At 46.3% G+C, this 71005-nt stretch overlaps 14 non-coding genes across 14 annotated transcripts; 11 read left to right on the top strand and 3 right to left on the bottom strand.

Moving 5' to 3' along the window:
* Window positions 1-2476: 2476 nt before the first annotated feature.
* trnak-cuu (transfer RNA lysine (anticodon CUU)) lies at window positions 2477-2549 on the bottom strand. Its single transcript has one exon. It is a non-coding gene; the product is annotated as a tRNA-Lys (tRNA).
* Window positions 2550-8672: 6123 nt separating this feature from the next.
* Window positions 8673-8740, bottom strand: trnas-uga (transfer RNA serine (anticodon UGA)). The gene has a single exon. It is a non-coding gene; the product is annotated as a tRNA-Ser (tRNA).
* A 19374-nt stretch (window positions 8741-28114) lies between these two features.
* On the top strand, window positions 28115-28197 carry trnal-aag (transfer RNA leucine (anticodon AAG)). The gene has a single exon. It is a non-coding gene; the product is annotated as a tRNA-Leu (tRNA).
* Window positions 28198-39246: 11049 nt separating this feature from the next.
* Window positions 39247-39318, top strand: trnag-ucc (transfer RNA glycine (anticodon UCC)). The gene has a single exon. It is a non-coding gene; the product is annotated as a tRNA-Gly (tRNA).
* Window positions 39319-40478: 1160 nt separating this feature from the next.
* Window positions 40479-40561, top strand: trnal-aag (transfer RNA leucine (anticodon AAG)). Its single transcript has one exon. It is a non-coding gene; the product is annotated as a tRNA-Leu (tRNA).
* Window positions 40562-41236: 675 nt separating this feature from the next.
* On the top strand, window positions 41237-41308 carry trnae-uuc (transfer RNA glutamic acid (anticodon UUC)). The gene has a single exon. It is a non-coding gene; the product is annotated as a tRNA-Glu (tRNA).
* Window positions 41309-42468: 1160 nt separating this feature from the next.
* Window positions 42469-42551, top strand: trnal-aag (transfer RNA leucine (anticodon AAG)). The gene has a single exon. It is a non-coding gene; the product is annotated as a tRNA-Leu (tRNA).
* Window positions 42552-43226: 675 nt separating this feature from the next.
* On the top strand, window positions 43227-43298 carry trnag-ucc (transfer RNA glycine (anticodon UCC)). Its single transcript has one exon. It is a non-coding gene; the product is annotated as a tRNA-Gly (tRNA).
* A 1160-nt stretch (window positions 43299-44458) lies between these two features.
* Window positions 44459-44541, top strand: trnal-aag (transfer RNA leucine (anticodon AAG)). The gene has a single exon. It is a non-coding gene; the product is annotated as a tRNA-Leu (tRNA).
* A 675-nt stretch (window positions 44542-45216) lies between these two features.
* trnag-ucc (transfer RNA glycine (anticodon UCC)) lies at window positions 45217-45288 on the top strand. The gene has a single exon. It is a non-coding gene; the product is annotated as a tRNA-Gly (tRNA).
* Window positions 45289-46448: 1160 nt separating this feature from the next.
* Window positions 46449-46531, top strand: trnal-aag (transfer RNA leucine (anticodon AAG)). The gene has a single exon. It is a non-coding gene; the product is annotated as a tRNA-Leu (tRNA).
* Window positions 46532-48437: 1906 nt separating this feature from the next.
* trnal-aag (transfer RNA leucine (anticodon AAG)) lies at window positions 48438-48520 on the top strand. Its single transcript has one exon. It is a non-coding gene; the product is annotated as a tRNA-Leu (tRNA).
* Window positions 48521-51650: 3130 nt separating this feature from the next.
* Window positions 51651-51733, top strand: trnal-aag (transfer RNA leucine (anticodon AAG)). The gene has a single exon. It is a non-coding gene; the product is annotated as a tRNA-Leu (tRNA).
* Window positions 51734-62936: 11203 nt separating this feature from the next.
* trnag-ucc (transfer RNA glycine (anticodon UCC)) lies at window positions 62937-63008 on the bottom strand. Its single transcript has one exon. It is a non-coding gene; the product is annotated as a tRNA-Gly (tRNA).
* Between the last annotated feature and the right edge of the window lie 7997 nt (window positions 63009-71005).

The following is a 71005-nucleotide window of genomic DNA, read 5'->3' as shown; positions in this document are numbered from 1 at the left end:
ATGCTGAAGTGCAAAGGGGCTTGGGAGTCCTAGTCCAGGATTCTCTAAAGGTAAACTTGCAGGTTGAGTCCGTAATTAAGAAAGCAAATGCAATGCTGTCATTCATCTCAAGAGGCTTGGAATATAAAAGCAGGGATGTACTTCCGAAGCTTTATAAAGCATTAGTTCGGCCCCATTTAGGATACTGTGAGCAACTTTGGGCACCACGCCTCAGGAAGGACATACTGGCACTGGAGCGGGTCCAGCGGAGATTCACGCGGATGATCCCAGGAATGGTAGGCCTAACATATGATGAACGTCTGAGGGTCCTGGGATTATATTCATTGGAGTGTAGGAGGTTGAGGGGAGATCTAATAGAAACTTACAAGATAATGAATGGCTTAGATAGGGTGGATGTAGGGAAGTTGTTTCCATTAGCAGGGGAGACTGGGACACGGGGGCACAGCCGTAGAATAAAAGGGAGTCACTTTAGAACAGAGATTAGGAGAAATTTCTTCAGCCAGAGAGTGGTGGGTCTGTGGAATTCATTGCCACAGAGGGCGGTGGAGGCCGGGACGTTGAGTGTCTTTAAGACAGAAGTTGATAAATTCTTGATTTCTCGAGGAATTAAGGGCTGTGGAGAGAGAGCGGGTAAATGGAGTTGAAGTCAGCCATGATTGAATGGTGGAGTGGACTCGATGGGCCGAATGGCCTTACTTCCGCTCCTATTTCTTATGGTCTTATGGTCTTATATTTAGCGGATTCGTCCATGACAAGACTGAAGAACGATCACTCGTCTATCCAAATCGGTGAGGTCTGCCTCAGCGTGAGACAATATTAACAGAGTGAGAACCAGGTTAATTAGATTCAGATCACACGGTTACAATAGAACTGAATCAGGAAAACCCCGCCTTCACAGCCTTGCCATTCGCCTGAGGTATCGTGATCCTCCGGTTAAATCACCATCAGTCAGATCTCACCGTCAACGGGGAAAGCAGCCTATGGTTATCAGGGACTAAAGCGACTTAATTTACTTTTGAACTGGATCAATTTATGATGTCTCCAGGATGTGACTTCCCTCAGACTGATCAAATGATTGGCAGCCGGCAAATTAGCTCCCATTCAGGAGTTACTGGTACCTGAGGCTTAGTTGGAGTATTGGTTTTAAAGGTTAATCATGAAATCTAGAGATGAAAAGCCGGGAAAGTGGGCCTGAGGATCATCATGAAATCATTAAAATGTAAAAGGTGGCCATTCAGCCCATCGACTCTGCACCGACCCTCTGAAAGAGTCCCTATGCCCCAACCACATCCCTGTAACGCACTACCCAACTTTATAAACACAAAGGGGCAATTTAGCATGGGCATTCCACCTAACCCACACACATTTGGACGTGCGAGGAAATCGCAGCACCCGGAGGAAACCCATAGACACGAAAAAAGGTGCAAACTCCATACAGTCAGTGACCAAAGGCTGGAATTGAACCCGGATCGCGGGCGCTGTGAGGTAGCCACTGTGACAACGTGCCACCGTATGAGGTCATAACACGTCATATATCAGATCAAGCATGATCTCATTGAAATACAGAGCACATTCGATAGGCTGAATGGTCTACTTCTGCTCCTCCGTCTTATACCCTGATATTGTGTAAATGTGTTCCGGTTCTTGTGTAAAACTCTTGTTAAAACAACACAGACACCGTATGTCGACTGCGTCTGATTATCTGGCGCAGAGAAGGCGATTGTGGAATACATGTCGTACCCATCAAACTCTGCTACTCTCCTGACTGAGATTTGTTCTGTATCTGTAAATCACAGGTAGTGTTGGCGAGTGGAGGGAACAGTCTGCACCTCAGTCTCTGGAACAGGTTGTGAGAGCAGGATGCCTTCATTATGAGTCAATGTCTGGTACTTTTTGTGAGAGTGGAATTCAGACTCTGTCAGACATTGGTACTGAATGTGAGTGTGAAAATATTTCTGTATCTGTCAATCACAATTACTGTTTGGGAAAAGTGAGATGAATCCGTAACATCATCACGGCTGTGACAGACAGAGAAAGACACTGAGAAATGCAGGAAGAGACTATCAGGACACACACACAATGACACAGAGAAAAGGTGCCGATATGAAGAAACTGTTTTTTTCGGAAAATGTGTTTTCTGCTGCACACAGAGAGGCTCTGTTTGAAAATGTATATCCTGCTGTGTAACCGTGCTCTCTGCTGTGTAACTGTGCTCTCTCTGTCGGAACCGTCACTCTGCTGGTGACAGATCTTCACTGTGGTTGTGTCAAATCGTTCCCTGTTGTGGAAATTGATCCGCCTGAAGCAGAACCTTTCTACGCCATTACTACGACGAAATTTCAATTCCAGATTTGTTAAATCTTGTCACCAAGGGTTCGTTCAGACCTCTGGATTCCCAGTCCAGCGACATATTCTTGCCTTCTTGTTGTGAAGACAGTTCATTCAGCATCAATCTTTTCCGATAATGGTAAGGAAGCGCCCAACATGGGGCTCGAACCCACGACTCTGGGATTAAGAGTTCCATGCTTTACCAACTGAGCTAGCCGAGCTGGTGCTGCATTGCCCATTAAACCTCTTCTTGTGGAGAGTGGCTGCGGTGCTCATTCGGAGGGTAAGTAATGACTTGTTGGGCCGAATGGCTTTCTGCGCTGGAGAATCTACGATTCTATGAAGCAAGGAGGTTGATGCGTTCAAATGCTTCTGCTATAATGTCCACTCCTGACACCATGTAGAAATGGTCGTCTTTGAATCACTGGAAATCAAGGAGTTGTAATAAAAAAATAGTTGATTTAATAATTGAGCTGCTCCTCCTGGCTTGTTCTCTGACCGCGATCCGGGAAGAATTGCAGGAATCCAGACACGTGATCATTTTAGTTGCGTCATCACGTGACCATTCGGTCTCCACTGGTCTCCCTCGGTGCTCTAATTTCTAGATTCATCATTTTAATTTTCATCCAGACTGGGAAGTTTAGTGCTGCTGCATTTGAAAAGGAACATGAATTTCTAATATTTTTACAATGTAACTGATGTTGTTACACAAACTATTTAATCAGTGGAATTGTGCGTTTAGGGAACTCAGATTTTCGAATATCTGAAGGCTTCTTTCCAAATCGAATGGTTATTTTCCACAAGATTCAACCCCTCCTCACATAAACCCCGCGGACGCTTTGATCGCTTGAATGCAATTACTTCCTGGAGTGATTCCAGGCCGGTTTTAGAATGTATTCTATCGACCAAATTACTGTTGAATGATGCAGCTGTGATGGCCGAGTGGTCAAGTCGTTGGACTTCAAATCCAATAGCGTTTCCCCCCCCCGCAGATTCAACTGTGATTCGAAATGTTTGTTCAACTCCCCGGAAAAGCTGCCGGCTCGACAATGAATCGGAATTTCGGTTGATTGTCTGTTAACGGTATTAACATTTATCGAATTCAGTTTTTTAGAAAAACGTTCTTTTTGGAAACGAAACGAAACATAAAGATAAATGAGGAGTTCACACTCAAAGCAACAATCAATAAATAATAAAGTTTCCTGCAACGTTCGGAAGGAGAAGCAGCAACGGCAGCGAATGGAAACGTGGTTCGGTTTCATTCAGGTGAATGTATTTCTGTGTAAAAAGATCGTGGCAGAAATGGAACATTTTTAAAAAACATTTTCTTGTTCTCTTTCTGTTGTCTCTCTATATGTTTCTTTCTCTCTCCCTCACTCACTGTTTTTGTGCTTCTCCGGGGGCTGATTGGATACACAGTGAAACTCAGCCCCATCTCATCCCAACTCTTTTGGACCAATACGTCCTGGTGATGGACGGTCGTGAATCAGTAGAAGAATCGACAAACTATTCCATTCTTGCTCTGTAAGAAGTTCCATTCCTGGTTGTGAGGCGGCACTGGGATAAAGGGATCGAGAGAGAACGAGTCTGACTCTCACTCTGCAAATCATTTGGTGCGCACTTGTAGAAAGTGGATGTGTCTGAGAACAGGAGAAAAGCAGATCATGGGGGTGTGATTGATTTTACTGAGCCGGACCTAGAAAAGTGAAGGAAACTTCTAAACAGCCAGCTTCTATCTGAGAGCTGGTAAGGAATTACGGCTGACATTGAGGCAGTTCATAGTGAATTCTTACAGCAGATCGAATCTTGAAGCGGTGTTGGCATATTGTTTTCGTAGAGACTGACATAGTTTCTGAAAAGATCAGTTGTGCTTGTTTTTGTTTTGTCCAGTAGTTTGGGTAATCTATTTGGAGCGGGTGCAGTTGGTCAATATCTGTGCTTCTTGCTTGCCCAGCTCACCGGGCAGCAGCAGCTCCATTCCTCGCCAAATGTGTGGACACAAACGGCAAACGCACATTATTGTATCCCCGCGGAGGTTCGAACGCCGCTCGCAGCCGCTCTGCTCCGGGATATTTACTCAGCTCCATAAACAAACCACTGGCCACACAAATGACCGGGGCTCCCTTTGCATCTCATTGATGGTTTTCACCCAATTTGGCTGTTTCGGGAATGAAAGTAAAAATTTATCGCGTCTGGCAATTAGTATTTTTAAATAAACTACACTAAACATATGAAACAATACTTAATAAATGATAATTAACGAATATTAATCAATATTTAAAAAGTGTTCTGCAACGATTGGAAGGAAAAGCCCATCCCATCAGGGCAGGATATGTTGGGAATGGACCGGAGTGAAACATTCCCAGACCATGTCCAACATGTTTCTCCTCAGTATGAAAACTCCCTGCGGAAAGACTCAAATAGACACTCATTTGATCACATCATGATAAACATCACTCACACCTTAACCATGAGGCCACTGATGAAGTCATGATGACTTCGAATTTCTCCTAAAATGCCAAATGAACCCACTGGCTGGCAGAATTACATTACCCACGTGATTGGCGAAGCGCATCCACAGACCGACTTGGCGAGTGGTGCAAACTGACATCACTGCTTCTGATCAGCTCCAGAACAGAGAGATAAATGTCACATTGTCCTTTCATATTTCTAATTTATAATTGTGTGGGGAAACTGATGGGCTTTGGACGCAATTAAAAGTTGCTTCAAGTGAGCTCAAATCAGCGGCTGGCTCGTTGGCCGAGGGAGACCTGTGCCACACAAAGCAACAGAGTCTGCAGATAGAGAATGAATCGAATATTCACATGTCACACCAGAGAACACGTAGGAGAACAATTCAGCAGTCAAGGGCATTGAGCCTCTGATCTCCGGGTAAGCGTTCTGCAAGGCGGCCTTCAGGACGCGCGACAAGGAAAATCGCCGAACAGAAACTTCTAGCCAAGTTCCGCATACATGAGTACGGCCTCAACCGGGACCTTGGATTCATGTCGCATTACATTTATCCCCCACCATCTGGCCTGGGCTTGCGAAATCCTACCAACTGCCCTGGTGTGAGCCAATTCACACCTCTTTAACCTGGGGTTACCCCTATCTGGTTTAGCACAGGGCTAAATCGCTGGCTTTAAAAGCCGACCGAGTCAGGTAAGAAGCATGGTTCAATTCCCGGATCAGCCTCCCCGAACAGGCGACGGAATGTGGCTTTTCACGATAGCTTAATTTGAAACCTACTTGTGACAATAAGCGATTTTCTTTTTCATTTTCATTTAATCTCTGGACCTGTAAAGACTTAATTACCTGCAAATGCTGGCATTCAAAGCATTGTCTTGCATTTTTGACATTGCCTCTATATATGTATCCGAAACATACCTCTTCATTCACCTGAGGAACGAGCAGTGCTCCGAAAGCTAGTGTTTGAAACACACCTGTTGGACTTTAACCTGGTGTTGTCAGACTTGTTACTGTGCACAGCAGGGGCTGACAGATAAAGAGTCATTCACCACCCAAATGTCGAAATGCACCTCCCCAACACACGCGCATGCCCACTGCCACTGAAAGTTTTGTCATGATTCTGATATGCAGACGTTTTAACGGAAACTAGCAAACAACATAATGATTTTATTCACTCAATAACAATATCAGAGATTGATCATTACAGATTTAGTTCAACCTTAACACAGATTTTCAGAGAATGAAAGATATTGAATGAATGACAGACTCTCATACAGTCCCAGAGACTCTCGCAAAGCGATTTAACTGAATACAAAGACAGATTGTTGCAGAAGATATGTAACAATCCGAAGAATGATTGGTATATTACAAATATGGAATGAATCTGACTCTGCCATATAGTGTCAGGGACTGAAATATGCAGCAATTGTATTTCAAAATTGATCGCACTTAGCAGGGTGGTAGTGTCAAATAACCGGATGGTGCGAATCCTCAATGTGCAAATGGGACCTTGTCGCCACAAGGACTGTGTAATGGTCACTCTGAACGTCAAGACTATGGGAGACAGAGCGCCACAGACTGACTCCTACTTTCCACAGACCACCACTGACTGAATCATGGTGAATACCAAGAGCTGAATTATGTTGTCAACACTCACATAGAAATGGCACACAGAATAAAATGGCGAGATCATTGTGACGTGGCTCTTTATCTCAGAGCCACGTCACAACCAGGAATGGGACTTCTCACAGAGCCAAGAATGGAATAGGTTGTCGATTCTTCCACTGATTCAGGACCGCCCATCACCAGGACGTGTTGGTCCAAAAGAGTTGGAATGAGATGGGGCTGAGTTTCGCTGTGTATTCAGTCAGTCCTCGGAGAAGCACAAAAACAATGAGCGAGGGAGAGAGAAAGAAACAAAGAAACAGATAGAGAGGCAAAAGAAAGAGAACAAGAAAATATTTTAAAAATATGTTCGATTTCGGCCACGATCTTTTTACCCAAAAATACATTCAGCTGAATGAAACCAAACCACGTTTCCATTCGCTGCCGTTGCTGCTTCTCCTTCCAAACGTTGCAGGAAATATTAAGACCATAAGACCATAAGACATTGGAGCGGAAGTAAGGCCATTCGGCCCATCGAGTCCACTCCGCCATTCAATCATGGCTGATTTCAACTCCATTTACCCGCTCTCTCTCCATAGCCCTTAATTCCACGAGAAATCAAGAATTTATGAACTTCTGTCTTAAAGACACTCAACGTCCCGGCCGCCACCGCCCTCTGTGGCAATGAATTCCACAGACCCACCACTCTCTGGCTGAAGAAATTTCTCCTCATCTCTGTTCTAAAGTGACTCCCTTTTATTCTAAGGCTGTGCCCCCGTGTCCTAGTCTCCCCTGCTAATGGAAACTACTTCCCTACATCCACCCTATCTAAGCCATTCATTATCTTGTAAGTTTCTATTAGATCTCCCCTCAACCTCCTAAACTCCAATGAATGTAATCCCAGGGTCCTCAGACGTTCATCGTATGTTAGGCCTACCATTCCTGGGATCATCCGTTTGAATATCCGCTGGACCCGCTCCAATGCCAGTATTAGAAAATAGTCCATGCCTCTATTGTTTTTTCCAAAGTGCAAGACGTCGCACATGCCCACGTTGAATTTCATCAGCCATTTCTTGGACCACTCTCCAAAACTGTCTAAATCTTTCTGCAGCCTCCCCACCTCCTCCATACTACCTGCCCCTCCACCTATCTTTGTATGACCGGCAAACTTAGCCAGAATGCCCCCAGTCCCGTCATCTAGATCGTTAATATATAAAGAGAACAGCTGTGGCCCCAACACTGAACCCTGCGGGAGACCACTCGTCACCGGTTGCAATTCCGAAAAAGAACCTTTAATCCCAACTCTCTGCCTTCTGCCTGACAGCCAATCGTCAATCCATGTTAGTACCTTGCCTCGAATACCATGGGCCCTTATTTTACTCAGCAGTCTCCCGTGAGGCACCTTATCAAAGGCCTTTTGGAAGTCAAGATAGATAACATCCATTGGCTCTCCTTGGTCTAACCTATTTATTATCTCTTCAAAGAACTCTAACAGGTTTGTCAGGCACGACCTCCCCTTACTAAATCCATGCTGGCTTGTCCTAATCTGACCCTGCACTTCCAAGAATTTAGAAATCTCATCCTTAACAATGGATTCTAGAATCTTGCCAACAACCGAGGTTAGGCTAATTGGCCTATAAGTTTCCATCTTTTTCCTTGTTCCCTTCTTGAACAGGGGGGTTACAACAGCGATTTTCCAATCCTCTGGGACTTTCCCGGACTCCAGTGACTTTTGAAAGATCATAATTAACGCCTCCACTATTTCTTCAGCTGTCTCCTTTAGAACTCTAGGATGTAGTCCATCTGGGCCCGGAGATTTATCAATTTTTAGACCTCTTAGTTTCTATTAGATCTCCCCTCAACCTCCTAAACTCCAATGAATGTAATCCCTTTCACTATCATTCCTAATGTTACTGGCTAGCCATATGCTGTGTCATATTTTGTGGGATGGGGACTATCGTAACCTCTCCTGAGTTTTGTCTTTTCATGCTTTTTTGTATTCCTAAGCAGCTGCGCTTCCCACTGATTACTTCACCTCTTGGTTCCCTGACTTTCCCTTCCCTTATTATTTCCTGATTGCTGTTTTGGGTGTGAGTTCCTTATTCATCTGAATATTTCGTTCAGTGCCCCCCCCCCCCCCCCGAAAATGTTAAATATCTGACTGAACTTGATTAACGTTGAAACCGCTTATTTACAAACAATCGGAAAACGTATTAATTTTCGAGTCAGCGGCTTGTGCGGGGAGTAGAACAAACATTTCGAATCACAGTCGCTGCGAGCAGGATTCGAACCCCATTGGATTTCAAGTCCAACGCCTTAACCACTCGGCCATCGCAGCTGCGTTCATTCTGTCATTCATTAGTTATTTGGTCGATGGAATACATTCTAAAACCAGCCTGGAATCACTCCAGGAAGTTATTCCATTCGAGCGACCAATAGTCGGCCGGTGCAGACACGGTGGGCCGAATGGCCTCCTTCTGCACTGTAAATTCAATGATAATCTATGATTAATCTAGGAAAAAGGTTCGGCACAACATCGTGGGCCGAAGGGCCTGTTCTGTGCTGTATTTTTCTATGTTCTAATAGTGCTTATGTGAGGTGGGGTTGAAACTTCGTGGAAAATGGCCATTGGATTTGGAGAGAAGCCTTGAGAGACTCGAAAATCTCAACTCCCTAAACGCACAATTCCACTGATTAAATAGTTTGTGTAACAACATCAGTTACATTGGAAATATATTAGAAATTCAAATGGAACAGGACCACACTTCCCAGTCTGGGAGAAAATTAAAATGATGGAATCTAGAAATTACGGCACAGAAGGAGACCTGTGCAGGCCGAATAGTCACGTGATGACCTGATGACGCAACTAACATGATCACGTGTCTGGATTCGAGCAGTTCTCCCCGGATCGCGGCCAGAGCACAATCCAGGAGGGGCTGCTCAATTATTAATTTAATTATTTTTTATTACAAGACCTTGGTCGCCAGTCATTGAGAGACCAGCATTTTTACATGGTGTCAGGAGTGGGCAGTATGGCAGAAGGACTCCACCGCATCAACCTCCTTGTATCATCCAATCGTAAAATCTCCAGCGCAGGAGGAGGCCATTCGACCCAACGAGTCAACACTGACCCTCCGAATGAGCACCGCCGCTACTCTGCAAGAAGAGGTTTAATCAATAGGGCAGCACCATCACGGCTAGCTCAGTCGGTAGAGCATGGTACTTTTAATTTCAGGATCGTGGGTTCGAGCCCCACGTTGGGCGCTTCCATATTATTCATGCTGAATTAACTGTCTTCATAATATTATGTCGCTTGACTGGGAATCCAGGGGTGTGAACTAAGCCTTGGTGACAAGATTGAATAAATCTGGAATTGAAATTTCGTCTCCGTAATGGCGCAGAAAGGTTCTGCTTCAGACGGATCGATTTCCACAACCGGGAACACATTTACACAACAGGGAATGATTTAACACAACCAAAGAACAAAGAAATGTACAGCACAGGAACAGGCCCTTCGGCCCTCCAAGCCCGTGCCGACCATGCTGCCCGACTAAACTACAATCTTCTACACTTCCTGGGTCCGTATCCCTCTATTCCCATCCTATTCATGTATTTGTCAAGATGCCCCTTAAATGTCACTATCGTCCCTGCTTCCACCACCTCCTCCGGTAGCGAGTTCCAGGCACCCACTTCTCTCTGCGTAAAAAACTTGCCTCGTGCATCTACTCTAAACGTTGCCCCTCTCACCTTAAACCTAGTAATTGACCCCTCTACCCTGGGGAAAAGCCTCTGACTATCCACTCTGTCTGTGCCCCTCATAATTTTATAGACCTCTATCAGGTCTCCCCTCAACCACCTTCGTTCCAGTGAGAACAAACCGAGTTTATTCAACCGCTCCTCATAGCTAATGCCCTCCATACCAGGCAACATTCTGGTAAATCTCTTCTGCACCCTCTCTAAAGCCTCCACATCCTTCTGGTAGTGTGGCGACCAGAATTGAACACTATACTCCAAGTGTGGCCTAACTAAGGTTCTATACAGCTGCAACATGACTTGCCAATTCTTATACTCAATGCCCCGGCCAATGAAGGCAAGCATGCCGTATGCCTTCTTGACTACCTTCTCCACCTGTGTTGCCCCTTTCAATGACCTGTAGACCTGTACTCCTAGATCTCTTTGACTTTCAATACTCTTGAGGGTTCTACCATTCACTGTATATTCCCTACCTGCATTAGACCTTCCAAAATGCATTACCTGACATTTGTCCGGATTAAACTCCATCTGCAATCTCTCCGCCCAAGTCTCCAAACAATCTAAATCCTGCTGTATCCTCTGACAGTCCTCATCGCTATCCGCAATTCCACCAACCTTTGTGTCGTCTGCAAACTTACTCAACAGACCAGTTACATTTTCCTCCAAATCATTTATATATACTACAAAGAGCAAAGGTCCCAGCACTGATCCCTGTGGAACACCACTGGTCACAGCCCTCCAATTAGTGCAGTGCAGTGTAGATTTGTCACCGGCAGAGTCATTGTTCCACGACAGAGAGAACAGTCACACAGCAGAGAGCTCAGTTACACGGCTGAGAGCTCAGTTACACATCAGAGAGCACGGTTACACAGCAGGATATACATTTACAAACAGGGCCTCTCTGTGTGCAGCAGAAAACACATTTTCCTAAATACCCAATTTCTCCATCTCAGTATCTTGCTGGTTTGCACTGAACCTTTTCTGTGTGTCACTGTGTGTATCCTGATAGTCTCTTTCTGTGTGACTTTCTCTATCTCTTACAGCCATGCGGATGTTACGTATTCATCTCACGTTTCCCAAACAAGAATTGTGATTGATAAATACAGAAAGATTTCCACACTGACATTCAGTACCAATGTCTGATAGAGACTGAATCCCACCCTCACATACAGTACCAGACATTGACTGAGAGGGAAACCGAGAATGGGAGGCAATGTCATACTGGACTCGGAACTGTAACTTTCTCTCTCCACAGATGTTGCCAGACCAGCCGAGTTATCCAACATGTTATATTTCTCTTTCAGGATTTTATGAAGAATCTCCATAGCGGCATTGCCCTTGTGCTCGACGCTTCTATTTATAAAGATTGGTCCCGGATGTCTATTGTTCTGTTCGCAGCGGAGGCCAACAAACCAGAAAGAACCAAATTGACCCAATGACCCCGATAAGAAAAGCAAGGGACAAAAAAGAGTTTCTTTCGATTTTACTTTAACAACCAAACCAAATTGAACAGGAATTAAAAAGCCCATTGAGTTGATAAAATAAATTTTGCTTGGGAGGTAATGGTAAAATGGTGTCAGCGGCACGCTGACCACCGGCTGGCTCGTTGGTCTAGTGGTATGACTCTCGGTTAGGATCTTCTGCTGCCATAAAATGAGAGAGATCCCGGGTTCAGATTGCGGACTGTGCAAATAACTTTTTAAAATCTGTACGATCGATATGGTGCCATTGACTGAACTCGGGAGTAGTTTGGAGGAAAGGGAGGGAGGGAGCGAGGGTCATGTTTAGAGCTGAACCACTTCTTCACGCCAGTTCTTCGGCTGCCAACAGTACAGTCGAGGTGATCCAGTTGACCTCTTCCAGAATCCTCCTCTGCCGCTTCCACTGGATGAATTTCCTCATGTTTGTCCACTGGAGGGGTTCTTCGGTTACTTGTCTGTGAAAGCAGCACCGGAAGCAGCTGTGGAGACAGATTCCAATCTCCAGGATGCAACTCTCCAATTGGATACTTCACTTTGATCAGATCTTACACTCTCGTTTAGAGAATCATTGAATAGTTACAGATCAGGCGAAATCCATTTTGCCCACCGTGTCCACGTTGGTCGCCGAGAGCTGGCGGTAGTCCCGTGATAAAAACAGAAAATGCTGGAAAATCCCAGTAGTCCTGGCAGCATCTGTACAGAGGGAAACAGTGTATGAGAAGCAGGGTCAGACTTGACTCGGAACTGTAACTCTCTTTCTCTCTCCACAGATGTTGCCAGACCAGCCGAGTAATCCAACATTTTCCAATTCTCTTTCAGGATTTTATGAAGAATCTGCATTATGAAGAATGTGCTCGACGCTTCTATTTATAAAGATTGGTCCCGTGTGTCTATTGTTCTGTTCGCAGTGGAGGCCAACAAACCAGAAAGAACCAAATTGACCCAATGATCCCGATAAGATAAGCAAGGGACAAAAAATAGTTTATTTGGATTTTACTTTAACAACCAAACCAAATTCAACAGGAATTAAGAAGCCCATTGAGTTAATAAAATAAGCTTCGGTTGGGAAGTAATGGTAAGATTGTTTCAGCGGGACGTTGATCACCAGGTGGCTCGTTTGTCTAAGGGTATGATTCTCGCTTTGGCGATTCTCACGTAGGAAATTCTGCTGCGATAAAATACCAGAAGTCCCGGGTTCCAATCCCGGACGAATCCTGCAAAGCACTTTTTAACACCTGTGCGATCGATATGGTGCCATTGACTGAACGCGGGAGCAGTTTTGAGGAAACGTAGGGAGGGACGTGTTTGGCGCTTAACCGCTCCTTGACACCTGTTCTTCGGTTGCCCACAGTACAGTCGAGGTGACTCAGTTGACCTCTTCCAGAATCCTCCACTGCTGCCTCCACTGAATGAAGTTCCTCCTGTTTGTCCACTGGAGGCGTTCTTCACTGAGTTCTGAATTTGGTGCATTTGCGTGCTATAGTGAGAGTTTCGTGACTGAGGGTGTATAAGGGTTAATTTTGATCTAAAGTCTAGTCTTTCTTTTATTTAGTTAATTAACTTAAAAGTTCCTGTTTGGTTGAGAAGGTGAATTTTCATCAAGCTTTAAACAAAGGTTCTACTTGTCGGTACTTGCAGCTGGAGCTTATTAATTAGCTAATTGGATTAGGCCAGTCTCCAGAGGCTAGATTCACAGTATAAAAGTGATCCAGCTACAGTGCACACTTTGTTTCCTCTGAGTGATGAATTTGGTGCATTTGACTGCTACAGTGAGTGTTTGGTGACTGAGGGAGTTAGGTGAGAAGTTAGTAAGGTGCTCCTTTAATTTCATTTCAGCAAAGAGCGAGAACGGAACCAGGAGTTTATAGAGTGTGCAGCTGACTGGGAGCAGAGTCAGAGGCCGGAAGTCCAGTTGATCCACAGGGCAGCTATATTCTGTAAGGTAAGAAGGGTTGGAGGCTAGGGCAGTTACATGCTCATCCTGTAGGATGTGGGTGGTGAGGGATACGGTGTCCACGCTGACTGTACCTGAGGGAAGTGCACCCAACTCTAGCTCCTCAGAGACCGTGTTAGGGAACTGGAGCTGGAGCTGGATGAACTTCGGATCATCCACGAGGCAGAGGGGGTTATAGAGAATAGTTACAGGGAGGTAAGCACACCCAAGGTACAGGACAAGAGTAGCTGGATTACAGTCAGGGGAACGAAAACAAACAGGCAGACAGTGCAGGGATCCCTCGTGGCCGTTCCTCTTCAAAACAAGTATACCGTTTTGGATGCTGTTGAGGGGGGGGGGGTGACCTACCGGGGGAAGGCCTTAGCGGCCAGCTCTCTGGCACTGAGTCTGGGTCTGGGGCTCAGAAGGGAAGGGGGAGAAGAGAAAAGTAATCGTAATAGGAGATTCAATGGTTAAGGGAATAGATAGGAGATTCTGTGGTCGCGAGCGAGACTCCCAGAAGGTATGCTGCCTTCCGGGTGCCTGTGCCAGGGATGTCTCGTATCGTGTCTTCAGGATCCTTAAGGGGGAGAGTGAGCAGCCAGAAGTCGTGGTGCACATTGCTATCAACGAGGTAGGTAGGAAAAAGGGTGTGGAGGTAATAAACGGAGTTAGGCTGGAAGTTAAAAGCCAGAACAGACAGAGTTGTCATCTCTGGTTTGTTGCCGGTGCCACGTGATAGCGAGGCTAGGAATAGGGAGAGAGTGCAGTTAAACACGTGGCTGCAGGGATGGTGTAGGAGGGAGGGCTTCAGGTATTTGGATAATTGGAGTGCATTCTGGGGGAGGTGGGACCTGTACAAGCAGGATGGGTTGCATCTGAACCAGAGGGGCACCAATATCCTGGGAGGGAGGTTTTCTAGTAATCTTCGGGAGGGTATAAACTAATTTGGCAGGGGAATGGGAACCGGATTTGTAGTCCAGCAACTGAGGTAGCCGATATTCAGAACGCCAAAGCGTGTAATGAGGCAGTGGGGAAGGTAACACTGACAAAGGAGAGTACTTGCAGGCACGGAGATGGGTTGAAGTGTGTATACCTCAACGCAAGAAGCATCAGGAATAAGGTGGGTGAACTTAAGGCATGGATCGGTACGTGGGACTACGATGTGGCGGCCATCACAGAAACTTCGATAGAAGAGGGGCAGAAATGGTTGTTGGAGGTCCCTGGTTATAGAAGTTTCAATACGATTAGGGAGGGTGGTAAAAGAGGTGGTGGGGGGGGGGGGGGGGTGTCATTGCTAATTAGAGATAGTATAACAGCTGCAGACAGACATTTCGAGGAGGATCTGCCTACTGAGGTAGTATGGGTTGAAGTCAGAAATACGAAAGGAGCGGTCACCTTGTTGGGAGTTTTCTGTGGGCCCAAATATTAGCAGAGATGTGGAGGAACAGATTGGGAAACAGATTTTGGAAAGGTGCAGAAATCACAGGGTAGTAGTCATGGGTGACTTCAACTTCCCAAACATTGAGTGGAAACTCTTTACAAAGAACAAAGAGCAAAGAAAATTACAGCACAGGAACAGGCCCTTCGGCCCTCCCAGCCTGCGCCGATCCAGATCCTTCACCAAAACCTGTCGCCTATTTTCCAAGGATCTACTTCCCTCTGTTCCCCGCCCATTCATATATCTGTCTAGATGCATCTTAAATGACGCTATCGTGCCCGCCTCTACCAGCTCCGCTGGCAAAGCGTTCCAGGCACCCACCACCCTCTGCGTAAAATACTTTCCACGCACACCTCCCTTAAACTTTCCACCTCTCACCTTGAAATCGTGACCCCTTGTAATTGACACCCCCATTCTTGGAAAAAGCTTGTTGCTATCCACCCTGTATATACCTCTCATAATTTTGTAGACCTCAATCAGGTCCCCCTTCAACCTCCGTCTTTCCAATGAAAACAATCCTAATCTACTCAACCTTCCTTCATAGCTAGCACCCTCCATACCAGGCAACATCCTGGTGAACCTCCTCTGCACCATCTCTAAATCATCCACATCCTTCTGGTAATGTGGCGACCAGAACTGCACGCAGTATTCCAACTGTGGCCTGACCAAAGTTCTAGACAACTGTAACATGACCTGCCGACTCTTGTACTCAATACCCCGTCCGATGAAGGTAAGCATGCTGTATGCTTTTTTGACCACTCTATCGACCTGCGTTGCCACCTTCAGGGTACAATGGACCTGAACTCCCAGATCTCTCTGTACATCAATTTTCCCCAGGACTCTTCCATTGACCGTAAAGTCCGCTCTTGAATTAGATCTTCCAAAATGCATCACCTCGCATTTGCCTGGATTGAACTCCACCTGCCATTTCTCTGCCCAACTCTCCAATCTATTTATATTTCCCGGTATTCTCTGACAGTCCTCCACGGTATCTGCAACTCCACCAATCTTAATATCATCTGCAAACTTGCTAATCAAACCACCTATTCCTTCGTCCAGATCATTTCTGTATATCACAAACAACAGTGCTCCGAGCACGGATCCCTGTGGAACACCACTAGTCACCTTTCTCCGTTTTGAGACACTCCCTTCCACCACTACTCTCTGTCTGCTGTTGCCCAGCCAGTTCTTTATCCATCTAGCTAGTACAGCCTGAACCCCATACGACTTCACTTTTTCCAGCAACCTGCCATGGGAAACTTTATCAAACGCCTTACTGAAGTCCATGTATATGACATCTACAGCCCTTCCCTCATCAATTAACGTTGTCACTTCCTCAAAGAATTCTATTAGGTTTCTAAGTTATGACCTTCCCTGCACAAAACCATGCTGCCTATCACTGATAAGTCTATTTTCTTCCAAATGTGAATAGATCCTATCACGCAGTATCTTCTCCACAGTTTGTGCAGTGTGTCCAGGAAGCTTTTCCAACACAGTATGTAGATTGTCCGACCAGTGGGGAGGCCATATTGGATTTGGTACTTGGTAATGAACCAAGGCAAGCGATAGATTTGTTAGTGGGGGAGCATTTTGGAGATAGTGACCACAATTCTGTGACTTTCACTTTAGTAATGGAGAGGGTTAGGTGCGTGCAACAGGGCAAGGTTTACAATTGGGGGAAGGGTAAATACGATGTTGTCAGGCAAGCATTGAAGTGCATAAGTTGGGAACATAGGCTGGCAGGGAAGGACACAAGTGAAATGTGAAACTTGTTCAAGGAATAGGTACTACGTGTCCTTGATATGTATGTCCCTGTCAGGCAGGGAAGAGATGGTCGAGTGAGGGAACCATGGTTGACAAGAGAGGTTGAATGTCTTGTTAAGAGGAAGAAGGAGACATCTGTAAGGCTGAGGAAACAAGTTTCAATCAGGGCGCTGGAGGGATACAAGATAACCAGGAGGGAACTGAAGAAAGGGATTCGGAGAGCTAAGAGAGGGCAAGGAAAATCTTTGGCGGGTAGGATCCAGGTAAATCCCAAGGCCTTTTACACATATGTGAGAAATATGAGAATGACTAGAGCGAGGGTAGGTCCGATCAAGGACAGTAGCGGGAGATTGTGTATTGTGTCTGAAGAGATAGGAGAGGTCTTGAACGAGTTCTTTTCTTCAGTATTTACAAATGAGAGGGGCCACATTGTTGGAGAGGATAGTGTGAAACAGTAAGCTCGAGGAAATACTTGTTAGGAAGGAAGATGCGTTGGGCATTTTGTAAAAGTTGGGGATAGACAAGTCCTCCGGGCCTGACGGAATATATACAAGAATTCTATGGGAAGCAAGAGATGAAATTGCAGAGCCGTCGGCAATGATCTTTTCGTCCTTACTGTCAGCAGGGGTGGTACCAGGGGATTGGGGAGTGGCGAATGTCGTTCTCCTGTTCAAAAAAGGGAATAGGGATAACCCTGGAAATTACAGTCCAGTCAGTCTTACTTCGGTGGTAGGCAAAGTAATGGAAAGGGCACTGAGCGATAGGATTTCTGAGTATCTAGAAAGACACTGCTTGATTAGGGATAGTCAGCATGGATTTGTGAGAGGTAGGTCTTGCCTAACAAGTCTTATTGAATTCTTTGAGGAGGTGATGAAGCATGTGGATGAAGGTAAAGAAGTGGATGTAGTGTACATGGATTTTACTAAGGCATTTGATAATGATCCCCATGGTAGGCTTATGCAGAAAGTAAGGAGGCATGGGATAGTGGGACATTTGGCCTGTTAGGTAACGAACTGGCTAACCGATAGAAGTCAGAGAGTGGTGATGGATAGCAAATATTCAGCCTGGATCCCAGTTACCAGTGGCGTACCGCAGGGATCAGTTCTGGGTCCTCTGCTGTTTGTGATTTTCAATAATGACTTGGATGAGGGAATTGAAGGGTGGGTCAGTAAATTTGCAGACGATACGAAGATTGGTGGAGCTGTGGATAGTGAGGAGGGCTATTGTCGGTTGCAAAGAGACATAGATAGGATGCAGAGCTGGGCTGAGAAGTGGCAGATGGAGTTTAATCCTGAAAAGTGTGAGGTTGTCCATTTTGGAAGGACAAATATGAATGCGTAATAATGGGTTAACGGTAGGGTTCTTGGCAATTTGGAGGAGCAGAGAGATATTGGGGGCTATGTTCATAGATGTTTGAAAGTTGCCACTCAAGTGGATAGAGCTGTGGAGAAGGCCAATGGTGTGCTAGCGTTCATTAACAGAGGGGTTGCATTTAAGAGCCGTGTGGTGATGATGCATCTGTACAAAACTTTGGTAAGGCCATATTTGGAGCACTCGGATACAGGACTCTGGCTGGGGTTCAAAAGGAGGAAACGCATGTCTTGTTTGAAATGAAACGACGATGAAGATTGAATTTAAGTCAATTTGTGCACGGAGCTTAGTTTTGACGACGACGCATCAGGATGGCCAGGCGGTCTAAGATGCTGCGTTCAGCTCGCTGTCTCTTTTGGAGACGTGGGTTAGAATCTCTCTCCTGATATTCACTTTTCCTGCACGAGATTTAATTTCTCCAGACAGATTTTCAACCTCAGGAAGATCATTGGACAAGCGTTGGCCTGAGGTCATGGGATTCCTGCTTAAATACGCACAGCAAGACCCCACAGGCAAAAGCCCAGTTAATGACTCGATAATCTGCTTCAGTGACTCTGGTTGAGGAATTCATATTGATCCCAGGACCCCGTGTAAAATTCGTCTTCTCAACTTATAAATAGTGTGGCTGGTTGGATTGTTCACATGCGTCCGAGAGGGGAAGTTGGGAACTCGGTTTCTATTGTGATTTATTGCTCGATAAACCTTATTTCCTTATTGCCTCACTGTGAGGTATTACTGGATATCGTTATATATCTATATTGCCCCTCTGTGGAGTACTACTGGATAACGTTTCCCGTGCAGCTTTGACAAATTGTCACGTGGACTAGAAACGTTAGCTCTTTTCTCTCCCTGCAGATGCTGCCAGGCCTGCTGAGACTTTAAAGCATTTTCTCCGTGGTTCCCTATGTGTGAGCTTTACAATGTTGCACTGTGTCATGCTGTCTCCTTCATTCTTGGGACTAATGTCGGGATGAGACTGCAAGAAATTTCTGATAGGTATTTGCTGCAAAGCAAACAGGAACGTGAGTTCTGTTTACTTTTGGTGCGAGGGAGAATGTAAATAGAAGAGAACAGCCTCGATTCCTCGTCCTCAGGGTAATGGCCCAGCACGGTTTCCCTACCGCACTCTGCTCCTTAAACCAGGAGGTACGTCATTACTGCCCTGCGGCAGCCACACAACTATTCACTTCCTCATTTTTTCTTTCAACAAGAATACACGTTTGAGCACACTGATTCTGGTCAGCATGGTTCAGATAATTCAGTTTCGTGCTGAATGGTTGTTCTGTGAAGGTGACGTGATTTCTTCTGTGACGTTGTTCTGATGGGAAAGTGGGGAATGACTGCAATCACCTTCATAGAATGAAGTTCGGCGCCACAGATTCACCGCTCTGGGAACATTGATCACGTTGTTACTGATTTCTTCAAACTTTACCTCAAGTCCGACCCCGCAAAGAGTCAACCACGAGCAGAGTGGCGCAGCGGCAGCGTGCTGGGCCCATAACCCAGAGGTCAATGGATCGAAACCATTTTCTGCTATTTATTTTCTAATTCACACCAAAAGCAAACAAGTCGCTATTTGTCAGCAACACATCTGCCTTTTTCTTTATTCGTATCAAAGTTTTGCTTTCAGTCTGATCCGCTCCTTGATACCTGTTCTTCAGCGACCCACAGTGCAGCGAGGTGACTAAGCTGACTTCTCCCAGAACACTCTTCTCCCTCTACTGGATGAACGTTCACCTGTTTGGACACTGGAGGATTTCTCTCGGCGACTTGTCTGTGCAAGCAGCACCGGAAGCAGCTGTGGAGAGAAATTCCCGTCGTCAGGATTCAACTCTCCAGTTGGATACTTCACGTCGCTCCGATCATAGACTCTCAGTGCCTTCGTGTGAGGAACGGATAGAGCTGGAATTCGGTCCTTGTTGATCGGAGCAACTGATCAATGCAGCAATGAGAAGCTGCTTAACCCCTAGCGGCTTGGGGAAGGATGGCACTCAGATACAGGACTCTGGCTGGGGTTCAAAAGGAGGAAACGTATGTCTTGTTTGAAATGAAACGACGATGAAGATTGAATTTAAGTCGATTTGTGCACGGAGCTTAGTTTTGACGACGACGCATCAGGATGGCCAGGCGGTCTAGAATGCTGCGTTGAGCTCGCAGTCGCTTTTGGAGACGTGGGTTAGAATCCCACTCCTGATATTGACTTTTCCTCCACGAGATTTAATTTCTCCAGCAAGATTTTCAACCTCAGGAATTTCATTGGAAAAGCGTTGGCCTGAGGTCATGAGATTCCTGCTTAAATATGCACAGCAAGACCCCACAGGCAAAAGCCCAGTTAATGACTCGATAACCTGCTTCAGTGACTCTGGTTGAGGAATTCATATTGATCTCAGGACCCCGGGTAAAATTCGTCTTCTCAACTTATAAATAGTGTGGCTGGTTGGATTGTTCACATGCGTCCGAGAGGGGAAGTTGGGAACTCGGTTTCTATTGTGATTTATTGCTCGATAAGCTTTATTTTCTTATTGCCCCACTGTGAGGTATGACTGGATATCGTTATATATCAATATTGCCCCTCTATGGGGTACTACTGGATAACGTTTCCCGTGCAGCTTTGACAAATTGTCACGTGGACTCGAAACGTTAGCTCTTTTCTCTCCCTGCAGATGCTTTCAGACCTGCTGAGACTTTAAAACATTTTCTCCGTGGTTCCCTCTGTGTGAGCTTTACAATGTTGCAATGTTTCATGCTGGACGCTTTGTTTCAGGGGGCAGTCACACCCGGTAGAATAAGTACTGTTAATTCGGACAGTGGTCAGGGACAGAGTGGTGTGACTGCAAGGGAGGCATGTAGGAGGATCCTGAGTTTAGGAGTTGAGGAGCCTCTGCCCTTGACCTTGTCCAACGGGCAGGAGGTACTTACTCCCTGTGTGGATGAGGAAGAGGGCTGTAGGGAGGATGCGTTGACTGACCACTGCACCGTGGTACAGGAAGCCATTCAAGAGTGGCGAGCAAAAAGACAAGTGGTAGTTGTAGGGGATTCTATAATTAGCGGGATTGATGTCATCCTTTGTAAGCCAGATCGAGAGTCCCACATGGTATGTTGCCTGCCCGATGCCAGGGTGAGGGACATCTCTGATCGGCTTGAAATGATTTTGGAGAGGGAGGGGGAGGATCCAGTTGTTGTGGTCCACGTGGGGACTAACAACATAGTTAAGACTAGGAAAGAGCACCTGTTTGGGGATTATCAAACACTAGGGACTAAATTAAAGAACAGGTCTTCCAGGGTTATAATCTCTGGATTACTACCCGAGCCACGTGCCAATTGGCATAGGGTTGAGAAAATTAGAGAAGTTTCCCGCACTAAAGGAGTGGTGCGGTAAAGAGGGATTCCATTTCATGGGGCATTGGCATCAGTAATAGGGCAGGAGGGACCTGTACCGTTGGGACGGACTTCACCTGAACCATTCTGGGACCAGTGTTCTAGCGAATAGGATAAATAGGTTGGTCACAAGGACTTTCAACTAGCAAGTTGGGGGGAAGGGAAATGTAAAGCTATGGACAGTATGATGGTTAATGGAGATTAAGGCAGCAGGTTACGTGACAGGTTATTATGTAGAGATATGGGTTCAAAGACAAGGAAAAATGGGAGAAATGGTAAGAGGAAAAATAAATTGCGAAAAGTTACTGATCAAGGTGTTAGGATTCATAACAAAGACGTAAGAAACAGCATAAGTGTACTTTACCTGAATGCTCGGAGTATACGAAATAAGGTAAATGAGTTGATAGCGCCAATCATCGTGAATGACTATGATTTAGTGGCCATTCCTGAAACATGGTTAAAAGATGGTGACGACTGGGAGTTAAATATTCAAGGGATTCAGACTATACGAAAGGATAGAATGGACGGTAAGGGCGGTGGTGTAGCGTTGTTGTTTAAGGATGGCGTCCGGGCAATAGTAAGAGATGATATTTGTGCTATGGCGGACAAGGTTGAATCAATTTGGGTGGAAATCAGGAATAGTAAGGCGAAAAGGGCTCTGATAGGAGTAGTCTATAGGCCACCAAATAGTAACAGGATGGTAGGGAAGGCAATAAGCAAAGAAATAACAGATGCATGTAGAAATGGTACAGCGGTTATCATGGGAGATTTTAATCTGCATATCGATTGGTTTAACCAGGTTGGTAAAGGCAGCCTTGAGGAGGAGTTTATAGAATGTGCCCGGGATAATTTCCTGGAACAGTATGTAATAGAACCTACAAGGGAACAAGCGGTCCTAGATCTGGTCCTGTGTAATGAGGCAGGATTGATTAATGATCTCATAGTTCGGGATCCTCTTGTAAGGAGCGACCACAATATGGTGGAATTTAAAATACAGTTGGAGGATGACAAGGTAAAATCAAACACTAGTGTTTTGTGCTTAAACAAAGGCGATTACAATGGGATGAGAGAAGAACTAGCTAAGGTAGACTGGGAGCAAAGACTTCATGGTGAAGCAGTTGAGGAACAGTGGAGAACCTTCCGAGCGATCTTTCACAGTGTTTCGAAAAGGTTCATACCGACAAAAAAGAAAGACGGTAGAAAGGGGAAAAATCGACCGTGGATATCTAAGGAGGTGAGGGAGAGTATCAAATTGAAGGAAAAACATACAAAGTGTCAAAAATTAGTGGGAGACTAGAGGACTGGGAAGTCTTTAGGGGACAACAGAAAACTACTAAAAAAAGGCATAAAGAAGAGTAAGGTAGACTATGAAAGTAAACTGGCTGAGAACATAAAAGCAGATAGTAACAGCTTCTACAAATATATAAGACAAAAAAGAGTGGCTAAGGTAAATATTGGTCCTTTGGAAGACAAGAAGGGAGATTTAATAATAGGAGATGGGGAAATGGCTGAGGAGCTGAACAGGTTTTTTGGGTCAATCTTCACAGTGGAGGATACAAATAACATGCCAGTGACTGATGGAAATAAAGATATGATTGGTGAGGACCTTTGAGATGATTGTAATCACTAAGGAGGCAGTATTGGGCAAGCTAATGGGGCTAAAGGTAGACAAGTCTCCTGGCCCTGATGGGCTGCATCCCAGAGTGTTAAAAGAGATGGCGATGGAAATTGTTAACGCACTAGTGCTAATTTACCAAAATTCACTAGACTCTGGGGTGGTCCCAGAGGATTGGAAAGTAGCAAACGTGACACCACTGGTTAAAAAAGGAGGTCGGCAGGAAGCGGGTAATTATAGGCCGGTAAGCTTAACTTCGGTTGTAGGGAAAATGGTGGAATCTATCATTAAGGATGAAATAGCGGGGCACCTGGAGGGAAATTGTCCCATTGGGCAGACGCAGCATGGGTTCGCAAAGGATAGTTCGTGTCTGACTAATTTGGAAGAATTTTTTGAGGACGTTACCAGTGCAGTAGATAACGGGGAGCCAATGGATGTGGTATATCTGGATTTCCAGAAAGCTTTTGACAAGGTGCCGCACAAAAGGTTGCTGCATAAACTAAAGATACATGGCATTGAGGGTAAAGTGGTAGCATGGGTAGAGGATTGGTTAACTAACAGAAAGCAGAGAGTGGGGATCAAAGGGGTGTTTCTCTGGTTGGCAACCTGTAACTAGTGGGGTCCCTCAAGGATCAGCGTTGGGCCCGCAGTTATTCACAATTTACATAGACTATTTGGAGTTGGGGACCAAGTGCAATGTGTCAAAATCTGCAGACGACACTAAGATGAGTGGTAAAGCAAAAAGTGCAGAGAATACCGGAAGTCTGTAGAAGGATTTGGATACGTTAGGTGAATGGGATAGGGTCTGGCAGATGGAGTTCAATGTTGCCAAGTCTGAGGCTATCCATTTTGGGAGGAATAACAGCAGAATGGATTATTATTTAAACGGTAAGATGTTAAAACATGCTGCTGTGCAGAGGGACCTGGGTGTGCTGGTGCACGAGTCGCAAAAAGTTGGTGTGCAGGTGCAACAGGTGATTAAGAAGGCTAATCGAGTTTTGTCTTTCATTGCTAGAGAGATGGAGTTCAAGACTAGTGAGTTTATGCTGCAATTGTATAGGGTGTTGGTGAGGCCGCATCTGGAGTATTGTGTTCAGTTTTGGTCTCCTTACCTGAGAAAGGACATATTGGCACTGGAGGGACTGCAGAGGAGATTCACTAGGTTGATCCCAGAGTTGAGGCGATTAGATTATGACGCGAGGTTGAGCAGACTGGGACTGTACTCATTGGAGTTTAGAAGGATGCGGGGGGGATCTTATTGAGACATATAAAATTATGAAGGGAATAGATAGGATAGATGCGGGCAGGTTGTTTCCACTGGTCGGGGAAAGCAGAATCAGGGGGCATAGCCTCAAAATAAGGGGAGGTAGATTTGGGACGGAGTGTAGGAGGAACTTCGTCACCCAAAGGGTTGTGAATCTCTGGAATTCCTTGCCCAGTGAAGCAGTTGAGGCTTCTTCTTTAAACGTTTTTAAGAAAAAGATTAATGCCTTTCTAAAGAATAAAGGGATTCGGGGATATGGTGAACGGGCCGGAGAGTGGAGCTGAGTCCACAAAGATCAGCCATGATCTCATTAAATGGCGGAGCCGGCTCGAGGGGCCAGATGGCCTACTCCTGTTCCTAGTTCTTATGTTCTTATGTCTTCTTCATTCATGGGACTAATGTCGGGATGAGACTGCAAGAAACATTCTGATAGGTATTTGCTTCAAAGCAAACAGGAACGTGTGTTATGTTTACTTTTGGTGTGAGGGAGAATGTAAATAGCAGAGAACAGCCTCGAATCCTCGACCTCAGGCTAATAACCCAGCACGCTTCCGCTGCGGCACTCTGCTCCTTAAACCAGGAGACACAACATTACTGCCCTGCGGTAGCCACACAACTATTCACTTCCTCATTTATTCTTTCAACAAGAACACACTTTTTAGCACACTGATTCTGGTCAGCATATTTCAGTTAATTTACCTTCGTGCTCAGTGGTTGTTCTGTGAAGGTGATGTGATTTCTTCTGTGACGTTGTTCTGATGGGAAAGTGGGAGTGACTGGAATCACCTTCATAGAATGAAGTTCGGGAACAAAGTTTCACCTCTTTGGGAACGTTGTTCACGTTGTTATTGATTTCTTCAAACTTTGCCTCAAGACCGACGCCGAAGAGCGTTAACCACGAGCAGAGTGGCGCAGCAGAAGCGTGCTGGGCCCATAACCCAGAGGTCGATGGATCGAAACCATCCTCTGCTATTTATATTCTCACTCACACCAAACGGAAACAAGTTGCTATTGGTCAGCAGCACATCTGCGATTTTCTTTATTGGTATCAAAGTTTTGCTTTAAGTCTGATCCGGTCTTGGACACCTGTTCTTCAGCTACCCACACTGCAGTCCATGTGACTAAGTTGACTTCTCCCAGAACACTCTTCTGGCGCCTCTACTGGGTGACCGTTCAACTGTTTGGACACTGGAGGGGTTGTTCGGCTCCATGTCTCTGAAACCAGCACAGGGAGCAGCTTAGGAGAGATATTGCAGTCGCCAGAATGCAACTCTCCAATTGGATACTTCACGTCTCTCAGATCTTAGACATTCAATACCGTCGTGCGAGGAACAGGTTGAGCGGGAATTTGGTCCTTGTTGATTGGAGCAAACTGATGAATGCAGCAATGAGAAGCTCCTTAACCCCCAGCAGTTTGGACAACGATGGCACTCAGATACAGGACTGCCTGGGGTTCAAAATTAGGAAAAGCATATCTTGTTTGAAAGGAAATGACGATGAAGATAGAATTTAAGTCGATTTGTGCACGGATCTTAAATTTGACGCGAGCGCATCAGGATGGCCGAGCGGCTAAGGAGCTACGTTCAGGTCGCAGTCTCTTCTGGAGGCGTGGGTTCCACTCACACCCCTGATTTTGACTTTTCCTCCACGAGGTTAAATTTTTCCAGGAAGATCCAATAGCTCCCTTTCAGTGGAAAAACATTGGCCTCAGGGCATCAGATTCCGCTTAAATACGCACAGCAAGACTCCACAGGCAAAAGCGCAGTTAATGACTCTATAACTTGCTTCAGTAAACTGGTTGAGGAATGAATATTGATCCCAGGACTCCGGGACAAATTCGTCTTCATTTCTTGTAAGTAGTCTGGCTGGTTGGATTGTTCACATCCGTCCGAGAGGGAAAATGGGAAATCTGTTTCTATTGTGATTCATTGCTCGATAAAGCTTTATTTCCTTGTTGGCCCCCTGTGAGTTATTACTGGATATCGTTCTATATCTATATTGCCCCTCTGTGGGGTACTGCTCGATAACGTTTCCGTCCAGCTTTGACAAAGGGTCACCTGGACTCGAAACGTTTGCTCTTTTCTCTCCCTTCAGATGCTGTCAGACCGTCTGAGACTTTAAAGAATTTTCTCTGTGGTTCCCTATGTGTGAGCTTTACAATGTTGTAATGTGCCATGCTGCCTCCTTCATTCCTGGGACTAATGTCAGGATGAGACTGCAAAAAGTTTCTGATAGGTATTTGCTGCAAAGCAAACATGAATCTGCGTTATGTTAACTTTTGGTGTGAGGGAGAATGTAAATAGCAGAGAATAGCCTCGATTCCTCTACCTCTGGCTAATGGCCCAGCACGCTTCCACTGCGCACTCTGCTCCTTAAACCAGGAGCTACAACATTACTGCCTTGCGGTAGCCACACAACTATTCACTTCCTTATTTTTTCTTTCAACAGGAACACACTTTTGAACACACTAATACTGGTCAGCATAGTTCAGATAATTTATTTTCGTGCTGAATGGTTGTTCTGTGAAGGTGATGTGATTGATTCTGTGACGTTATTCTGATGGGAAAGTGGGGAGTGACTGGAATCACCTTCATAGAATGAAGTTCGTGACGGAAGTTTCACTCTCTGGTAACATTAATCACGCTGTTACTGATTTCTTCAAATCTTGCCTCAAGTCCGACCCCGAAGAGAGTCAACCACGAGCAGAGTGGCGCAGCGGAAGCGTGCTGGGCCCATAACCCAGAAGTCGATGGATTGAAACCATCCTCTGCTATTCGTGTTCTCACTCACACCAAACGGAAACAAGTTGCTATTGGTCAGCAGCACATCTGCGATTTTCTTTATTGGTATCAAAGTTTTGCTTTCAGTCTGATCCGGTCTTGGACACCTGTTCTTCAGCTACCCACACTGCAGTCGATGTGACTAAGTTGACTTCTCCCAGAACACTCTCCTGGCGCCTCGACTGGATGACCGTTCACCTGTTTGGACACTGGAGGGGTTGTTCGGCTCCATGTCTCTGAAACCAGCACAGGGAGCAGCTGTGGAGAGAGATTGCAGTCGCCAGAATGCAACTCTCCAATTGGATACTTCACGTCTCTCAGATCTTAGACATTCAATACCTTCGTGCGAGGAACAGGTTGAGCGGGACTTTGGTCCTTGTTGATTGGAGCAAACTGATGAATGCGGCAATGAGAAGCTCCTTAACCCCCAGCAGTTTGGACAAGGATGGCACTCAGATACAGGACATTGGGTGGGGTTCAAAAGTAGCGAAAGCATATCTTGTTTGAAATGAAATGACGATGAAGATAGAATTTAAGTCGATTTGTACACGGAACGTAGTTTTGCCGCCAGCGCGTCAGGACGGCCGAGTGGCTATGGCGCTGCGTTAAGGTCGCAGTCTTCTCTAGAAGCGTGGGTTCGAATCGCACTTTTGACATTAACTTTTCCTCCACGAAATGTTCAACCCCAGGAAGATCCAATACCTCACATTCAATGGGCAAGTGGTGGTACGGACTTTGTAGATTGGAGCAAACTGATCAATGCAGAAATGAGAGCTCCTTAACACACAGCGTCTTCGAGAAGGATGGCACTCAGATACAAGAGTCTGGCTGGCGTTCAAAAATAGTAAAACCTCATCTAGTTTGAAATGAAATGAAGATGAAAATTGAATTAAAATCGATTTGCCCATGGAGCATATCTTTGATCGCAGCGCGTCGGGATGGCCGAGCGGTCGAAGGCGCTGCGTTAAGGTTGCAGTCTCCTCTGGAGGCGTGTGTTCGAATCCCACTTCTGACATTAACTTTTCCTCCACGAGGTTACGTGTTTCCAGCTAAGCGTTCAACACCAGGAAGATCCAATACCTCCGATTCAATTGGGAAGCGGTGGCGTAAAGACATGAGATTGCTGCTCACATTCTCAAAGCAAGGCCCAACAGACAGAAGCCCAGCCCATGACTGGATGATCTGCTCTGTGAGCCTGGTTGAGGAAATAATATTGATCGCAGGACGCCGGGTAACATTTCTCTTCTCTTGTTGTAAATAGTCTGGCTGGTTCGAATGTCGAGGTGTCTCAGTTGAACTCTCCTAGAAACCTATTCTGCCGCCTTTACTGGATGAACTTCCTGCTGTTTGGACACTTAAGGGTTCTTCGGCTACTTGTCTGTGAAAGCAGCAGCAATGGAGAGTGATTCGAGTCGCCAGAATGCAACTCTCCAATTGGATCCTTCACTCCACTCATATCTTACACTCTCAATACTTCGTGTGAGGAACAGTAAGGCGGCAGTTCGGACTTTCTTGATTAGAGAAAACTGTTCAATGCAGCAATGAGAATTTTCTTAAACACCACCGGCTTGGAGAAGGATGGCACTCAGACACAAGACTCTGCTGTGGTTCAAAAATATTAAAATCACATCAAGCTTGGAATGTAAAGACAATGAAGATAGAATTTAAATAGATTTGTGCACGGAGCACACATTTTGTCGCAACGTGGCAGGGTGGCCGAGCGGTCGCAGGCGCTGCGCTAAGGTCTCAGTCTTTTCTGGAGGCGTGGGTTCGAATCCCACTTCAGACATTAGCTTTTCCTCCACGCAATATTCAACCCCAGGAAGATCCAATACCTCACATTCAATGGGCAAGCGGTGAGCTCAGGACATGGGATTCCTGCTTGAATTCGTACAGCATGACCCGAAAGGCAGAAGCCCAGTTCATGACAGGAGTAGTTTAAATCCTGCCGGTGGCCAGGGACAGCACGGTGCGACTGCAAGTCAGGCAGGTAACGGGAAGCAGCAGTCAGGAACTCAGGAGCCTCAGCACTTGACCCTGTCCAACAGGTATGAGGCACTTGCTCCCTGTGTGAATGGCGAACAGGGCTGCAGGAAGGATGAGTCAGCTGACCAAGGCACCATGGTTCAGCAGGCTATTCAAGGGGAGGGAGTAAATAGGCAAGTTGTAGTTGTAGGGGATTCTATTATCAGGGGGATAGATAGTATCCTTTGTGAGCAGGATAAAGGGTCCCACATTATAAGTTGCCTGCCCGGTGCTAGGGTGCGGGGCATCTCTGACCGGCTTGAAAGGATACGGGTGAGGGAGGGGGCGGACCCAGTTGTTGTGGTCCATGTCGATACCAACAACATAGGAAAGTCTAGAAAAGAGGACCTGTTTAGAGATTATAAAGAGCTAGGATTCAAATTAAAAAACAGGTTCTCAAGGGTCATAATCTCCGGATTACTGCCCGAGCCACGTGCAAATTGGCATAGGGAGGCAAGAATAAGGGAAGATAATACGTGACTGAAAGAGTGGTGTGGGAAAGAGGGGTTCCTTTTCATGGGACACTGGCATCAGTTTTAGGACAGGGGGACCTATACCGTTGGGATGGTCTCCACCTGAACCGAGCTGGGACCAGTGTTCTGGCGAAAAAAGTAAATAGGGTGGTCAGTCGGACTTTAAACTAGAGAATGGGGGGGGGGGCGAGGGGAGTGAGGGAACCATGAGGTGAAGTAATCAGTGGGAAGCGTAGCTGCTTAGGAATACAAAAACGCACGAAAAGACCGAACTCAGGAGAGGTTACGATAGTCCCCGTCCCACAAAATATGACACAGTGTATGGAAAGCCTCAGTAAACCAAGGTCCACCACACTAAGAAAACAAAAAGGGACGGTCAATAGAGAATTAAAGGTGCTATATTTAAATGCGCGCAGTGTACGGAACAAGGTAGATGAGCTTGTGGCCCAGATTGTGACTGGCAGGTATGATGTGGTAGGCATCACAGAGACGTGGTTGCAGGGGGTTCAGGACTGGCATTTAAACCTCCAGGGATTCACAACCTATCGAAGAGACAGAGAGGTGGGCAGAGGGGGCGGGGCTGACTTGTTAATTAGGAATGAAATTAAATCGATAGCACTAAACGACATAGGGTCAGATGATGTGGAGTCTGCGTGGGTAGAGTTGAGGAACCACAAAGGCAAAAAAAAACCATAATGGGTGTTATGTACTGGCCTCCTAACAGTGGTCAGGACCAGGGTCACAAAATGCACCACGAAATAGAAAGTGCGTGTCAGAAAGGCAAGGTCACAGTGATCATGGGGGACTTTAATATGCAGGTGGACAGGGTAGATAATGCTGCCAGTGGACCCAAGGAAAGGGAATTCATTGAATGTTTACAGGAGGGGTCTTTTTGGAACAGCTTGTGATGGAGCCCACGAGGGGACAGACCATTCTGGACTTAGTTATATGTAATGAGCCAGAATTGATTAAAGATCTTAAAGTAAGGGAACACTTAGGAGGCAGTGATCATAACATGGTAGAATTCAATCTCCAATTTGAAAGAAAGAAGATAGAATCAGATGTAAAGGTGTTACAGTTAAATAAAGGTAACTACAGGGGCATGAGGGAGGAACTGACGAAAATCGACTGGGAGCAGAGCCTAGTGGGAAAGACAGTAGAACAGCAATGGCTGGAGTTTCTGGGAGTAATTGAGGGCACAGTACAGATGTCCGTCCCAAAGAAAAGAAAGGTTATCAGAGGGGAGATTAGGCAGCCATGGCTGACAAAGGAAGTTAGGGAATGCATCAAAACAACAGAGAAAGTCTATAATCTGGCAAAGAGTAGTGGGAAGTCAGAAGATTGGGAAGGCTACAAAAACAAACAGGATAACAAAGAGAGAAATAAAGAAAGAGAGGATCAATTATGAAGGTAGGCCAGAAAGTAACATTAGGATTGATAATAAAAGTTTCTTTAAATACATTAAAAACAAACGGGAGGTAAAAGTAGACATTGGGCCGCTCCAAAATGTCCCTGGTAATCTAGTGATGGGAGAGAAGGAAACAGCTGAGGAACTAAATAAGTACTTTGCGTCAGTCTTCACAGTACAAAGAACAAAGAACAAAGAAATGTACAGCACAGGAACAGGCCCTTCGGCCCTCCAAGCCCGTGCCGACCATACTGCCCGACTAAACTACAATCTTCTACACTTCCTGGGTCCGTATCCTTCTATTCCCATCCTATTCATATATTTGTCAAGATGCCCCTTAAATGTCCCTATCGTCCCTGCTTCCACTACCTCCTCCGGTAGCGAGTTCCAGGCACCCACTACCCTCTGCGTAAAAAACTTGCCTCGTACATCTACTCTAAACCTTGCCCCTCTCACCTTAAACCTATGCCCCCTAGTAATTGACCCCTCTACCCTGGGGAAAAGCCTCTGACTATCCACTCTGTCTATGCCCCTCAATATTTTGTATACCTCTATCAGGTCGCCCCTCAACCTCCTTCGTTCCAGTGAGAACAAACCGAGTTTATTCAATCGCTCCTCATAGCTTATGCCCTCCATACCAGGCAACATTCTGGTAAATCTCTTCTGCACCCTCTCTAAAGCCTCCACATCCTTCTGGTAGTGTGGCGACCAGAATTGAACACTATACTCCAAGTGTGGCTTAAGTAGAAGACATGAGTAATGTCCCAACAATTCAGGAGAGTCAGGGGGCAGAGTTGAATATGGTATCCATCACAAAGGAGAAAGTGCTAGAGAAACAAAGAGGTCTAAAAATTGATAAATCTCCGGGCCCAGATGGGATACATCCTAGAGTTCTAAAGGAGATATCTGAAGAAATAGTGGAAGCGTTAGTTATGATCTTTCAAAAGTCACTGGAGTCAGGGAAAGTCCCAGAGGATTGGAAAATCGCTGTTGTAACCCCCCTGTTCAAGAAGGGAACAAGGAAAAAGATGGAAAATTATAGGCCAATTAGTCTATCCTCGGTTGTTGGCAAGATTCTAGAATCCATTGTTAAGGATGAGATTTCTAAATTCTTGTCAGTACGGGGTCGGATCAGGACAAGTCAGCATGGATTTAGTAAGGGGAGGTCGTGCCTGACAAACCTGTTAGAGTTCTTTGAAGAGATAACACATAGGTTAGACCAAGGAGAGCCAATGGATGTTATCTATCTTGACTTCCAAAAGGCCTTTGATAAGGTGCCTCACGGGAGACTGCTGAGTAAAATAAGGGCCCATGGTATTCGAGGCAAGGTACTAACATGGATTGACGATTGGCTGTCAGGCAGAAGGCAGAGAGTTGGGATAAAATGTTCTTTTTCGGAATGGCAACCGATGACGAGTGGTGTCCCGCAGGGTTCAGTGTTGGGGCCGCAGCTGTTCTCTTTATATATTAACGATCTAGATGACGGGACTGGGGAAATTCTGGCTAAGTTTGCCGATGATACAAAGATAGGTGGAGGGGCAGGTAGTATGGAGGAGGTGGGGAGGCTGCAGAAAGTTTTAGACAGTTTAGTAAAGTGGTCCAAGAAATGGCTGATGAAATTCAACGTGGGCAAGTGCGAGGTCTTGCACTTTGGAAAAAAGAATAGAGGCATGGACTATTTTCTAAACGGTGACAAAATTCATAATGCTGAAGAGCAAAGGGACTTGGGAGTCCTAGTCCAGGATTCTCTCAAGGTAAACTTGCAGGTTGAGTCCGTAATTAAGAAAGCAAATGCAATGTTGTCATTTATCTCAAGAGGCTTGGAATATAAAAGCAGGGATGTACTTCTGAAGCTTTATAAAGCGTTAGTTAGGCCCCATTTAGAATACTGTGAGAAATGTTGGGCCCCACACCTCAGGAAGGACATACTGGCACTGGAGCGGGTCCAGCGGAGATTCACACGGATAATCCCAGGAATGGTAGGCCTAACATACGATGAACGTCTGAGGATCCTGGGATTATATTCATTGAAGTTTAGGAGGTTGAGGGGATATCTAATAGAAACTTACAAGATAATGAATGGCTTAGATAGGGTGGACGTAGGGAAGTTGTTTCCATGAGCAGGGGAGACTAGGACCCGGGGGCACAGCCTTAGAATAAAAGGGAATCACTTTAGAACAGAGATGAGGAGAAATTTCTTCAGCCAAAGAGTAGTGGGTCTGTGGAATTCATTGCCACAGAGGGCGGTGGAGGCCGGGACGTTGAGTGTCTTTAAGACAGAAGTTGATAAATTCTTGATTTCTCGAGGAATTAAGGGCTATGGAGAGAGAGCGGGTAAATGGAGTTGAAATCAGCCATGATTGAATGGTGGAGTGGACTCGATGGGCCGAATGGCCTTACTTCCGCTCCTATGTCTTATGGTCTTATGGTCCCTCTGTAACTTGTAACATCCTTCCGCACTATCCACAACTCCACCGACTTTAGTGTCATCTGCAAATTTACTCACCCATCCTTTTTTACAGCATTTTCTCTGTGGTTCCCCATTTTTTACCTTTACTTTAGACTCTCAATACTTTCGTGTGAGGAACAGGTCGGCGGGAGTTCGGTCTTTGTTGATTGCAGCAAACTGATCAATGCAGCAATGAGAAGCTCGTTAAACACCAGCGGCTTGGAGAAGGACGGCACTCAGATAGAGGACTCTGGCTGGAGTGCAAAAATAGGAAAAGCACATGAAGTGTGAAAAGAAATTACGATGAATATAGAATTTAAATCGATTTGTGCACGGAGCATATGTTTTGTCACAAAGCGTTAGGATGGCCGAGCGGTCGAAGGCGCTGCGTTAAGTTTGCAGTCTCCTCTGGAAGCGTGCGTTCGAATTCCCTTCTGACATTAACATTTCTTCCACGAAGTTATGTTCCTCAAACAAAATGTTCAACCCCAGGAAGATCCAATACCTCCGGTTCAATTGGGAAGTGGTGGCCTCAGGACATGAGATGAACTTCCTCCTGTGTGGACACAGAAGGGGTTCTTTGGCGACTTGTCTGTGAAAGCGGCACCAGAAGCAGCTGTGGAGAGAGATTCCAGTCGCCAGGATGCAACTGTCTAATTGGAGCTTTCACGCCGCTCAGATCTTAGACTCTCAATACCTTCGCGTGAGGAACAGGTAGGCGGCAGCTCGGTCTTTGTTGATTGGAGCAAACTGATCAATGCAGCAATGAAAAGCTCCTTAACCCCCCAGCGGCTTGGAGAAAGATCGCACTCAGATGCAGGTCTCTGGCTGGGGTTCAAAAATAGGAAAAGCACATCTTGTTTGAAAGGAAATTACGAAGAAGATAGAATTTAAATCGATTTGTGCACGGAGCATATCTGTCGCCACAGCGCGGCAGGGTGGCCGAACGTTCGAAGGCGCTGCTTTAAGGTCCCAGTCGCAGCATTAAGATCGCAGTCTTCTCTGAGGCCTGTGTTCGACTCCCACTTCTGACATTAACTTTTCTTCCACGAGGTTACATTTCTCCAGCAAAATGTTCAACTACCAAACATCCAATACCTCCAATTCAATGGGGAACCGTTGGCCTCAGGACGTGAGATTCCTGCTTAAATTGGCACAGCAATACCCCACTGGCAAAATCCCAGCTAGTGACCGGATAATCTGCTCAGTGACTCTGGTTGAGGAATTAATATGGATCCCAGGACTCCGGGCAAAATTCCTCTTCACTTGTTGTAAATAGTCTTGCTGGTTGGATTGTCGAGGTGACTCATTTAACCTCTCACATAATCCTCTTCTGCCGCTTTTACTGCATGAAACTCCTCCTGTTTGGACACTGAAGGTGTTTTTTGGCTACTTGTCTGTGAATGCAGAAGCAGCTGTGGAGAGAGATTCCAGTCGCGAGAATGCAACTCTATAATTGCATGCTTCACGCCGCTCAGATCTTAGACTCTCAATAGCTTCGTGTGAGGAACAGGTCGGCGGCAGTTCGGGTTTTTTGATTGGATCAAACTGATCAATGCATCAATGAGAAGCTTCTTAACCGCCAGAGGCTTGGAGAAGAATGGCACCCAGATACGTGACTCTGGCTGGCGTTCAAAAATAGGAAAAGCACATCTCGTTCGAAATGAAATAACGGTGAAGATCGAACTTAAATCTATTGATGCACGGAGCATACCCTTTGCCACAAAGCGTCAGGATAGCAGAGCGGTTGATGGCGCTGCGTTAAGGTCGCAGTTTCCTCTGGAGGCGTAGGTTTGAATTCAACATCTGACATTAACATTACCTCCACGAGGTTACATTTCTCAAGAAAAATATTCAACCCCAGGATGATCCAATATCTCCCATGCAATGGGAGAGGTGGCCTCGTATCGTGCGATTCGTGCTTAAATTCCCACAGGAAAAAGCCCACTTGATGAATGGATAATCTGCTCAGTGACTCTGGTTGAAGCAGTAATATTAATCCCAGGACTCCGGGTATAATTCCTCTTATCTTGTAAATAATCTGTCTGGTTGGATTGTCGCGGTTACTCAGTTGACTTCTCCCAGAGTCCTCTTCTGCCGCCTTTACTGGATGAACGTCCTCCTGTTTGGACACTGCAGGGGTTCTTTGGCTACTTGTCTGTGAAAGCAGCAAGAGAAGCAGCTGTGGAGAAAGATTCCAGTCGCAAGAATGCAACAGTCTAATTGCATCCTTCACGCCGCTCAGATCTACGACTCTCAATAATGAGGAACAGGTCGGCGGCAGTTTGGTCTTTGTTGATTGGAGCAAACAGGTCAATGCAGCGTTGAGAAGCTCCATAACCCCCAGCGGCTTGGAGAAGGATGCCAGTCGGATGCAAGACTCTGGCTGTGGTTCAAAAATAGGAAAATCACATCGAGTTTAGAATGAAATGATGATTAAGAAAGATCTCAAATCGATTTGTGCACGGAGCAGGGCTTCTGCCAGAGCGCCTCAGGATGGCCGAGCGATCGTAGACACTGCATTCAGGTAGCAGTTTCCTCTGGAGGCGTGTGTTCGAATCCCACTGCTGACATTAACTTTTCGTCCACGAGGTTACATTTCTGCAGCAAAATGTTCAACCTCAGGAAGGTCAAATAACTCAGATACAATGGGGAAGCGGTGGCCTCAGGACATGAGATTCCTGCTTCGATTCGCACAAGAAGACCGTACAGATAGAAACCCAATTCATGGCTGGATGATCTGCTCAGTGACTCTGGTTGAGGAATTAACATTGATCCCAGGACTCCGGGTAAAATTCCTCTTCTCTTGTTGTGAGTAGTTTGGTTGGTTGGATTGTCAAGGTAAACTCAGTTTTTCGAAGAGGTCACAAAGATGATTGATGCAGGTAGGGCAGTGGATGTTATCTATATGGACTTCAGTAAGGCCTTTGACAAGGACCCTCATGGTAGACCGGCACAAAAATTGAAGTCACACGGGATCAGGGGTGAGCTGGCAAGTTAGATCGAGAACTGGTTAGGTCATAGAAGGCAGAGTGCAGCAATGGAAGGGTGATTTCCTAATTGGAGGGCTGTGACTAGTGGTGTTCCGCAGGGATCAGTGCTGGGACCTTTGCTGTTCGTAGAAAACATAAATGATTTGGAGGAAAATGTAACTGGTCTGCTAAGTAAGTTTGCAGACGACACACAGGTTGGTGGAATTGCGGATAGAGATGAGGACAGTCAGCGGATGCCGCAGGATTTAGATCGTTTGGAGACGTGGGTGGAGAGATGGCAGATGGCGTTTAATCCGGACAAATGTGAGGTAATGCATTTTGGAAGGTCTAATGGAGGTAGGGAATATACAGTGAATGGTAGAACACTCGAGAGTATTGAAAGTCAGAGAGATCAAGGTGAACAGGTCCACAGGTCATTGAAAGGGACAACACAGGTGGATAAGGTAGTCAGAAAGGCATACGGCATGCTTGCCTTCATTGGCCGGGGCACTAAGTACAAGAATTGGCACGTCACGTTGCAGCTGTATAGAACCTTAGTTTGGCCACACTTTGAGTAGAGTGTTCAATTCTGGTCGCCACACTACCAGAAGTGTGTGGAGGCTTTATGAAGGTGCAGAAGAGATTTAACAGGATGATGCCCGGTATGGAGGGCATTAGTTATGAGGAGCGGTTGAATAAACTCGGTTTGTTCTCACTGGAACGACGGAGGTTGACGGGCGAGCTGATAGTGGTCTACAAAATTATGAGGGGCATCGACACAGTGGATAGTCAGAGACAATTGCCCAGGCTAGGGGTGTTAATTACTGGGCGGCATCGGTTTAAGGTGCGCGGGGCAATGTTTAGAGGAGATGTACGAGGCACGTTTTTTACACAGAGGGTAGTGGGTGCCTGGAACTCGCTGCCGGAGGAGGCGGTGGGACCATGGACGATAGTAACATGGAAGGGGCATTTTGACAAATACAGGAATAGGATGGGAATAGAGGGATACGGAACAAGGAAGTGTAGAAGATTTTAGTTTAGACGGGCAGCATGGTCGGCACGGGCTTGGAGGGCCGAAGGGCCTGTTCCTGTGCTGTACTTTTCGTTGTTCTTTGTTTTTGTTTGAAATGAAATGACAATGACGATAGAATTTAAATCGATTCGTGCACGGAACACACCGTATGTCACAGCGCGTACCGATGGCCGAGCGGATGAAGGTGCTGCGTTTCGGTTATAGTCTCCTCTGGAGACGTGTGTTCGAATCTCACTTCAGATATTCAACTTTCATCCGCGCGGATCCATTTCTCCAGCGAAGTGTTGAACCCGAGGATAATCCAATACCTCCGATTCAATGGGGAAGCGGTGGCCTCAGGACGTGAGATTCTTGCTTAAATACGCACAGCAAGACCCCGCAGGCAGAAGCCAAGTTCATGACGGGATGTTCTGCTCAGTGACTCTGGTTGAGGAATTAATAATGATCACAGGACTCCTGGTAAATTTTCACTTCCCTTGTTGTAAATAGTCTGGCTGCTTGGATTGACGCAGGTGAATCCGTTGGCTTCTCCCAGAATGTTCTTCTGCTGCCTTTACAGCATGAACTTCCTCGTGTTTGGACACTGGAGGCGTTATTCGGCTGCTTGTCTGTGAAAGCAGCACCAGATGCAGCTGTGGAGAGAGATTACAGTCGCCAGAATGCAACTGTCTAATTGGATCCTTTACGCCGCTCAGATCTTAGACTCTTAATACCTTCGTGTGAGGAACAGGTAGGCGGCAGTATGGAGTTTGTTGATTGGAGCGAACTGATCAATGCAGAAATGAGAGCTCCTTAACACACAGCGCGTTGGAGAACGATCGTACTGAGACACAAGAGTCTGGCTGGCGTTCAGAAATAGTAAAACCACATCTAGTTTGAAATGAAATGAAGACGAAAATTAAATTTAACTCGATTTGCGCATGGAGCATATCTTTGGCTACAGCGCGTCAGGATGGCCGCGCGGTCGAAGGCGCTGCGTTAAGGTCGCACTCTCCTCTGGAGGCGTGAGTTCGAATCCCACTTCTGACATTAAGTTTTCCTCCACGTGGTTACATTTCTCCAGCAAAATGATCAACGCCAGGAAGATCCAATACCTCCCATTAAATGGGGAAGCGTTGTCCTCCGGGAATGAGATTCCTGCGTATATTCGCACAGCGAGACCCCACAGGCAGATGCCCAGTTCATCACTGGATAATTTGCTCATGACTCTATTTGAGGAATTAATAATAATCCCAGGATTCCTGGTAAATGTCTCGTCTCTTGTTGTAAATAGTCTGGCTGGTTGGATTGTCGAGGTGTCTCAGTCGTCATCTCCCAGAAAACTCTTCTGCCGCCTTTACTGGATGAACGTCCTCCTGTTTGGACACTGAAGGGTTTTCTGGCTACTTGTTTGTGAAAGCAGCACCAGAAGCAGCTGTGGAGAGAGATTCCAGTCGCAAGGATGCAACTGTATAATTGGATCCTTCACGCCGCTCAGATCTTAGACTCTCAATGTCTTCATGTGAGGAACAGGTCGGCGGGAGTTCGGTCTTTGTTGATTGCAGCAAACTGATCAATGCAACGACGCGAAGCTCCTTAACCCCCAGCGGCTTGGAGAAGGACGGCACTCAGATACAGGACTCTGGCTGGTGTTCAAAAATAGGAAAAGCACAACTGATTAGAAATGAAATGACAATGAAGATGTAATTTAAAATTCTTCAGTGAGCGATGGTGGTATAATGGTGAGCATAGCGGCCTTCCAAGCAGTTGACCTGGGTTCGATTCCCAGCCATCGCAGAAAAAACTTATTTCGAAATTTTGGGCAGCAAGGTAGCACAGTTGTTTCACAGCTCCAGGGTTCCAGGTTCGATTCCCGGCTTGGGTCACTGTCTGTGCGGAGTCTGCACGTTCTCCCCATGTCTGCGTGAATTTCACCCCGGGTGCTCCGGTTTCCTCCCACGGTATAAAGACGAGCTGGCTCGGGGAATTGGTCATGCGTAATTGCCCTTAGTGTCCAAAAAGGTAGGAAGGATTATTGGGTTGCGGGGTGAGGGTGATAGGATGGAATTGAGGTCTTAAGTGGATCGGTGCAGACTCGATGGGCCGAATGGACTCCTTCTGCACTGTATGTTCTATGTCTATTTGTGCACCGAGCATAACAGTTTCTGCAGCTCGTCAGGGTGGCCGAGCGGTCGAAGATGCGGGTTAAGGACGCAGTCTCCTCTGGAGGCGTGCGTTAGAATCCTACTTCTGACATTGCCTTTTTTTCCACGAGGTTACATTTCTCCAAAAATTGTTGAACCCCAGGAAAATCTCATACCTCCCATTCAATGGGGAAGCGGTGGCCTCGGGACGCGAGATTCGTACTTAAATTCGTACAGCAAGACCCCACAGTCAGAAGCCCAGTTCATGACTGGATGATATGCTCAGTGACTCTGGTTGACGAATTAATACTGATACCAGGACTCCGGGTATATTTCCACTTCCATTGTTGTATAGAGTCTGGCTGGTTGGATTGTCGGACGTGAATCAGCTGGCTTCTTCCAGAAAGTTCTTCTGCCGCCTTTACAGCATGAACATCCTCGTGTTTGGCACTGGAGGCGTTATTCGGCTACTTGTCTGTGAAAGCAGCACCAGATGCAGCTGTGCAGAGAGATTCCAGTCGCCAGGATGCAACTGTCTCATTGGATCCTTCCCGCCACTCAGATCTTAGACTCTTAATACCTTCGTGGAAGGAACAGTTAGACGGCAGTACGGACTTTGTTGATTGGAGCAAACTGATCAATGCAGAAATGAGAGCTCCTTAACACACAGCGCGTTGGAGAACGATCGCATTCAGACGCAAGAGGCTGGCTGGCGTTCAAAAATAGTAAAACCACATCTAGTTTGAAATGAAATGAAGATGAAAATTAAATTTAAATCGATTTGCGCATGGAGCATATCTTTGGCCACAGTGCGTCAGGATGGCCGAGCGGTCGAAGGCGCTGCGTTAAGGTCGCAGTCTCCTCTGGAGGCGTGGGTTCGAATCCCACTTCTGACATTCCCTTTTCCTCCACGTGGTTACGTTTCTCCAGCAATATTTGCAACACCAGGACGATCCAATACCTCCCATTCAATGGGGAAGCGGTGGCCTCCTGGAATGAGATTCCTGCTGATATTCGCACAGCAAGACCCCACAGGCATAAGCCCAGTTCATCACTGGATAATCTGCTCATGACTCTATTTGAGGAATTAATAATGATCCCAGGATTCCTGGTAAATGTCTCGTCTCTTGTTGTAAATAGTCTGGCTGGTTGGATTGTCGAGGTGTCTCAGTCGACATCTCCCAGAAAACTCTTCTGCCGCCTTTACTGGATGAACGTCCTCCTGTTTGGACACTGAAGGGTTTTCTGGCTACTTGTTTGTGAAAGCAGCACCAGAAGCAGCTGTGGAGAGAGATTCCAGTCGCAAGGATGCAACTGTATGATTGGATCCTTCACGCCTCTCAGATCTTAGACTCTCAATATCTTCATGTGAGGAACAGGTCGGCGGGAGTTCGGTCTTTGTTGATTGCAGCAAACTGATCAATGCAACGACGCGAAGCTCCTTAACCCCCAGCGGCTTGGAGAAGGACGGCACTCAGATGCAGGACTCTGGCTGGTGTTCAAAAATAGGAAAAGCACAACTGATTAGAAATGAAATGAGAATTAAGATAGAATTTAAAATTCTTCAGTGAGCGATGGTGGTATAATGGTGAGCATAGCTGCCTTTCAAGCAGTTGACCTGGGTTCGATTCCCAGCCATCGCAGAAAAAACTTAATTCGAAATTTTGGGCAGCAAGGTAGCACAGTTGTTTCACAGCTCCAGGGTTCCAGGTTCGATTCCCGGCTTGGGTCACTGTCTGTGCGGAGTCTGCACGTTCTCCCCATGTCTGCGTGAATTTCACCCCGGGTGCTCCAGTTTCCTCCCACGGCATAAAGACGAGCTGGCTCGGGGAATTGGTCATGCGTAATTGCCCTTAGTGTCCAAAAAGGTAGGAAGGATTATTGGGTTGCGGGGTGAGGGTGATAGGATGGAATTGAGGTCTTAAGTGGATCGGTGCAGACTCGATGGGCCGAATGGACTCCTTCTGCACTGTATGTTCTATGTCTATTTGTGCACCGAGCACAACAGTTTCTGCAGCTCGTCAGGGTGGCCGAGCGGTCGAAGGCGCGGGTGAAGGACGCAGTCTCCTCTGGAGGCGTGCGTTAGAATCCTACTTCTGACATTGCCTTTTTTTCCACGAGGTTACATTTCTCCAAAAATTGTTGAACCCCAGGAAGATCTCATACCTCCCATTCAATGGGGAAGCGGTGGCCTCGGGACGCGAGATTCGTACTTAAATTCGTACAGCAAGACCCCACAGTCAGAAGCCCAGTTCATGACTGGATGATATGCTCAGTGACTCTGGTTGACGAATTAATACTGATACCAGGACTCCGGGTAAATTTCCACTTCCATTGTTGTAAATAGTCTGGCTGGATGGATTGTCGGACGTGAATCAGCTGGCTTCTTCCAGAAAGTTCTTCTGCCGCCTTTACAGCATGAACATCCTCGTGTTTGGCACTGGAGGCGTTATTCGGCTACTTGTCTGTGCAAGCAGCACCAGAAGCAGCTGTGCAGAGAGATTCCAGTCGCCAGGATGCAACTGTCTCATTGGATCCTTCCCGCCACTCAGATCTTAGACTCTTAATACCTTCGTGGAAGGAACAGTTAGATGGCAGTACGGACTTTGTTGATTGGAGCAAACTGATCAATGCAGAAATGAGAGCTCCTTAACACACAGCGCGTTGGAGAACGATCGCATTCAGACGCAAGAGTCTGGCTGGCGTTCAAAAATAGTAAAACCACATCTAGTTTGAAATGAAATGAAGATGAAAATTAAATTTAAATCGATTTGCGCATGGAGCATATCTTTGGCCACAGTGCGTCAGGATGGCCGAGCGGTCGAAGGCGCTGCGTTAAGGTCGCAGTCTCCTCTGGAGGCGTGGGTTCGAATCCCACTTCTGACATTCCCTTTTCCTCCACGTGGTTACGTTTCTCCAGCAATATTTGCAACACCAGGACGATCCAATACCTCCCATTCAATGGGGAAGCGGTGGCCTCCTGGAATGAGATTCCTGCTGATATTCGCACAGCAAGACCCCACAGGCATAAGCCCAGTTCATCACTGGATAATCTGCTCATGACTCTATTTGAGGAATTAATAATGATCCCAGGATTCCTGGTAAATGTCTCGTCTCTTGTTGTAAATAGTCTGGCTGGTTGGATTGTCGAGGTGTCTCAGTCGACATCTCCCAGAAAACTCTTCTGCCGCCTTTACTGGATGAACGTCCTCCTGTTTGGACACTGAAGGGTTTTCTGGCTACTTGTTTGTGAAAGCAGCACCAGAAGCAGCTGTGGAGAGAGATTCCAGTCGCAAGGATGCAACTGTCTAATTGGATCCTTCACGCCGCTCAGATCTTAGACTCTCAATATCTTCATGTGAGGAACAGGTCGGCGGGAGTTCGGTCTTTGTTGATTGCAGCAAACTGATCAATGCAACGACGCGAAGCTCCTTAACCCCCAGCGGCTTGGAGAAGGACGGCACTCAGATGCAGGACTCTGGCTGGTGTTCAAAAATAGGAAAAGCACAACTGATTAGAAATGAAATGACAATGAAGATAGAATTTAAAATTCTTCAGTGAGCGATGGTGGTATAATGGTGAGCATAGCTGCCTTCCAAGCAGTTGACCTGGGTTCGATTCCCAGCCATCGCAGAAAAAACTTATTTCGAAATTTTGGGCAGCAAGGTAGCACAGTTGTTTCACAGCTCCAGGATTCCAGGTTCGATTCCCGGCTTGGGTCACTGTCTGTGCGGAGTCTGCACGTTCTCCCCATGTCTGCGTGAATTTCACCCCGGGTGCTCCGGTTTCCTCCCACGGCATAAAGACGAGCTGGCTCGGGGAATTGGTCATGCGTAATTGCCCTTAGTGTCCAAAAAGGTAGGAAGGATTATTTGGTTGCGGGGTGAGGGTGATAGGATGGAATTGAGGTCTTAAGTGGATCGGTGCAGACTCGATGGGCCGAATGGACTCCTCCTGCACTGTATGTTCTATGTCTATTTGTGCACCGAGCATAACAGTTTCTGCAGCTCGTCAGGGTGGCCGAGCGGTCGAAGGCGCGGGTTAAGGACGCAGTCTCCTCTGGAGGCGTGCGTTAGAATCCTACTTCTGACATTGCCTTTTTTTCCACGAGGTTACATTTCTCCAAAAATTGTTGAACCCCAGGAAGATCTCATACCTCCCATTCAATGGGGAAGCGGTGGCCTCGGGACGCGAGATTCGTACTTAAATTCGTACAGCAAGACCCCACAGTCAGAAGCCCAGTTCATGACTGGATGATATGCTCAGTGACTCTGGTTGACGAATTAATACTGATACCAGGACTCCGGGTAAATTTCCACTTCCATTGTTGTAAATAGTCTGGCTGGTTGGATTGTCGGACGTGAATCAGCTGGCTTCTTCCAGAAAGTTCATCTGCCGCCTTTACAGCATGAACATCCTCGTGTTTGGCACTGGAGGCGTTATTCGGCTACTTGTCTGTGCAAGCAGCACCAGAAGCAGCTGTGCAGAGAGATTCCAGTCGCCAGGATGCAACTGTCTCATTGGATCCTTCCCGCCACTCAGATCTTAGACTCTTAATACCTTCGTGGAAGGAACAGTTAGACGGCAGTACGGACTTTGTTGATTGGAGCAAACTGATCAATGCAGAAATGAGAGCTCCTTAACACACAGCGCGTTGGAGAACGATCGCATTCAGACGCAAGAGCCTGGCTGGCGTTCAAAAATAGTAAAACCACATCTAGTTTGAAATGAAATGAAGATGAAAATTAAATTTTAATCGATTTGCGCATGGAGCATATCGTCGGCCACAGTGCGTCAGGATGGCCGAGCGGTCGAAGGCGCTGCGTTAAGGTCGCAGTCTCCTCTGGAGGCGTGGGTTCGAATCCCACTTCTGACATTCCCTTTTCCTCCACGTGGTTACGTTTCTCCAGCAATATTTGCAACACCAGGACGATCCAATACCTCCCATTCAATGGGGAAGCGGTGGCCTCCTGGAATGAGATTCCTGCTGATATTCGCACAGCAAGACCCCACAGGCAAAAGCCCAGTTCATCACTGGATAATCTGCTCATGACTCTATTTGAGGAATTAATAATGATCCCAGGATTCCTGGTAAATGTCTCGTCTCTTGTTGTAAATAGTCTGGCTGGTTGGATTGTTGAGGTGTCTCAGTCGACATCTCCCAGAAAACTCTTCTGCCGCCTTTACTGGATGAACGTCCTCCTGTTTGGACACTGAAGGGTTTTCTGGCTACTTGTTTGTGAAAGCAGCACCAGAAGCAGCTGTGGAGAGAGATTCCAGTCGCAAGGATGCAACTGTATAATTGGATCCTTCACGCCGCTCAGATCTTAGACTCTCAATATCTTCATGTGAGGAACAGGTCGGCGGGAGTTCGGTCTTTGTTGATTGCAGAAAACTGATCAATGCAACGACGCGAAGCTCCTTAACCCCCAGCGGCTTGGAGAAGGACGGCACTCAGATGCAGGACTCTGGCTGGTGTTCAAAAATAGGAAAAGCACAACTGATTAGAAATGAAATGACAATGAAGATATAATTTAAAATTCTTCAGTGAGCGATGGTGGTATAATGGTGAGCAGAGCTGCCTTCCAAGCAGTTGACCTGGGTTCGATTCCCAGCCATCGCAGAAAAAAATTATTTCGAAATTTTGGGCAGCAAGGTAGCACAGTTGTTTCACAGCTCCAGGGTTCCAGGTTCGATTCCCGGCTTGGGTCACTGCCTGTGCGGAGTCTGCACGTTCTCCCCATGTCTGCGTGAATTTCACCCCGGGTGCTCCGGTTTCCTCCCACGGCATAAAGACGAGCTGGCTAGTGGAATTGGTCATGCGTAATTGCCCTTAGTGTCCAAAAAGGTAGGAAGGATTATTGGGTTGCGGGGTGAGGGTGATAGGATGGAATTGAGGTCTGAAGTGGATCGGTGCAGACTCGATGGGCCGAATGGACTCCTTCTGCACTGTATGTTCTATGTCTATTTGTGCACCGAGCATAACAGTTTCTGCAGCTCGTCAGGGTGGCCGAGCGGTCGAAGGCGCGGGTTAAGGACGCAGTCTCCTCTGGAGGCGTGCGTTAGAATCCTACTTCTGACATTGCCTTTTTTTCCACGAGGTTACATTTCTCCAAAAATTGTTGAACCCCAGGAAGATCTCATACCTCCCATTCAATGGGGAAGCGGTGGCCTCGGGACGCGAGATTCGTACTTAAATTCGTACAGCAAGACCCCACAGTCAGAAGCCCAGTTCATGACTGGATGATATGCTCAGTGACTCTGGTTGACGAATTAATACTGATACCAGGACTCCGGGTATATTTCCACTTCCATTGTTGTATAGAGTCTGGCTGGTTGGATTGTCGGACGTGAATCAGCTGGCTTCTTCCAGAAAGTTCTTCTGCCGCCTTTACAGCATGAACATCCTCGTGTTTGGCACTGGAGGCGTTATTCGGCTACTTGTCTGTGAAAGCAGCACCAGATGCAGCTGTGCAGAGAGATTCCAGTCGCCAGGATGCAACTGTCTCATTGGATCCTTCCCGCCACTCAGATCTTAGACTCTTAATACCTTCGTGGAAGGAACAGTTAGACGGCAGTACGGACTTTGTTGATTGGAGCAAACTGATCAATGCAGAAATGAGAGCTCCTGAACACACAGCGCGTTGGAGAACGATCGCACTCAGACGCAAGAGTCTGGCTGGCGTTCAAAAATAGTAAAACCACATCTAGTTTGAAATGAAATGAAGATGAAAATTAAATTTAAATCGATTTGCGCATGGAGCATTTTTTTGGCCACAGTGCGTCAGGATGGCCGAGCGGTCGAAGGCGCTGCGTTAAGGTCGCAGTCTCCTCTGGAGGCGTGGGTTCGAATCCCACTTCTGACATTCCCTTTTCCTCCACGTGGTTACGTTTCTCCAGCAATATTTGCAACACCAGGACGATCCAATACCTCCCATTCAATGGGGAAGCGGTGGCCTCCTGGAATGAGATTCCTGCTGATATTCGCACAGCAAGACCCCACAGGCAAAAGCCCAGTTCATCACTGGATAATCTGCTCATGACTCTATTTGAGGAATTAATAATGATCCCAGGATTCCTGGTAAATGTCTCGTCTCTTGTTGTAAATAGTCTGGCTGGTTGGATTGTCGAGGTGTCTCAGTCGACATCTCCCAGAAAACTCTTCTGCCGCCTTTACTGGATGAACGTCCTCCTGTTTGGACACTGAAGGGTTCTCTGGCTACTTGTTTGTGAAAGCAGCACCAGAAGCAGCTGTGGAGAGAGATTCCAGTCGCAAGGATGCAACTGTATAATTGGATCCTTCACGCCGCTCAGATCTTAGACTCTCAATATCTTCATGTGAGAAACAGGTCGGCGGGAGTTCGGTCTTTGTTGATTGCAGCAAACTGATCAATGCAACAATGCGAAGCTCCTTAACCCCCAGCGGCTTGGAGAAGGACGGCACTCAGATGCAGGACTCTGGCTGGTGTTCAAAAATAGGAAAACCACAACTGATTAGAAATGAAATGACAACGAAGATAGAATTTAAAGTTTTTAAGTGAGCGATGGTGGTATAATGGTGAGCATAGCTGCCTTCCAAGCATTTCATCTAGGTTCGATGCCCGGCCATCGCAGAAAAAACTTATTTCGAAATTTTGGGCAGCAAGGTAGCACATTGTTTCACAGCTCTAGGGTTCCAGGTTCGATTCCCGGCTTGGGTCACTGTCTGTGCGGAGTCTGCACGTTCTCCCCATGTCTGCGTGAATTTCACCCCGGGTGCTCCGGTTTCCTCCCACGGCATAAAGACGAGCAGGCTAGGGGAATTGGTCATGCGTAATTGCCCTTCGTGTCCAAAAAGCTAGGAAGGATTATTGGGTTGCGGGGAGAGGGTGATAGGATGGAATTGAGGTCTTTAGGGGATCGGTGCAGACTCGATGAGCCGAATGGACTCCTTCTGCACTGTATGTTCTATGTCGACTTGTGCACCGAGCATAACAGTTTCTGCAGCTCGTCAGGGTGGCCGAGCGGTCGAAGGCGCGGGTTAAGGACGCAGTCTCCTCTGGAGGCGTGCGTTAGAATCCTACTTCTGACATTGCCTTTTTTTCCACGAGGTTTCATTTCTCCAAAAATTGTTGAACCCCAGGAAGATCTCATACCTCCCATTCAATGGGGAAGCGGTGGCCTCGGGATGCGAGATTCGTACTTAAATTCGTACAGCAAGACCCCACAGTCAGAAGCCCAGTTCATGACTGGATGATATGCTCAGTGACTCTGGTTGACGAATTAATACTGATCCCAGGACTCCGGGTAAATTTCCACTTCCATTGTTGGAAATAGTCTGGCTGGTTGGATTGTCGGACGTGAATCAGCTGGCTTCTTCCAGAAAGTTCTTCTGCCGCCTTTACAGCATGAACATCCTCGTGTTTGGCACTGGAGGCGTTATTCGGCTACTTGTCTGTGCAAGCAGCACCAGAAGCAGCTGTGCAGAGAGATTCCAGTCGCCAGGATGCAACTGTCTCATTGGATCCTTCCCGCCACTCAGATCTTAGACTCTTAATACCTTCGTGGAAGGAACAGTTAGACGGCAGTACGGACTTTGTTGATTGGAGCAAACTGATCAATGCAGAAATGAGAGCTCCTTAACACACAGCGCGTTGGAGAACGATCGCATTCAGACGCAAGAGTCTGGCTGGCGTTCAAAAATAGTAAAACCACATCTAGTTTGAAATGAAATGAAGATGAAAATTAAATTTAAATCGATTTGCGCATGGAGCATATCTTTGGCCACAGTGCGTCAGGATGGCCGAGCGGTCGAAGGCGCTGCGTTAAGGTCGCAGTCTCCTCTGGAGGCGTGGGTTCGAATCCCACTTCTGACATTCCCTTTTCCTCCACGTGGTTACGTTTCTCCAGCAATATTTGCAACACCAGGACGATCCAATACCTCCCATTCAATGGGGAAGCGGTGGCCTCCTGGAATGAGATTCCTGCTGATATTCGCACAGCAAGACCCCACAGGCAAAAGCCCAGTTCATAACTGGATAATCTGCTCATGACTCTATTTGAGGAATTAATAATGATCCCAGGATTCCGGGTAAATGTCTCGTCTCTTGTTGTAAATAGTCTGGCTGGTTGGATTATTGAGGTGTCTCAGTCGACATCTCCCAGAAAACTCTACTGCAGCCTTTCCTGGATGAACGTCCTCCTGTTTGGACACTGAAGGGTTCTCTGGCTACTTGTTTGTGAAGGCAGCACCAGAAGCAGCTGTGGAGAGAGATTCCAGTCGCAAGGATGCAACTGGAGAATTGGATCCTTCACGCCGCTCAGATCTTAGACTCTCAATACCTTCGTGTGAGGAACAGGCCGGCGGGAGTTCGGTCTTTGTTGATTGCAGCAAACTGATCAATGCAACAATGCGAAGCTCCTTAACCCCCAGCGGCTTGGAGAAGGACGGCACTCAGATGCAAGACTCTGGCTGGTGTTCAAAAATAGGAAAAGCACAACTGATTAGAAATGAAATGACAATGAAGATAGAATTTAAAGTTCTTCAGTGAGAGATGGTGGTATAATGGTGAGCATAGCTGCCTTCCAAGCATTTCATCTAGGTTCGATGCCCGGCCATCGCAGAAAAAACATATTTCGAAATTTTCGGCAGCAAGTTAGCGCTGTGGTTAGCACAGTTGTTTCACAGCTCCAGGGTTCCAGGTTCGATTCCCGGCTTGGGTCACTGTCTGTGCGGAGTCTGCACGTTCTCCCCATGTCTGCGTGAATTTCACCCCGGGTGCTCCGGATTCCTCCCACAGCATGAAGACGCGCTGGCTCGGGGAACTGGTCATGCGTAATTGATCTTAGTGTCCAAAAAAGTAGGAAGGTTTATTGGGTTGCGGGGTGAGTGTGATAGGATGGAATTGACGTCTTAAGTGGGTCGGTGCAGACTCGATGGGCCGACTGGACTCCTTCTGCTCTGTATGTTCTCTGTCTATGTCTATTTGTGCACGTAGCATAACGTTGCCGCCAGCTCGTCAGGCTGGCCGAGCGGTCGAAGGCGCTGCGTTAAGATCGCAGTGTCCTCTGGAAGGCGTGGGTTCGAATCCTACTTCGGACATTGCCTTTTTTTCCACGAGGTTACATTTCTCCAATAAATGTTCAACCCCAGGAAGATCTAATACCTCCCATTCAATGGGGAAGCGGTGGCCTCGGCACGTGAGATTCGCACTTAAATTCGCACAGCAAGACCCCACTGTCAGAAGCCCAGTTCATGACGGGATGATCTGCTCAGTGACTCTGGTTGACGAATTAATACTGACCTCAGGACTCCGGGTAAATTTCCACTTCCCTTGTTGTAAATAGTCTGGCTGGTTGGATTGTCGGACGTGAATCAGTTGGCTTCTTCCAGAAAGTTCTTCTGCCGCCTTTACAGCATGAGGGACCTCCTGTTTTGACACTGAAGGGTTCTTTGGCTACTTGTTTGTGAAAGCAGCACCAGAATCAGCTGTGGAGAGAGTTTCCAGTCGCAAGGATGCAACTGTATAATTGGATCCTTCACGCCGCTCAGATCTTAGACTCTCAATACCGTCGTGTGAGGAACAGGTCGGCGGGAGTTCGGTCTTTGTTGATTGCAGCAAACTGATCAATGCATCAATGCGAAGCTCCTTAGCCCCCAGCGGCTTGGAGAAGGACGGTACTCAGATTCAGGATTATGGCTGGTGTTCAAAAAATAGGAAAAGCACAACTGATTAGAAAGAAAATGCGAATGAAGATATAATTCAAAGCGGGTCTGTGAGCGATGGTGGTACAGTGGTGAGCACAGTTTCCTTCCAAGCAGTTGACCCGTGTTCGATTCTCGGCCATCGCAGAAGAAATTTATTTCGAAATTTTGGACAGCAAGGTAGCATCGTGGTTAGCACAGTTGCTTCACAGCACCAGGGTTCCAGTTTCGATTCCCGGCTTCGGTCACTGTCTGTGCGGAGTCTGCATGTTCTCCCTGTGTCTGCGTGAATTTCACCCCGGGTGTTCCGGTTTCCTCCTCCAGCCCATAGACGTGCAGGCTAGGTGAATTGGCCATGCAAAATTGCCCTTCGTGTCCACAAAGGTAGGAAAGATTATCCGGTTGCGGGATGAGGGTGATAGGGTGGAATTGAGGGCTTAGGTGGGTCGGTGCAGACTCGATGGGCCGAATGGCCTCCTACAGCACTGTATGTTCTATGTCTATGTCGATTTGTGCACGGAGCATAACATTTCACCCAGCTCGTCAGGATGGCCGAACTGTCTTGCTGGAGGCGAGGGTTCGAATGCCACCTCTGACATTAACTTTTCTTCCACGTGCTTACATTTCTCCAGCAAAATGTTCAGGCCCAGGAAGATCCAATACCTCCCATTCAAAGGGGAAGCGGTGGCCTCGGGACGTGAGATTCGTGCTTAAATTCGCACAGCAAGTTCCCACAGGCAGAAGCCAAGTTCATGACGGCATGATCTGCTCAGTAACTCTGGATCAGGAATTAATAATGATCCCAGGACTCCGCGTAAATTTCCACTTCCCTTGTTGTAAATAGTCTGGCATGTTGTATTGGCGGATGTGAATAAGTTGGCTTCTCCCAGAATGTTCTTCTGCCGCCTTTACAGCATGAACATCCTCGTGTTTGGACACTGGAGGGGCTATTAGGCTACTAGCCTGTGAAAGCAGCACCAGAAGCAGCTGTGCAGAGAGATTCCAGTCGCCAAGATGCAACTGTATAATTGGATCCATCACGCCGGTCAGATCTTAGACTCGTAATACCTTCGTGTGAGGAACAGGTAGGCGGCAGTACGGACTTTGTTGAAAAGAGCAAACTGATCAATGCAGAAATGAGAGCTCCTTAACACACAGCGTGTTGGAGAACGATCGCACTCAGATACAAGAGTCTGGCTGGCGTTCAAAAATAGTAAAACCACATCTAGTTTGAAATGAAATGAAGATGAAAATTGAATTTAAATCGATTCGCCGATGGAGCATATCTTTGGTTACAGCGCGTCAGGATGGCCTAGCGGTCGAAGGCGCTGCGTTAAGGTTGCAGTCTCCTCTGGAGGGGTGGGTTCGAATCCTACTTCTGACATTAACGTTTCCTCCACGTGGTTACGTTTCTCCAGCAAAATGTGCAACCCCAGGAAGATTCAATGGGTCAGGGAATGAGATTCCTGCTTATATTCGCACAGCAAGACCTCACAGGGAGAAGCCCAGTTCATAACTGGATAATATAAGAACTAGGAGCAGGAGTAGGCCATCTGGCCCCTCGAGCCTGCTCCACCATTCAGTGAGATCATGGCTGATCTTTTGTGGACTCAGCTCCACTTTCCGGCCCGAACACCATAACCCTTAATCCCTTTATTCTTCAAAAAACTATCTATCCTTATCTTAAAAACATTTAATGAAGGAGCCTCTACTGCTTCACTGGGCAAGGAATCCCATAGATTCACAACGCTTTGGGTGAAGACGTTCCTTCTAAACTCAGTCCTAAATCTACTTCCCCTTATTTTGAGGCTATGCCCCCTAGTTCTGTTTTCACCCGCCAGTGGAAACAACCTGCCCGCATCTATCCTTTCTATTCCCTTCATAATCTCATATGTTTCTATAAGATCCCCCCCCCCTCATCCTTCTAAATTCCAATGAGTACAGTCCCAGTCTACTCAACCTCTCCTCGTAATCCAACCCCTTCAGCTCTGGGATTAACCTAGTGAATCTCCTCTGCACACCCTCCAGTGCCAGTACGTCCTTTCTCAAGCAAGGAGACCAAAACTGAACACAATACTCTAGGTGTGGCCTCACTAACACCTTATACAATTGCAGCAGAACCTCCCCAGTCTTAAACTCCATCCCTCTAGCAATGAAGGACAAAATTCCATTTGCCTTCTTAATCACCTGTTGCACCTGAAAACCAACTTTTTGAGACTCATGCACTAGAACACCCAGGTCTCTCTGCACAGCAGCATGTTTTAATATTTTATCATTTAAATAATAATCTCTTTTGCTGTTATTCCTACCAAAATGGATAACCTCACATTTGTCAACATTGTATTCCATCTGCCAGACCCTAGCCCATTCACTTAGCCTATCCAAATCCCTCTGCAGACTTCCAATATCCTCTGCACTTTTTGCTTTACCACTTATCTTAGTGTCGTATGCAAACTTGGGCACATTGCCCTTGGTCCCCAACTCCAAATCATCGATGTAAATTGTGAACAGTTGTGGGCCCAACACTGATCACTGAGAGACACCACTAGCTACTGATTGCCAACCAGAGAAACACCCATTAATCCCCACTCTTTGCTTTCTATTAATTAACCAATCCTCTATCCATGCTACTACTTTCCCCTTAATGCCATGCATCTTTATCTGATGCAACAACCTTTTGTGTGGCACCTTGTCAAAGGCTTTCTGGAAATCCAGATATACCAGATATACCACATCCATTGGCTCCCCGTTATCTACCGCACTGTTAATGTCCTCAAAATATTCCACTAAATTAGTTAGGCGCGACCTGCCCTTTATGAACCCATGCTGCGTCTGTCCAGTGGGACAATTTCCATCCAGATGCCTCGCTATGTCTTCCTTGATGATAGATACCAGCATCTTCCCTACTACCGAAGTTAAGCTCACTGGCCTATAATTACCCGCTTTCTGCCTACCTCCTTTTTTAAACAGTGGTGTCACGTTTGCTAATTTCCAATCCGCCGGGACGGCCCCAGATAATTTTGGTAAATTATCACTAGTGCATTTGCAATTTCCCTAGCCATCCGTTTTAGCACTCTGGGATGCATTCCATCAGGTCCAGGAGACTTGTCTACCTTTAGCCCCATGAGCTTGCCCATCACTACCTCCTTGGTGATAACAATCCTCTCAAGGTCCTCACCTGTCATAGCCTCATTTCCATCAGTCACTGGCATGTTATTTGTGTCTTCCACTGTGAAGACCGACCCAAAAAACCTGTTCAGTTCCTCAGCCATTTCCTCATCTCCCATTACTAAATCTCCCTTCTCATCCTCTAAAGGACAAATATTTACCTTAGCCACTCTTTTTTGTTTTATGTATTTGTCGAAACCTTTACTATCTGTTTTTATATTCTGAGCAAGTTTACTCTCATAATCTATCTTACTCTTCTTTATAGCTTTTTTTAGTAGCTTTCAGTTGCCCCCTAAAGATTTCCCAGTCCTCTAGTCTCCCACTGATCTTTGCTACTTTGTATGTTTTATCCTTCAATTTGATACTCTCCCTTATTCCCTTAGATATCGACGGTCGATTTTCCCTCTTTTTACCGCCCTTCCTTTTTGTTGGTATCTACCTTTGCTGAGCACTGTGAAAAATCACTTGGAAGGTTCTCCACTGTTTCTCAACTGTTTCACAATAAAATATTTGCTCCCAGTCTATCTTAGCTAGTTCTTCTCTCATCCCATTGTAATCTCCTTTGTTTAAGCGCAAAACACTAGTGCTTGATTGTACCTTCTCACCCTCCATCTGTGTTTTAAATTCCATCATATTGTGATCGCTCCTTCCGAAAGGTTCCCTAACTATGAGATCCTGAATCAATCCTGTCTCATTACACAGGACCAGATCTAGGACCGCTTGTTCCCTCGTAGGTTCCACCTAGGAAACTATCGCGGATACATTCTATAAACTCCTCCTCAAGGCTGCCTTGACTGACCTGGTTAAACCAATCAACATGTAGATTAAAATCCCCCATGATAACTGCTGTACCATTTCTACATGCATCTGCTATTTCATTGTTTATTGCCTGCCCCACCATAATGTTACTATTTGGTGGCCTATAGATTACTCCTATCAGTGACTTTTTCGCCTTACTATTCCTGATTTCCACCCAAATGGATTCAACCTTATCCTCCATAGCACCGGTGTCACCCCTTACTGTTGCCCGGATGTCATCCTTAAATAACAGAGCTACACCACCTCCCTTACCATCCACTCTGTCCTTCCGAAAGGTTTGATACCCTCGGATATTTAACTCCCAGTCGTGACCATCCTTTAACCATGTTTCAGTAATGGCCACTAAATCATAGTCATTCACGACGATTTGCGCCATCAACTCATTTACCTTATTCTGAATAATACGAGCATTCAGGTAAAGTACACTTATGTTGGCTTTTTTACCTCTGTTCTGAATCTTGACACCTCGATCAGTAACCTCTCCTAAGTTATATTTCCTCTTAACCTTTCTCCTAATTTTCCTTGTCATCGAACCCATATCTTCCTGTAACAACCTGCCGCGTCGCTTAACATTAATGTTTTCACTTCCCGTTTTATTTCTTTTATTATTCGTGGTCCTATTCACTGAGCTCCCCCTCAGTCACTGTACCTTGTACTGTCGCCCTTTTTGATTTTTGACTATGGCTTCTCTGCCTTACACTTTCCCCATTACTGCCTTTTATTTCTGTCCCTGTTTTACAACCTTCCAACTTCCTGCATCGGTTCCCATCCCCCTGCCACATAAGTTTAAACTCTCCCCAACAGCTCTAGCAAACACCCCCCCCCCCCCCCCTAGGGCATCAGTTCCAGTCCTGCCCAGGTGCAGACCGTCCGGTTTGTACTGGTCCCACCTCCCCCAGAACCGGTTCCAATGTCCCAGGAATTTGAATCCCTCCCTCTTGCACCATCTCTCGAGCCACGTATTCATCCTCTCTATCCTGACACTCCTACTCTGACTAGCTCGTGGCACTGGTAGCAATCCTGAGATTACTACCTTTGAGGTCCTACTTTTTAGTTTTCCTCCTAGCTCCCTAAATTCAGCTTGTAGGACCTCGTCCCGTTTTTTACCTATATCGTTGGTGCATATGTGCACCACGACAGCTGGCTGTTCACCCTCACCCCCCCCTCCAGAATGTCCTGCAGCCGCTCCGAGACATCCTTGACCCTTGCACCAGGGAGGCAACATACCATCCTGGAGTCTCGATTGCGTCCGCAGAACCGCCTGTCTATTCCCCTTACAATTGAGTCCCCTATCACTATAGCCCTGCCATTCTTCTTCCTGCCCAGCTGCGCAGCAGAGCCAGCCACGGTGCCATGAACCTGGCTGCTGCTGCCTTCCCCTGGTGAGCCATCTCCCTCAACAGTATCCAATGCGGTATATCTGTTTTGCAGGGAGATGACCGCAGAGGACACCTGCACTGCCTTCCTACTCTTGCTCTGTCTTTTGGTCACCCATTTACTATCTCCCTCAGTACCTTTCACCTGCTACTTGTTTCTAGCTTGAAATTAAATGACGACGAAGATAGAATTTTAATCGATTTGAGCACGCAGCATATCTTTTGCGACAGCGCGTCAGGATGGTCGAGCGTTCGAAGTCACTGCGTTAAGGTCACAGTCTCCTCTGGAGGCATGGGTCCGAATCCCACTGCTGATATTAACTTTTCCTCCACGAGGTTACATTTCTCCAGCAAAATGTTCACCCCAGGAAGATCCAATGCCTCCAATTCACCGGGGAAGAGGCGGCCTCAGGACGTGAGAATCCTGCTTAAATTGGCACAGCAAAACCCAACAGGAAAAGATCAGTTACTGACTGGATAATCAGATCTGTGACTCTGGCACTCAGATACAGGGTTCAAAAATAGTAAAAGCACATCAAGTTTGAAATGAAATGACGATGAATATAGAATTTAAATCGCTTTGTGCATTCCACTGAAACAATTTACCATTTCCTCCGAAGCAAAGCTTATTTTATCAAGTCAATGTGCTTCTTAATTCCTGTGAAATTTTGTTTCCTTGCTGATGTAAAATCAAAAGAAAGACTTTTTGTCCCTTGGTTTTATATCGGGATCACTGGGTCAATTTGGTTCTTTCTGGTTTGGTGGCGTCCACTGCGAACAGAACAATAGACATAAGTGAGCAGTCTTTACAAATAGAAGAGTCGAGCACAAGGGCAATGCCGCTATGCAGATTCTTCATAAAATCCTGAAAGAGAAATAGAAAATGTTGGATATCTTGACTGGTATGGCAACATCTGTGGAGAGAGAAAGACAGTTACAGTTCCGAATGCAGTACGACACTCCCTCCCATTCTCTGTTTCCATCTCCATAGCTGCTGCCAGGCCTGTTAAGGATTTCCAGCATTTTCTGTTTTTATCACGGGATTACACGCCAGCTCTAGGCGGCTGTCATGGGCACGGTGGGCGGAATGGACTCATCCTGATCTGTAACCATTTTTTGATTCTCTAAACAAGAGTTAGCAACGGGAAGTATCCAATTGGAGAGTTACACCCTGGCGTATGTAATCTCCCTCCACAGCTGCTACCGGTGCTACTTTCACAGACATGTAGCCGAAGAACACCTCCAGTGGACAAAACAGAAGGGAATTCATCCAGTGGAGGCGACAGAGAAGGATTGTGGAAGAGGTCAACTGAGTCACCTCGACTGTACTGTGGACAGCCGAAGAACTGATGGCAAGGAGCGGTTAAGCTCCAAACATGACCTTCGCCCCTCCCTCCTTTTCCTCCAAACTGCTCCCGAGTTCAGTCAATGGGACCATATCGATCGAACAGATGTTATAAAGTCCTTGCAGGGCTCGGCGGGGGTTTGAACCCGGGACCAATCGCATTTTGCCGATCAGAAGACGCTAAGCGAGAATCATACTCCTAGATCAACGAACAAGCCGGAGATCAGTATTCCGCTGAAACCATCTTACCATTACCTCCCAAGCAAAGCTTATTTTATCAACTCAACGGACTTAATTCTGTTGAATTTGGTTTGGTTGTTAAAGTAAAATCAAAAGGAACTCCCTTTTGCCCCTTGCTTTCCTTATTTAGATTATTGGGTAAATTTGTTTTTTTCTGGTTTGTTGGCCTCCACGGGGAACAGAACAATAGACAGAAGGGACAAGTCTTTGTAAATAGAAGCGCCAGGCACAAGGGCAATGCCGCTATGGAGATTCTCCATAAAATCCTGAAAGACAAATAGAAATTGCTGGACAAATCGTCTGGTATGGTAACATCTGTGGAGAGAGGAAGAGAGTTACCATTCTGAATTCAGAATGACCCTGCTTCCCATTCTCTGTTTCGCTCAACACAGCTGCTGCCAGGCATGTTGGGATTTTCCAGCATTTTTTGTTTGTATCACGGTACTATACGCCAGCTCTAGGCGATTGTCATGGACACGTTGGGCGGAATGGACTCACCCTGATCTGTTACCATTTAATGATTCTCTAAACGAGTGTGAGCAACGTGAAGTATCCAATTGGAGAGTTGCATCCTGGCGATTGGAATCTCTCTCCCCCGCTGTTTACGGTGCAGCCTTCACAGATACTTAGCAGAAGAATCCCTCCAGTGGACAAACAGGAGGAAATAAATCCAGTGGAGGCGGTAGAGGAGGGTTCTGGGAGTGGTCAACTGTGTCAGCTCGACTGCACTGTGGGCAGCCAAAGAACTGGTGTCAAAGAGCGGTTAAACCCCAAACATGACCCTCGCTCCCACCCTCCTTTTTCTCCAAACTGCTCCCTCGTTCAGTCAATGACACCATATCGATCGCACAGATATTAAAAAGTGCTTTGCAAGGCTCGTCCAGGATTTGAACACGTGACCTCTAGCATTTTATTGCAGCAGAAGGCCCCAAGCGAGAATCATACCCCTAGACCAACGAACCAGGTGCGCTCAACGTACCGCTGAAACCACCATTACGTCCCAAGCAAAGTTTATTTGAGCAACTCAATGGACTTCTTAATTCCCGCTGAATTTGGTTTGGTTGTGAAAGTAAAATCAAAAGAAAGTCTTCTTTGTCCCTTGCTTTTCTTATCGGGATCATTGCGTCAATTTGGTTCTTTCTGGTTCGTTGTCCTCCACTGCGAACAGAACAATAGACATACGGGACCAGTTTTTATAATTAGAAGCGCCGAGCACAAGGGCAATGCCGCTATGGCGATTCTTCATAAAATCCTGAAACAGCAATGGAAAATGGTGGATAACTCGGATGGCCGGGCAACACCTGTGGAGGGAGACAGAGAGTTACAGTTCCGAATCCAGTCTGACCCTCCTTCCCATTCTCTGTTTCCCTCCCCACATCTGCTGCCAGGCCTGTTGAGATTTTACAGCATTTTCTGTCTTCATCACAGGACTACACGCCAGCTCCAGGCGACTGACATGGACACGGTGGGCGGAATGGACTCACGCTGATCTTTAACCATTCTATGATTCTCTAAACGAGCGTGTAAGTTCTGAGCAACGTGAAGTATCCAATTGGAGAATTGCATCCTGGCGACTGGAATCTCTCTCCCCCGCTGCTTCCGGGGCTGCTTTCACAGGCACGTAGCCGAGAAACACCTCCAGTGGACAAACAGGAGGAATTTCACCCAGTGGAGGCGGCAGAGGAGGGTTCTGGGCGAGTGTATCAGTGCCTGTCACTGTCTGTAAGTGTGCGATTGTATCAGTCAGTGTCTGTGACTGTGAGTGTATGAAAATGAAATGAAATGAAAATCGCGTATTGTCACAAGTAAGCTTCAAATGAAGTTACTGTGAAAAGCCCCTAGTCGCCACATTCCGGCGCCTGTTCGGGGAGGCTGTCACGTGAATTGAACTGTGCTGCTGGCCTGCCTTGGTCTGCTTTCAAAGCCAGCGATTTAGCCCTGTGCTAAACAGACACACGCTGATTAGATGTATCAGCGTGTGTAAATGTCTGTGAGTTGTGATTGTAACTGTCAGTATCTGTTAATGCCTGTTTGTGTGTGATTGTAGCTATCAGTGTATTTCAGTGTATGTGAGTTGTGATTGTATCTTTCAGTGTTTGATACTGTGTGTGAATGTACAATTGTATCTGTCAGTGTGGGTTACTGTCTGTAAGTGTCTGATTGTATCTGTCAGTCTCAGTTCTTATCTGTGAGTGTGATTTACCTGTCAGATTGTTACTTTCTGTCAGTCTCTGTTGCTGTCAGTATCTGTCAGTGTCTGAAAATACTGCAAATTGTTATTCGTCCTCTCCATAATGCTCATAATTGAAAACAGACACTTCTCTAATTGTTACAGTGCTCCAGGAGATCCTACACCCAGACTATAGAATTGGTGGATTCTATGGACTACTTCATGCAACATTATTCGTTTGTCTCTGAAATCCATTCTCACTCCTGTACTCGTCCAGATTTCACTTAAAAACATTTCTGCTATTCGTCTTAATTGATCCTCAAGATAAACACTTCCAAATTCTACCACCTCCATTGGGAAATACATGAATATAGATTGTTTAACTTTTACTTACTTCTAACACCTCTCAGTCCTGCCGATCACATTCTATCACCGGTTCTTCATGTTGACCTGTTTCTGCAACACCGACAGTTCATGTGAATCTCCCCCGCTCTGTTGCGGTTCTGTGTCGTGGCCAATAGATGTCAGCACACTCTGGTGGAACGAAGTTCGCAGGTCAGAGTGACACACAACTGATAACAATTGTTTATATTATATTGAACTTGGGACGGCGGGATTTATGAGAACATAATATTTGGTGATGATCTTTTCTTATATTTTGGTTGTGTTGAATCCGTCGACATGTTGTATGTGGGAGTGAGGTGCATTCGCTCTGCCCTTCTCTGGTCCCGTTTGTAAATGGGGGATTCCTGTCACTCTCAGGTAATAGTGAGAGTGAAAGAGACAATCTGAAACTGACAGTCTTCGTCACTATATGTGCCTGTGGATACGTTGTCAGTGGAACCGCTCCTTGACACCAGTTCTTCGGCTACCCACAGTACAGTTGAGGTTACCGGGATGACTTCTCCACTAATTCTCTTCAGCCAGCTCTCCAGGATGAACCTCCTCCTGTTTGTAGACGGGAGGGGTTCTTTAGCTACTTGCCTGTAAGAAGATCGCGTATTAAAATTCAATAAAGTAAAGGAGTTGTATCATGTGGTTAATGAGATGCACAATAATCCATTGTACTCTACACACGTGGAATGAAATCCCATCCTCGTCTGTAATGTGTCTGTTGTGTCTCTGTTTGGTCCACTTCATGAGCAAAAAGTAAAAATGCTGTGATTTTTAGCATTTGTTCAAGGGCTTGGAGGGTGGTGAATTCGTCCAACACTGTCCATGTTGATACCACGTTATAAAAAGGTGAGAAAGTTACTTATTTCACTCCCTGCCCTAATTGCGCATAAATCCTGAGTTCGAAATTGCTTCTTCCTCTCAATTTGAAACTCACAAAGTCGCTCAAAAGATAAGTTCATAAGGTATAGGAGCAGAATTAAGCCATTAGACCGATCGAGTCTGCACGCCATTCTATCATGGCTGAGTTGTTCCTCATCTGCTACCTACAAAGTTACAGATGAAGTGGTCGATTGCAATATCAGCCAGAGCACCTCCTCCCGAGAACACACGTCTTCGGAGCGGGAGTAGGCAATTTAGCCTACTGAGCCTAACACCTTCCATGTGATCCTGGCTTATGCCATCCTGGCCTCAACTCCACCATCCTGCCCGTTCTCCATAACCCATCAACTCATTACCAATAAACATCTCTCTAACCCCTCCTTAACTTTACTCTCTCTCCCTGTATGCAACGCACCCTGGGGTAGCGAATTCCACAGAATCACAACCCTTTGGGAGAAGTAGTTTTTCCTCAAATCTTTTTTAAGTTTGCAATCTCTTATTCTAAAACTATGACCTCTCGTTTTAGAATGCCCCATAAGAGGAAGCATCAGCCCCCCGTCTACTTTATCCATACCTTTTGGCATCTTATACACCTCAATTAGATAATTGCGCATAGATTCTGAGTGAGACTATGGCCAGTCTTCCTCAGTTTGAAACTCATGGTGTCGCGCAAAATCATCCGATACAACTATTACTGCGATGGCCGGAATCCGAACCCGGTACAACTGCTTGGAAGAAAGCTGTGCTGACCACTGCACCACCATCGCTGCATTTCCAAATTTGAACACCAGGTGGAATAGATGGAGGCCGATACTTTCCATCTGTTCATGGATGCAAAACGAGTGAAGACACATTAACTTGCGCGCTTGTGGGCCGCGGTAAAAGTAATCGACTGATAATCTATTGTGCTCTGCACACGTGGGTTCGAATCCCATAATCCTCGAAATTGTATCCACTGTTTCCGCGAAATGTGACTCATTTTTCCAAGGTGGATCCACAATCACTGATGTGACAGTCTATTACAAGTTGTCAGGCCAGAATGCATCCAGTTGGGTTAGAGGAGGGAGGAACGGAGGCAGACGTGTTTGGGGCTGAACAGCTCATTGACACCAGTTCTTCTTCGGCTACCCACAGTCTCGTCGAGGTGACCGGGTTGACTTCTCCCACAATTACATTCTGCTACCTCTCCTGGATTAATTTCATTCTATTTGTCCACTGGAGGAGTGCGTCGGCTGCTTGTCTGTGAGAAGATCGGACATTAATGTTTCATGAAGTAAAGTAGTTGTACCACGTGGTTAAGGGGCTGCACAATAATCCTTTACGCTCTGCGCACGTGGGTTCGAATCCCATCCTCGGCTGAAACGTGTCTGCTGTGTCTCTGTTTGGTCCATGTCACGAGCATAAAGTAAAAATGCTGTGATGTTTAGCTTTTGTTTAAGGGCTTGGGGGTGGTTAATAGTCGAACACTATTCATGTTGAAATCACATTACAAATAGCTGAGAAAATTACTTATTTAACTCACTGCTCTAATTGCGCATAAATTCTGATTTGGAAACTGTTTCTGCCCCTCAGTTTGAAACTCACGAAGTCGCGCAAAAGTTACGTTCATAAAATATCAGGAGCAGAATTAAGCCATTAGACACTTCGAGTCTGCCCCGCCATTCTATCGTGCTGATATGTTCCTCATCTGCTACCGACAATGTTTCAGATGAAGAGGTCGATTGCGCTTTAGCCAGAACACATCCTCTCTGGAAAACAAGACTTCGGAGCTGGAGTCGGCAATTTAGCTTCGTGAGCCGAACACATTTCATGTGATCTTGGCTGATCCCATCCTGGCTTCCACAACCGTTCAACTCCTCACCAATAAAAATCTCTCTAACACCTCATGAAATTTACTCAGTCTCCCTGCATCCAACACACTCTGGGGTACCGAATTCCACAGACTCACACCCTTTGCGAGAAGTAGTTTTACCTCCACTCTTTTTTAATTTGCGATCTTTCATTCTAAGGTCATGACCTCTCGTTTTAGAATGCGCCACAAGAGGAGGCATCAGCTCCATGTCTACCTTTCCGGACCTTTTGGCATCTGATACACCTCAGTTAGATAATTACACATACACTCAAGTGAGAAACTGTTGACCAGTTTTTCTCAGTTTGAAACTCACGATGTCAAGACATCCGCGCTAGCAATTACTGCGATGGCCGGGAATCGAACCCGAATCAACTGCTTGGAAGGCAACTGTGCTCACCACTATACCACCATCGCTTCATTTCCATCGTTGAACACCAGTTTGAAACGAACGAGGCAGATAATTTCCATCAGTTCATGGATGCAAAACAAATTGAGACGTATTGGCGTCTGAACCTGTGGGACGAAGTGGCTGAGTGATTAAAGCGATGGACTGTTTATCTTTTGTGCTGTGTACACGTGGGTTCGAATCCCGTCCTCTTCGATTTTTCATCCACACATTTTTCGGAAGTGGAATTCAGTTTTCCACGATCGATCTGCAATCACTGATGTGACAATCCTTTCCAGTTTGTCAGGCCAGATTGCATCGAGTTGGATTCAAGGGAGGAATGGAGGCAGACGTGTTTGGGGCTTAACCGCTCATTGCCACCAGTTCTTCGGCTACCCACAGTGCAGTCGAGGTGATCGGATTGACTTCTCCCATAATTCTCTTCTGACGATTCTACTGGATGAACTCCCTCCTGTTTGGACACTGGAGGGGTTCTTCGGCTACTAGTATGTGAAAGTAGCACCGGAAGCAGCTGTGGAGAGAGATTTCAGTCGCCAGGTTGCAACGCTCCATTTGGATGCGTCACGTCGCTCAGATCTTAGACTCTCAATACCTTGGTGTGAGGAACAGGTAGAGTGGGAATTCGCTCCTTGCTGATTGGTGAAAACTGACCAATGCAGCTTTGAGCAGCTCCTTTATGCCCTGCGGCTTGGAGAAGGGTGGCACTCAGATACAGGACTCTGGCGGGGGTTGAGAAATAGGAAAAGCGTCACTGCGCCGAGGTCCCAAGTTCGATCCTGTTCTGGGTAGTTGTCCGCGTAGATTTTACACATTCGCCCCGTGTTGGTGTGTTGGCATTTGGAGTATTGCGTACAGTTCTGGTCACCGCATTATAGGAAGGACGTGGAGGCTTTGGAGCGGGTGCAGAGGAGATTTACCAGGATGTTGCCTGGTATGGAGGGAAAATCTTATGAGGAAAGGCTGATGGACTTGAGGTTGTTTTCGTTGGAGAGAAGAAGGTTAAGAGGAGACTTAATAGAGGCATACAAAATGATTAGGGGGTTGGATAGGGTGGACAGTGAGAGCCTTCTCCCGCGGATGGAAATGGCTGGCACGAGGGGACATAACTTTAAACTGAAGGGTAATAGATATAGGACAGAGGTAGGTTCTTTACGCAAAGAGTAGTGAGGCCGTGGAATGCCCTACCAGCTACAGTGGTGAACTCGCCAACATTGAGGGCATTAAAAAATTTATTGGATAAACATATGGATGATAATGGTATAGTGTAGGTTAGATGGCTTTTGTTTCGGTGCAACATCGTGGGCCGAAGGGCCTGTACTGCGCTGTATTGTTCTATGTTCTATTTTCTATGTTCTATCACCCAAAGATGTGCCAAGTAGGTGGATTGAACACGCTAAATTGCCGCTTAGTTGGAAAAAATGAATTAGGTGCTCTAAATTTATTTTAAAAATAAATAAATGGGAAAAGCAGATCTAACTTTAAATGAAATGGCGTTGAAGATATAATTTTAATCGATTTGTATCTTCTATCGCAACGTGTTCTGATGGTTGGGCGGCCAAAGGCGCTGTGTTAAAGTCGAAGCCTACTCTGGTGCTCTGGGTTCGAATTCCACTCCTGATATGGACTTGTGTTCCACGAGGTTACATTTCTCGAGCAAGATTTTCAAACCTGGGAAGATCTAATACCTCCCATTGAAGGGAAATCCTAGGTCTCAGGATATGCCTAACCTGTTGAGATTTTACAGCATTTTCTCCGTGGTTCCCTATGTTGTAATGCTGTCTCCTTCATTCCTGGGACAAATGTCGGGATGATAGGTATTTGCTGCAAAGCCAACAGGAACGTGCGTTATGTTTACTTTTGGTGTGAGTGAGAATGTATACAGCAGAGAACAACCTCGAACTAGGGCTAATGGCCCAGCACGGTTCCGCTGCGGTCCTCTGCTCCTTAAACCAGGAGCTACGGCATTACTGCCCTGCGGTAGCCAGACAACTATTCACTTTCTCATTTTTTCTTTCACCAAGAACACGCGTTTGAGCACACTGACTCTGGTCAGCATCGTTCAGATATTTTGCTTTCGTGCTGAATGGTTGTTCTGTGAAGGGGGTGTGATTTCTTCTGTGACGTAGTTCTGATGCGGAAGTGGGGAGTGACTGGAAACACCTTCATGGAAGGAAGTTCGTGGCGGCAGTTTCACCTCTCTGGGAATATTGATCAACCTGTTACTAATTTCTTTAAACTTTGCCTCAAGTCCAAGCCCAGAGGCATTCAACGAGGTGCAGAGTGGCGCAGCGGAAGCGTGCTGGGCCCATATCCCAGAGGTCGATGGATTGAAACCATTCTCTGCTATTTATACGTTCACTCATACGAAAAGCCAACAGTTTGGTGTCACCCAGCTGTACTTCTGACTATACCTTTATTAGTATCAAAGTTTTGCTTTCAGTCTGATCCGCTCCTTGACACCTGTTTTTCAGCTACCCACAGTACAGTCGTGGTGACTCAGTTGACTTCTCCCAGAATCGTCTGCTGCCGCATCGACTGAATGGAATTTCTCCTGTTTGGACAATGGAGGGCGCCTTCGGCTACTTGTCTGTGAAATCAGCTGTGGAGAGAGATTCCAGTCGCCAGGATGCAACTTTCCTATTGGATCCTTCACGTCGCTTAGATCTTAGACTCTCAATACCTTCGTGTGAGGAACAGGTAGAGCGGGAATTTCATAGAATAGAATTTACAGTGCAGAAGGAGGCCATTCGGCCCATCGAGTCTGCACCGGCTCTTGGAAAGAGCACCCTACCCAAGGTCAACACCGCCACCCTATCCCCATAACCCAGCAACCCCACCCAACACTAAGGGAAATTTTGGACACTAAGGGCAATTTATCATGGCCAATCCACCTAACAATTCGGACCTTGTTGATTGGGGCAAACTGATGAATGCAGCAATGAGAAGCTCCTTAACCACCAGCGGCTCGGAATAGGATGGCACTCAGATACAGGCCTCTGGCTGGGGTTCAAAAATCGTAAAAGTACATCCAGTGTGAAATGAAATGACGATGAAGGTGGAATTTAAATCGATTTCTGCACGGAGCATATCTTTTGCCACAACGCGTCAGGATGGCCGAGCGGTCGAAGGTCACAGTCTTCTCTGGTGGCGTGGATCCGAATCCGCCTCCTGATATTGACTTTTCCTCCACGAGGTTACATTTCTCCAGCAAAATGTTCAACACACGAAGATCAAATGCCTCCCATTCAATGGGGAAGCGGCGATCTCAGCACAAGACATTCCTTCTTAAATTCGCACAGAATGATCCCACAGGTAAAAGCCCAGTGAATGACTGGATAGCCTTTTCAGTGACTCTGGTTGAGGAATTAATAATGATCCCAGGACTCCGGGTAAAATCCTTCTTCCCTTGTTGTATATAGTCTGGCTGGTTGGATTGTCCGCATCCGTCCGAGAGGGGAAGCTGGGCACTCAGTTTCTATTGTGACTTATTCCTCGATAATGTTTTATTTCTTTATTGCTCCCTTGTGACGTATTACTGGTTATCGTTATATATCTATATTGCCCCTCTGTGTGGTACTACTGGATAACCAGCTTTGACAAAGTGTCACCTGGACTCCAAACGTTAGCTCTTTTCTCTCCCCATAGATGCTGCCAAAGCAGCTGAGATTTAGAACATAGAACATAGAACATTATAGCGCAGTACAGCCCTTCAGCCCTCGATGTTGCGCCGACCTGTGAAACCACTCTAAAGCCCATTTACACTATTCCCTTATCGTCCATATGTCTATCCAATGACCATTTGAATACCCTTAGTGTTGGCGAGTCCAATGCTGTTGCAGGCAGGGCATTCCACACGCTTACTACTCTCTGAGTAAAGAACCTACCTCTGACGTCTGTCTTATATCAATCTCCCCTGAATTTAAAGCTATGTCCCCTCGTGCTAGATATCACCATCCGAGGAAAAAGGCTCTCACTGTCCACCCTATCCAATCCTCTGATCATCTTGTATGCCTCAATTAAGTCACCTCTTAACCTTCTTCTCTCGAACGAAAACAGCCTCAAGTCCCTCAGCCTTTCCTCATAAGATCCTCCCTCCATACCAGTCAACATTCTGGTAAATCTCCTCTGTACCCTTTCCAATGCTTCCACATCCTTCCTATAAAGCGGTGACCAGAATTGCACGCAGTACTCTAAATGCAGCCGCAGCAGAGTTTTGTTCAGCTGCAACATGACCTCATGGCTCCGAAACTCAATCCCTCTACCAATAAAAACTAACACACCGTACGCCTTCTTAACAACCCTCTCAAACTGAGTGGCAACTTTCAGTGATCTATGTACATGGACACCGAGATCTCTCTGCTCATCCACACTGCCAAGAATCTTACCATTAGCCCAGTACTCTGCCTTCCTGTTATTCCTTCCAAAATGAATCACCTTACACTTTTCTGCATTAAACTCCATTTGCAACCTCTCCGCCCAGAGCTGCAGTTATCTATGTACATGTAAAGGTGTTACAGTTAAAAAAAAGCTAACTACAGTGGCATGAGGGAGGAACTGACGAAAATCGACTGGGAGCAGAGCCTAGTGGGAAAGACAGTAGAACAGCAATGACAGGAGTTTCTGGGAGTAATTGAGGACACAGTACAGAGGTTCATCCTAAAGAAAAGAAAGGTTATCAGAGGGGGGGGGGGGGGGGGGGGGGATTAGGCAGCCATGGCTGACAAAGGAAGTTAGGGAATGCATCAAAGCAAAAGAGAAAGCCTATAATGTGGCAAAGTGTAGTGGGAAGTCAGAAGATTGGGAAGGCTACAAAAACAAACAAAGGATAACAAAGAGAAAAATAAAGAAAGAGAGGATCAAATATGAAGGTAGGCTAGCCAGTAACATTAGGAATGATAGTAAACGTTTCTTTAAATACATTAAAACAAACGGGTGGCAAAAGTAGACATTGGGCCGCTCCAAAATGACGCTGGTAATCTGGTGATGGGAGACAAGGAAATAGCTGAGGAACTAAATAAGTACTTAGCGTCAGTCTTCACAGTAGAAGACATGAGCAATATCCAACAATTCAGGAGAGTCAGGGGGCAGAGTTGAATATGGTAACCATCACAAAGGAGAAATTGCGAGAGAAATTAAGAGGTCTAAAAATTGATAAATCTCCGGGCCCAGATGGGCTACATCCTAGAGTTCTAAAGGAGATAGCTGAATAAATAGTGGAGGCATTAGTTATGATCTTTCAAAAGTCACTGGAGTCAGGGAAAGTCCCAGAGGATTGGAAAATCGCTGTTGTAACCCCCCTGTTCAAGAAGGGAACAAGGAAAAAGATGGAAAATTATAGGCCAATTAGCCGAACCTCGGTTGTTGGCAAGATTCTAGAATCCATTGTTAAGGATGAGATTTCTAAATTCTTGGAAGTGCAGGGTCGGATTAGGACAAGTCAGCATGGATTTAGTAAGGGGAGGTCGTGCCTGACAAACGTGTTAGAGTTCTTTGAAGAGATAACAAATAGGTTAGGCCAAGGAGAACCAATGGATGTTCTCTATCTTGACTTCCAAAAGGCCTTTGATAAGGTGCCTCACGGGAGACTGCTGAGTAAAATAAGGGCCCATGGTATTCGAGGCAAGGTACTAACATGGATTGACGATTGGCTGTCAGGCACAAGGCAGAGAGTTGGGATAAAAGGTTCTTTTTCGGAATGGCAACCGGTGACGAGTGATGTCCCGCAGGGTTCAGTGTTGGGGCCACAGCTGTTCTCTTTATATATTAACGATCTAGAGGATGGGACTGGGGGCATTCTGGCTAAGTTTGCCGATGATACAAAGATAGGTGGAGGGGCAGGTAGTATGGAGGAGGTGGGGAGGCTGCAGAAAGATTTAGACAGTTTAGGAGAGTGGTCCAAGAAATGGCTGATCAAATTCAACGTGGGCAAGTGCGAGGTCTTGCACTTTGGAAAACAGAATAGAGGCATGGACTATTCTCTAAACGGTGACAAAATTCATAATGCTGAAGTGCAAAGGCACTTGGGAGTCCTAGTCCACGATACTCTAAAGGTAAACTTGCAGGTTGAGTCCGTAATTAAGAAAGCAAATGCAATGTTGTCATTTATCTCAAGAGGCTTGGAATATAAAAGCAGGGGTGTACTTCTGAAGCTTTATAAAGCATTAGTTAGGCCCCATTTAGAATACTGTGAGCAATTTTGGGCCCCACACCTCAGGAAGGACATACTGGCACTGGAGCGGGTCCAGCGGAGATTCACACGGATGATCCCAAGAATGGTGGGCCTAACATACGATGAACGTCTGAGGATCCTGGGATTATATTAATTGGAGTTTAGGAGGTTGAGGGGAGATCTAATAGAAACTTACAAGATAATGAATGGCTTAGATAGGGTGGACGTAGGGAAGTAGTTTCCATTAGCAGGGGAGACTAGGACCCGGGGGCACAGCCTTAGAATAAAAGGGAGTCACTTTAGAACAGAGATTAGGAGAAATTTCTTCAGCCAGAGAGTGGTGGGTCTGTGGAATTCATTGCCACAGAGGGCGGTGGAGGCCGGGACGTTGAGTGTCTTTAAGACAGAAGTTGATAAATTCTTGATTTCTCGAGGAATTAAGGGCTATGGAGAGAGAGCGGGTAAATGGAGTTGAAATCAGCCATGATTGAATGGTGGAGTGGACTCGATGGGCCGAATGGCCTTACTTCCGCTCCTATGTCTTATGGTCTTATGGTCCCTCTGTAACTTGTAACATCCTTCCGCACTATCCACAACTCCACCGACTTTAGTGTCATCTGCAAATTTACTCACCCATCCCTTTTTACAGCATTTTCTCTGTGGTTCCCCATTTTTTACCTTTACAATATTGTAATACTGTCTGCTTCATTCCTGGGACAACTGTCGGGATGCGACTGCAAGCAGGATTCTGATAGGTATTTGCTGTAAAGCAAACAGGAACGTTGTTTCTGTTTGCTTTCTTGTGAGGGCGATTGTAAATAGCAGGGAATACCCTCGATTCTTCGTACTCGGGGTAATGGCCCATCATTCCGCTGCAGCACTCTGCTCCTTAAACCAGGAGCTACGACATTACTGCCCTGCGGTTGCCAGTCAACTATTCACTTCCTCAATTTTTCTTTCAACAAGAACTCACGTTTGAGCAGACTGATTCGGGTCAGCATAGTTCACATATTTTACTTTCCTGTTGAATGGTCGTTCTGTGAAGGTGGTGTGTTTTCTTCTGTGACGTTGTTCTGATGAGAAAGTGGGGGAGTGACTGGAGGAACCTTTCTGGAAGGAAGTTCCGGGCGGCAGTCCTCTGGGAACATTGATCAACCCGTGACTGATTTCGTAAAACATTATTTAAAACGTGACTCTCATGGGAGTCGAACCCACAACCATTGAACGTCTCACCACGACAGCAACCAGAAGTCCAACGCGCTATCCGTTGCGCCATAGAGCCACACTTGCAGTAATCGCCCATCCCTACATGGGAATTTCCGATGTTGTCCAACAGGCAGTTCAAAAGTTCAGCAATTTGCACAGTTCAAAGGGTACATTTCAAGAGAACATTATTGTCTGAAATGTTTTGGGCCGGCCTGTGGTTGTGAAAAGAGTTCCAGGAATTCTGAACACCGTCGAACACTGAAAGGACATAGACTTGTTGGTGCAACAGGAGAACATATGGCAGACAAGAAATGAAGTGATTAATTTCTGTACGAAGAACACAAGTAGGCAATATAAAATAAAGGATATAATTCCAAAAGTGTGTGCAGGAACAGCGGGAAATGGATGGACAAGTGTATAAATCATTGAAGCAGGTAGAAAAGGTTGCAAGAGCCGTTAATAAAGCAGACGGTATCCTCGGCTTTATTAATAGGGACACAGAGGACAAGATGACCTCTCTCCCTTTTCAGATTCTGATTGCAGTGTTTGTTGTGAAATATTTTATTGTGAAAACATGTTTTTCCGCTGCCTGAAAGGATGGTAGAGCAAAGACCCTCATAATATTGAAGT

This window comes from Scyliorhinus torazame, chromosome 24 (genome assembly GCF_047496885.1).
Source record: "Scyliorhinus torazame isolate Kashiwa2021f chromosome 24, sScyTor2.1, whole genome shotgun sequence".
NCBI classification, from domain to species: Eukaryota; Metazoa; Chordata; class Chondrichthyes; order Carcharhiniformes; family Scyliorhinidae; genus Scyliorhinus; species Scyliorhinus torazame.
This window is presented reverse-complemented; position numbering and strand designations above follow the sequence as displayed.